This window comes from Tasmannia lanceolata, unplaced genomic scaffold, assembly GCF_043159265.1.
Source record: "Tasmannia lanceolata isolate RefF3 unplaced genomic scaffold, GAP_Taslan_0.1 ptg000004l, whole genome shotgun sequence".
NCBI classification, from domain to species: Eukaryota; Viridiplantae; Streptophyta; class Magnoliopsida; order Canellales; family Winteraceae; genus Tasmannia; species Tasmannia lanceolata.
The window spans coordinates 5,863,901-5,935,989 of NW_027518681.1; the positions used below are offsets into that span (position 1 = coordinate 5,863,901).

At 38.9% G+C, this 72,089-nt stretch overlaps 4 protein-coding genes across 5 annotated transcripts in view; all 4 read left to right on the plus strand.

The window, feature by feature from the left end:
* LOC143876128 (thioredoxin-like protein AAED1, chloroplastic) overlaps positions 1–4,781 on the plus strand; it is a 7,648-nt gene extending 2,867 nt beyond the window's left edge. For both annotated transcript variants that reach the window (XM_077377781.1, XM_077377779.1), the window contains 4 exons: positions 3,815–3,859; positions 3,925–3,984; positions 4,152–4,244; positions 4,372–4,781. In XM_077377781.1, coding sequence (XP_077233896.1) covers positions 3,815–3,859; positions 3,925–3,984; positions 4,152–4,244; positions 4,372–4,491 — 318 coding nt within the window. In that variant the 3' untranslated portion in view covers positions 4,492–4,781. The remainder of the gene's footprint in view (positions 1–3,814; positions 3,860–3,924; positions 3,985–4,151; positions 4,245–4,371) is intronic.
* Positions 4,782–21,697: 16,916 nt separating this feature from the next.
* Positions 21,698–33,758, plus strand: LOC143876129 (RNA-binding protein 1-like). The gene is made up of 3 exons (XM_077377782.1): positions 21,698–22,335; positions 22,452–23,474; positions 33,526–33,758. The coding sequence occupies exons 1-2, from the start codon at positions 22,114–22,116 to the stop codon at positions 23,424–23,426; spliced, it is 1,197 nt and encodes a 398-aa protein (XP_077233897.1). The 5' UTR covers positions 21,698–22,113; the 3' UTR covers positions 23,427–23,474; positions 33,526–33,758.
* A 1,391-nt stretch (positions 33,759–35,149) lies between these two features.
* Positions 35,150–43,461, plus strand: LOC143876130 (uncharacterized). Its single transcript, XM_077377783.1, has 5 exons — positions 35,150–35,484; positions 35,580–35,707; positions 35,793–35,905; positions 42,113–42,298; positions 43,226–43,461. The coding sequence occupies exons 1-5, from the start codon at positions 35,183–35,185 to the stop codon at positions 43,253–43,255; spliced, it is 759 nt and encodes a 252-aa protein (XP_077233898.1). The 5' UTR covers positions 35,150–35,182; the 3' UTR covers positions 43,256–43,461.
* Positions 43,462–47,497: 4,036 nt separating this feature from the next.
* LOC143875954 (uncharacterized) lies at positions 47,498–50,021 on the plus strand. The gene is made up of 3 exons (XM_077377534.1): positions 47,498–49,208; positions 49,358–49,476; positions 49,563–50,021. The coding sequence occupies exons 1-3, from the start codon at positions 47,498–47,500 to the stop codon at positions 50,019–50,021; spliced, it is 2,289 nt and encodes a 762-aa protein (XP_077233649.1).
* Positions 50,022–72,089: the final 22,068 nt, after the last annotated feature.

A 72,089-nucleotide genomic window follows, 5' to 3' on the forward strand; every position in this document is an offset into this window, starting at 1 on the left:
TCTTCACTAAGATCAGCTCTTCTTTCCCTCACTCTAGCTTTCTCTCTTTCTTCTCTTGGATACATCCTCCATTTGACCATCGAGGCACTATCCTAGTACGTCATTCTTAGGTGCGGATCCCACCATCCCTATCTTTGTTATCACAAATCCTAGCACGTCACTCTTAGGTGCGGATCCCTATCTTTGCCATCACCCTTACAACCCTTACTTAATCATTCCCTAACCCTTGTCACTTGATTACCCACCCAGATCCTCCAATTCATCATTGATCATATACCCCGTTAGTATTTTTTTTGCCATAATTATTTTTATAGATCTGATTTCGATGGAAAATTTGAATTAAGTATGATTTTATTCATTAGTTAGATGTTATCTTTTGGGATAATTGTATAGAATGTGTTTAGAATGAACTAATTTTTTTGATGAATGAACTCTAAAGTTTAGAAATTCTATGCATAACCTAGCTGAATTTGATTATTATGCTTTGTTCAAACCGTTTTGGGAATGCATGTTACTGTTATAATCTTAGTTGTAAATTCCGTTTTGGTGGCCGTTCCGGTTTGGCCACCGAAACGGAATTCCAATGGGATTTCAGTCATTCCGGTCCATTCCGGTCGAAACTTTTCGGTCACACAAAAAAATACTAAAAAATATGAGAAAAATCCCAAAAAATCAAAAGCCTTCACTCACTTGAAATTTGTAGTGTAACTTGTAAGCCTTCACTTGAAATTTGCAGTGTAAGTTGTAAGTTGTAATTTGTAAGCCTTTGGAAATAGTTCTTGACTTCTTGTAGTGGTAAGTTGAATGTAGGCCTTCCCTTTGCTCCAAAATGAACTTTGATTGAGTTGAAGAAGAGGGTAGACTTGTAGGAAATTTAGAAGAATAGATAGTGTAAGTGAAAGTAGAGAAAGAAGGAGAAGGAGAATCACTTATGTGAAGGGGGAGGAGAAGAAGGTAGGGAAAAGGCTATTTATAGAGTTTTTAATTGATTATGCATTTAAAAATGACTAAAATACCCTTCCCAACAGCTATAAACGGTCACATTTTGAGGCTAAAATGATCAAAAACCCAAAAGAGCCGTTGCAGAGGCATTGTTGTAAATTCTGCAAAATCCAGTCAAACTAGCCGTTATACACAATTCTGGCCGGAATGAAATTCCGGATTCCGGAAAATTTCGTCGGGAATGGCCGGAATGGGACGAAATTCCCACTGGAAAGAAATTTCTGGAATTCCGTTCCGGAATGGGAACGAAACCGGTTCGTTTCGTCCATTCCGGACGAAACGAAACGGAATTTACAACTAAGGTTATAATTGAATTAGAACCTTTTTTTTGCTCCTAAATTTCCAAAAGTCAGTGATCGAACCCTAGGTTTGCATCAAACTGGTATCAGAACTAGGTTTGCATCAATTTAGTAGCAAAGCTAGGTTACATCAAATATATTCCATTTTCCATTCCTTTGAGTCAATTTGTGGCCATCCCCCTCCATGCATCCTAGAGCATACTCTTTTATCCTTTCTTGGGAAGCCCAGTGCTGAGGTCGACGATTTCGTTCACTACGTCGATGTGGTAGAGAGGTATTAGAGATATTGCGATTGGGTATTGAGAAGAGCAAGGTGGTTGATAAAATAGTGAGTGCAGAAGTGGGTTTTACGGCCTCCATCAACTCCCATAGACCTCTGCACCCAAGAAAATACTTCGTCAAGAGAGGGAAGAGAGTCAAGAGACCGTAAACCCCAAAGCATCCAGAAATTGAACAACACACAGATCCTGTTGATGCTTGGCTGAGGCAGTGACATCAATCGTGAATGGCAAGTACATATCAAGTTGCTCGTAGAGAGTCACATACTGAGAATAGAATTCAGAAATAGACTTGTCTCCATGCTTTAAATTCAGGACTTCCGAGTACACATCACAGAGCCTAGTCAAACTATTTACCCATTAATTTAAGGTTTTAGCTCGTTTCCAGATGTCTTTGGAAGATCTGAGATACATCATGAGGCCAGCAACTTTGGATTCCATACTGTTCTAAAGGAGTGTTTTAGTTATAGGATCTTCCTGCCTCACTTCCCATACAACTTATCCTCACTATCGGGGAGATCCTTCTCGATATACTCAACTTTCCGCTGGCAAGGAGAAGGGTTTTAACAGCCATTCGCCATGGAGGATAATTCAAGCCATCCAATTTAAGGATGTCATCAGTATATTCTGAATCTCCATAGTTGAAGAACCAGTAGAGGCCAACTATCCTCAAACAACCACAAGAAACCGGTCACAACAACGGGCGGCCAAAACAGAAAATTGCTAGACACTTCATAGAACTAATCCAAAACAGATGGTGATAGGGGGTGCCGACCCTCCGATCATATAGAATCCAACAAAACGCCGTTCGGATGTGATCGAAGCACCAAACCAACCCAATATCCAGTTTTCTAAGCCCAAAACAAGAACCATATAGACAAATTGTGGACTTACGACATCAAAACGACGGCGTTGGGGGCTTACGTCATCAAAACAATGGCACCAGACTGGTAATGGCGGGCAACGGAATGCCTGAGCAGCAGCGGGACACGGCGGCGGCAGCGATTGGATGCCCTAGTGGAGGCGGGCCAGCTCCAAAGGGGAGCGGTGTCTTGGTCAAGGGGCGGCGGTGGTTTTCTCCAACCCTCTTTACACTTCTTTTTTTTGTTTTTTTGTTTTTTGCTGTGTAACGAAGAAGAAGAGAAGAAGAAGGTGGAGAATATTTAGCCTAAAGATCTAATACCATGTTAACAATGGTGGAGAGAGAGAGAGAGAGAGAGAGAGAGAGAGAGAGAGAGAGAGAGAGAGAGAGAGAGAGAGAGAGAGAGATGGTTGGGAAAAAATGAGTCTTAATCTGACCTCTCACAAACTTGATATTTATATATTAGGCTTGTACAAGAAAAAAGACTGAAAGAGTCCTAATGGGCACATAATTACTTAAACCTTCGAAGTTTTAACACAATTGAGTGAATAAAATTGAAAACATTATTGGAAGCCTGTTAGGATTGCTATTTGTATTAGATTTTGCAGAATCTGCTGGCCATTGGTTCAGCCAACTATTTTTCAGGAATCCTTCCTGAATTTTGAATTGTGAGCAGAAGTAACCTAGCCATTGCACAGAGTTATCCTCCATTGAACATGGGCACCTGGATTAGCTAATCTCCCGTTGGATAGTCCTCTTCCAAGGAATCATCTGCCACCCTTGGTGACATGGTTGATCGAAAAATATTGAGGCTTATAGTAGCCTTGGCTTATTTTGACGAGCCTGCGACACTGGGATCTGAGACTTATCCTAACTGAAACCAGTTCCAGCTTCATCATCCATTAGCCAAAAACTTTATTTTAGTTGGTTTTTTTTTCATGGGAGACCTGTGCAGTTTTTTTCTTTGGGATTTATTTTTATTTTTAATTATAAATTTTATTCTAGACTTTGGGGATGCCCACATCAACATATGGAGTTAAGGAAGGACGGAGAAGAGGAGAAATTGCATAATTTATTGATAATTTTCTCTTTGAATTTGCATAGTTTATTGATAATTTTCTGTTTGAAAACAATAAATACTGTGTACGTTCTTATTGTTTCGGAGTTAAGATGCAACTTACAGGTTTTCTCCCACTAGAAAGAGCTAGATATATGTCAGATCTTTTTGTTAATGGTTTACAGCCATAAATACTTTTAGTGATGCATTTTCCAAATTTCTGTAGTGGTGGTAAACATGCTGTGGAGTCATTATTGCATGCTGAGTTCCTTGTTCTTATGAGCTAATGCATTTCTTTTTATTCTTTTTTCTGCAGCTACCATTTCCATTGGATTGCCTTTATGCAGATCCCCACCGCAAGGTAAGTACTCAGTTTACAAGTTTGCCTTATGTCGGTTTTTTACTAGTAACAGTAAGCTTTTGCAGGCATATGATGCTTTGGGCTTGTATTATGGTTTGGGTCGCACATTCTTCAATCCGACAATTGTAAGTTTTTCAATTTTAGAATTGAAAGCAGTTACTGTTTCTTTTCTTTTTTTAATGTTTTAAAACAGTTCTGTTTCTAGATGCAAGATTAATCCCCCAGGTATAAAAAGAAATGGCACTAGTAATTCATAACAATTTTTTGTTCTCTTTGCTAATGATGATTATAGGCAAAAGTATTTTCAAGATCTGAGTCCTTCCAGAAAGCTACGAAGAACTATACCATTTCTGCCACTCCAGATTGGAGTAGCATCTTCCAACAAGTATGTTGCCTTTCCTGTTTCTGGATAGCCGACAACTTTCTTTTTTGAATATCAACTCATTTTCAGGCCTTGAACTAGCAGTTAAATCTCCATTTTATATTGTTTTATTTTTTGAAATCACCATTAGGGAGGGACTTTTGTCTTCAAGGGGAAGGAGTTGTTATATGCAAGGAAAGATGAAGGTACAGGAGACCATGCTCCACTAGATGAAATCATTGATATCTGCTGCAAAGTTCCAGTAGCATGAAGTTCAAGTTCTAATCAATGTTTCCAACGTCTATAAATAAGCATTGTTCAAATGTGCAATTGTCTAATAAATAAGCCCACCAACAAGACGGCAATAACTACCAGAGTGCTTAAATAAATCTCTTTTAAGAGATCAATAACATGCTTCAATTGTGATAAACTAATAGCAAGGAAGTAGCATCATTGCCCCAAATATTTGTTTTGTACATGTTCTTCCAAGTACTTATCTGCATTGATTTTCTTTGATTGTTCCTTACAATGTCATCCATATATAGAGCTAAAATCACAACATGATTTTCCTGTTTCCATACTAATACAAAGTAATCCTGATGGGAATCATCCCCAGCTCCCTTAAATTTTTGGGTGTCCTTATCATTTCTGTGGGCATTATCAAAAGGGGTGCCATTGTCATGTGAGGTTGTCTTTATTAATTCTGAGGATATTATCAAAGAGGGTGCCTGTATCACTTTCAACTAAGATTCAATAGACACTTATGACATAAGATGACACTATGTCTCTTAAATCCGAAAGGGGCCCACTCTTTATCAAGAAGAAATCCTATTGGTCAGTGATTAGAGAGTCCTAGTAGTGTTAGGAGTTTGAGTTAAGTTAGGAATTTTATTTCAAGTTTGATTAGTAGTTTGCTTGTAGTAGGATATTAAAGGGCCAGTGTAGTGTGCAGTTTATTTTTAGGAACTTGAATAAGTCAATCGACATTACTATTGATAGAAAATAGGAGTCCTTAGAATATTGAGTTCTATTTTAAGTAGGAAATGCAGGCCAGGAGGAGAGAAAAGGAGAAAGAGGAAAAGAATAGGAGGAGAAGCAGTGAAGAAGAACTGTCTCTTTACCTGTTACCTACAGACTACAGTCTAGTGGAAGAGAAAGGGAAGAAAGACGATAATAAGAGAGGAAAAAGAGAAGAAGAATAAGAGGGGAAGAAAGAGGATAATAAGAGAGGAAAAAGAGAAGAGGGGAAGAAAGGGAAGAATGAAGAAGGGGAAGGAGAAAGGGGAAGAAGAGAAATAAGAGAGGAGAATCTGTAATCAATATTATTTTAAAAGCTATCTGGCCATACATGCGGCCCTCATATATATATAGGCAAAATAAAATAACATTGAAAATAAAATCCCTAAAATTAAATAACATGGAAATAAAATCCCTAAAAGTCCCATTGGGCAAATATGCCACATACCGGGCCCCATACGCATATGTTCCTCATCAGAAGTCTATATAAAAGATTCATAAGTTGATATGAGTCCTAGGAGGGATAGGACTTGGGGTTCACAACTAGGATTTGGGTGAGTTTTAGGTATATAAAGATTCTTAATCCTCCCCTAAATATAAATTTTGTGGGAGGTATATATATATATGACCTTTGACCCTTTTTTGCAACATATTAATGAATTAGAAACCCCATCATCTAAGTTTGCGTGATGCCATCTTACCTTAAGGTGTGATGCCTTAGACCCTATGGTGTGAGTCCTAGAAGATCCCCGGCGGGATGCCATATTATTTATCTTCATTCTTTTTACTTTCTTCTCCACTTCTCCTTCTTTTCTCTCCATTATTATTTTTATTTTCTTTTAATCTCCAAACTTGCAAGCTTTATTTCCCATACTAGGTCCCTTTGTTCACAGCCTTAAAACTTAAACCCATGCAACTTAACCCTACAGTCCTGTAAAATTTAACCTTGAGCCCAAAACCCAAACCTTTACCTACCTGCTCCCGAACTTCTACGGACTTGGTTTGAAAGTTCAAGATCTGTTACATATTATTTATTTGTTATAAATTTAGTACTTTACCCAACCTTAACCATTTGCCCAGATCCCTATTACATACTTTAGATTTGTTGATAAGAAAATTCTTTACAGAGTCCCATAACTTTCCTATTTTCCTATGATTTGTGGACACGGACGTGCGTCGAGTGTCGACGCGGACACGAGTGTCGGACATGACAACCCCCCGAAGTTTAGAAACAGGGGCACGACCACATATTGTTTGAAGATTCAAACTGTCATTTATTAGGCTCCATCCTGAATAGTCTATGCTCCAAAAAGACAAGATATATAAAACCTCTATAGATTGGAGGGTTAAGATCATGGAGATATTTTTTGGGGCATGCCACTTTACGTTGGGAGCCGTAAATGAACGGTTTCGATCATCAATAAGGGACCGTTTGGATATGCGGATTTTAGAATCCTTGATTTCTTCAAAATTGTAGATGGGAGACAAGAGAAGAAAGAGACCCGCCGTTGTTTTCTGATTTCTCGCCCTTCTTACCAACAGCAAGAGAGCAGCAGATCTTCCCATGTTTCCAGGTTTTAGAAATCTTAGGATGTGGGAGAGATTTCTAAAAGCTGGATTTCTTACTTAAAATCCAAGAAATACTGTCATGACAGCAGACAGCAGCTTGATCATGAAGTCTCATTTACACTGTTTTCAAACTAAAAACCTGAATTCTAAAATCTGCATATCCAAACGGCCCCTAAGTTTGAAGACTTGCACCAGCTAGGTGGGTCGGCTGATGATAGTTCACCAGATGATCAATGGTCTTGATTACACGCACATCTCATGTGGGACCCAATTTTGTTCGTTAGGGTTCATCCTAATGGTGATCAGCCAAATAGTTGGAGGCTTTATTGATGGAAAGAAGACTTGTTATCAAATCGTTGTGTGTTTGTGTCATTATCAAAACATGGCAGTGCAGATATCAGTAGCCTAGTTAGATACCATTAAGGATAAATGTAGGGACTTGATGGCACTCTTCTCTTTGTTAGAGAGAGTGAGGGAGGGAGATTTTTTTCTGATTTTGGTTATCTTTACTTTCTCCTCTCTTTCTCTTTTGGTTTATGTTGATTATCTGGAATATTCTTAGGGGGGTGACAAGTCGAAAGGTCCACCTTAGTTTGCAAAACTTTTTATTTTTCTTTTCAAAATACACATTTTTTATGTCCCTTTAGCTTCCAGAAACTTATTATTGACTTTCTTCAACAAAACTTCAAACATTGGAATTTTAAAAAACTTCATCTTACACCCCCCCTATTGTCAGTCTAAACAGTGGAAAGGAAAAAAATTCCAAGAAAACATTTTCTACCAGATAAATTTTCCCTACAATCAAAATGTGGCCTTGTGTTTCTCATTTTCCTTTCAATTGGGCCCTTCTTGTTGACAAAATTCATTAAGATCAATGAAAATATGGGTTGATATGATCCTGGATGAAAACTAAGATATGCTGAACTATGATCTAATGTTTGTTGTAGAAACAAACTCCATTAGATTATCTAAATTAGTGTATGTTAAACAAATTGTAATTCAATTATATGCCTGTAAGATCTTAGTTAGGGGTGTAAACGAGCCGAGCCAAGCTTGGCCAGCCTCGGCTCGGCTCGTTAAGCTCAAAAGCTCGGCTCGGCTTGGTTAGGCGGTTAGGCTCGGACAGGCTCGCGAGCCTTACCGAGAGTTATATTAAGTTCACACCCCTCATCTTCCTTGGACAGCCCTATCTAGTGTAATTTGACTACTTTTTTTACACTATGGGGGGTGGTCCAAGTAACAAATGGGGTTCCAAAAATGAAGTGACATATTTTGCCTCCCCCTTTCACTCCCTGGTTAACCCTTTTAGTGTATATATTAATATATAATATATATATTTAAATATATTAAATGCTTAACGAGCCTTAACGAGCCGAGTCGAGCTGAGCCTGGCCTACATCGGGCTCGGCTCGTTAAGCTTAACGAGCCTGGCAAGCCGGCTCGGCTTGGCTCGTTAAGGATTCGAGCCGAGCTCGAGCGAGCTTCTGAGCCCGAGCCAAAGTTGACACCCTTAATCTTAGTGCTTCATATGAACTAAAAGAAAAGGTATTTTCTTTGGTTCATGTGATGAAGAGCTCCTGTCGAGACTCTTTTGTCCACCTGAACACCGTAACAATTTGATAAGTTGTAAAATATTTAAATTAATCATTTATATTTATTGTTAGTAAGAGGGCGACCCCTGGCGCAACGGTAAGGTTGCTCCATTGTGACCTTGTGGTCAAGGGTTCAAGTCATGGAAACAACCTCTCTGGAAAGTATGGGTAAGGCTGCGTACATCTAGCCCTCCCTAGACCTGCAATGGTGGGAGCCAGGTGCATTGGGCCGCCCTTTTTATTTATATTATTGTTGGTAAAATATGATGAGGACTTGATGAATCATGAGTTATTATTTTAGATTTTAAAATTTAAGGACAGGTATTGACAAGAATTTTAGAATTTTAAATTTTTGTCGTCACAATTTATTAGTGTTGGGAAAGTTGCCTTATTTCCCACCATGGTCAGTGGGAAGGCAAAAGGCAATAATGGTAAGTGGATGTCGTTGAAGCCAAAGGCCAAAAATAGAAAAAGTAAGCTATTTTGGGTTTTTGGAAAAACATATGAGAGAAGGGTTTCTCTTGTAGTGTGGAGAGATAGCAAGAGAGGACGAGCTAGAGGCTTGGGGTGTGACGGCTACCATAAGGGAGAAAGAGAAAAAAAGAGAGAAGAAGAAGGAACAAAGGATTTTTTCTTAGGTTTCTTCTTGGGTTCCTCGTGGGCTTTCTTTCGGGTTTTCTCGGGATTCTCTTGTGTACGATCTTGGGTTTGAGAAGCAAGGAAAGGATTGTGGGTTTTGGGTTTGGTTTTAAATCCATTGTAATCCTTGTATATTGCGTTTCTCATAGCGGAAGATCGTGTTTCTCGCCAGTAGAGTAGGCTTTGCCGAACCACGTAAAATCTTGGTGTTCATCTTGTGGCTTGCTTGATTTATTACTTTTCTTTTCCGTTTAATTTATGCGCGATTGGATTGTTTTACCCGGCGGATTTTTCTCAACAAGTGGTATCAGAGCTCAAGTGGAGCGATCGTCGAGACCGGGTGGAGTGATCATGTGTGTTGTGGTTGGATCGCTGTTTGAGTGATCTTTGGGAGTAGAAAGATTGTCTAGGAACGATTCTCATTCGAGGTGGAGCGCTACACCTTGAAGTGCGGAGTAATCTAAGATGGCGGTAAAATCAAGTTCTACATCGACAGATTTGACGGAAAGTGGATTCACCCTATGGCAGATGAGGGTGAAGGACATCCTAGTTCAACAGGGCTTGGCTAAGGCGTTGAAGGGAAAGGATGGGAAGCTGGAGAAGATGACGGGTGCCGACTGGGAAGACATTGAGTCGAAGGCGGTTAGCACGATTCGACTATCTCTGGCAGATGGTGTTATGTTTAACGTTATGGAAGAGGAAGACGCGCCTAAATTATGTGAGAAGTTGGAAAAACTTTATATGTCAAAAAGCTTGGCCAACCAGTTGTATCTGAAGCGGCAATTGTACGGGCTAAAGATGCAGGAAGGCGGAGATCTTCTGGAACACATCACGGTGTTCAACGGGCATGCAGATCAACTCCACAAGGTTGACGAAAAGTTGAAGGAAGAAGACAAGGCCTTTTTGCTTCTTACTTCTCTTCCTGATTTGTATAACAACCTGGTGACAACTTTATTATATGGTAAGGATACAATAAAGTTAGAGGAAGTCACGGCGTCGCTCTTATCGAATGAGATGCGAAGAAACATGTTCTTGGTGTAAGTGAAGAGCAAGGGTTGGTTGTTCATGGTGGGAATCAAAGAGGAATGTCGTCTGATAGGGGATCAGGAAAATGCAGGTCAAGATCCAGGGTCGGCGGAAATGGCGTGCAATGATACCGTTGCAAGGAATATGGCCACATCAAGCGGGATTGTCCAAAGCGAGCTGACCAGGTGGACATTGGTGCTATGAATACTGTGGTGGCGGTAATGGATGAACAGAGAGAAGAGTTTGGAGACGTTCTCACAGTCTCCACAGGTAATCACACTTCTCCTCATGATGAGTGAATTTTAGATTCATGGTGCTCTGTTCATGTATGTTCCATGAGGGAATATTTTGATACGTTCCAGGAGACAAGGGCTGGTGTAGTGTCCTTGGGTGACGGGTCTTCTTGTGACGTCACGGGAGTTAGGACGGTGAAGATCAAGATGTTTGATGGAGTGGTTCGTACTTTGGGTGGTGTGGCGTTTGTCCCAAAGATACGGAAGAATCTAATATCTCTTAGTCGGTTGGACTCCAAGGGTTGCAATTTTTCAGCTGCAGGTGGAGCCATGAAAATCACACGCGGTTGTATGGTTCTGATGAAATGCGAGAAGTGTGGCGGATTGTATCGCTGGTTAGGGACACGGTGACTAGTGTTCCTAAGATATCGATGGCTAGATGGAAACAGGGTAATGGTGTGCACACACGTAAGGTCTCTTTCGCAATTGGTGCAGAGACAGGTTTCCAGGTTGCAGATGATGTTGGGAAGGTGACGGTACCTACGTTGGGGAGGATGGATCGAGATCTCTCTCCAAGGTTGACTAGGTGAGTCAACGAGTTGGCAGCTACACAAGTGCATTTGCCGTATTGATCGAATCGGGAGGAGTCAGAACCAAGGTGATTCGAGGGTGTGTAGCTGGTACTTTAGAAGGCCAATGGTGGTTTGTGACGATAACATACCGGCGACTGTTAAAGATAGCATGTTGCAGCTGGCAATATCCAACAAAGGAAGGACAACATCACGTGAGACTCCCCATATGGCAATCCAATATGGAAAATGTCTCCCTTAGGCATGTCACTAATATTGTGTATATCAATTAGTATTGTTATATTACCAACTAGGATAGTTGCCAACATTGTAATATTACCAGTTAGCATTTTTCCTTTTCTTGGCATATTGCCTAAAAGCTGTGTACACAGACACCTATAAATATATATCTCCCATGCTCAAGTATTGCATTGAGGAGTTTTCTTCTTGCAAAGTATCAGTAAGTTAACATGGTATTAGAGCTTACGGTTTGAGTTTTTTTTTTCTTCTTCTTACTGAAACTTTGCGACCTCCGTCGATCCTCGCTTGCATTGCCTCGTTGATTTCATCTCCAAGAACCAGACCTTCTCCTACAAACTACTACTGCACTCAATGGCTGATTTGTCTTCCACGGTAACTTCACCCACACCTGACGCAGTGAACAACTTCTCGTCTTCCTCTTCTCTTCAATCGTTTGGCAATGTCCACCATGCTCTTTCCATCAAACTCGATGGACCAAATTATCTATTATGGAGATCACAGTTCCTTCCATTGCTCCGTGCCCACGATCTCTTTGGCTTCATCTCGGGTGAGGCAGTACCACCTCCTATGTATCTACCGCGTACGACACCCGAGGATCCACCAATCGTGAATCCCTCCTTCCAGGTATGGCACCGACACGATCAGCTCATTCTGACCTGGCTCATCTCCTCGCTCTCCACTGGGCCCCTTGCACATGTCGTTGGTCTTGACACTTCTCGTGCAGTATGGAATGCCCTTGAGAAGATGTTTGCTTCTCCATCTAGAGCTCGAGTGATGAACCTTCGTCATCAACTGACGAATCTGCGGAAAGGACCAAAGTCCATGACTGACTACCTTCAACATGCTAAGATGCTAGTTGATCAACTTGCCTCATCTGGCCATCCGATTCTTGAGTCTGATTTGGCTATGAGCATTCTTGCCGGCCTATGACCAGATTATGAGAACCTTGTCACCAATATTCTCAGTCGTTCAGATCTTATCCCTATTGATGATCTTCATGGCTTACTGTATAGTCATGATGTCCGACTGGAAATGCAGTCCCTCTCTCTTGCCGACACGACTCCACCCGAAGCTCACGTTGCCTATAAGGGCTCATCGCCATCGACCTCACAATACAAGCGCAATAATAAGCAACACAAATTTCGTGGTAGGGGTCGTGGCCGTCCATCATACAATCGTGATAGATCCCCTCCACGACCTGCAACAGGTCGTGTTATATGCCAGTTATGTGGTCGTCCTGGTCATGAAGCCCCAACCTGCTATCGCTTCACAAACGTTGTTCCGTGCGCTCCACCTGAACCGCAACACCCATTTGCAGCACTGTATGCCAGTCAATTATCTACCTTCGACCCCGCTTGGTATGCTGATAGTGGATCCACCAATCACATAACCTCTGAACTCTCCAACCTTCGCTCTCCGTCTGAGTATCACGGCTCCGATCGGATCCGTGTTGGAAACGGCCAAGGTTTGTCTATCTCTCATGTCAGTTCTTCTTTCTTACATACTCCGACCAAAAATCTTCAGTTATCAAATATCTTACATGTTCCTTGTGTCTCCAAAAATCTTCTTTCTCTTCGTCAGTTATGTTGTGATAATGACGTATTTTTTGAATTCCATCCTGACATGTGTATTATTAAGGATCGATCAACGGGGATCGTCCTCCTCCAAGGCACGACTAAGAGAGGTTTCTATTGCCTTCCACCACTCCAGTCTTTGAATAAAGCCAGTGGCTACTCTCTACTTGGCGAACGTGTCTCCTTGGATCTCTGGCACAGACGCCTTGGCCACCCATCTTCTCGTGTCGTCCATAATATCATTCGTCAGTCTTATCTTCCAGTTCAGCAACATGGTCCCGTTAGTTTCTGCCCGTCATGTTAGCTTGGGAAGAGTCATCGCCTACCTCTTGCATCTTCACCAACGCGATCATCTAAACTTTTGGATCTTGTCTTTTCTAATGTTTGGGGCCTGGCTCCTCTTAGTTCTCACTCTGGTTTTCATTATTATCTTCACTTTGTTGATGACTTTAGTAAATTTACATGGATCTACCCTTTAGTTAGTAAGTCTGATGTTATTCATGCGTTTACACACTTTAAAACCCATGTTGAAAATCTCTTGTGTTGTAAAATTAAGTCCCTTCAGACCGATGGTGGGGGTGAGTACCAGAAACTCGAACCTCTTCTTCGTTCAGCGGGAATTGGTCATCGAGTCTCTTGTCCTTACACTCACCAACAAAATGGCTCGGCTGAACGCAAGCATCGCCATATCGTTGACACCGGTTTAGCGTTGCTTGCGCATTCCTCTGTTCCCCTTTCCTATTGGGCGGATGCCTTTGAAACAGCCACCTATCTCATTAATCGTATACCATCCGCGGTAACTAATAATAAAAGCCCTCTAGAATGCTTATTTGGTCGTAAACCTGATTACAAGTTTCTTAAGGTTTTTGGGTGTGCTTGTTACCCCTGCCTTCGTCCATATAATAAACACAAGCTTCAATTTCGCACATCCAAATGTGTCTTTATTGGCTATAGTGCTAAACACCATGGGTATCAATGTCTTCATCTTCCTACGGGTCGCATTTATACTGCTCGGCATGTTATTTTTGATGAAAATGACTCTCCTTTTGCCAACAATCATACACCAACTAACACCCCACCTTCGGTCACCTCCTTACCCCTTTCGGTTCCCTGGGTTCCTTCTGAGTCATCCCTCCCTTTGTCCTCATCCACTTCTGTAGTCCCAAATCTGTCACCCTCTTCTCCGTCCTCTATTGCCCCTGCAGTCAATCCTCAACCTTCGGCTTCCATTAATCCTACTGAACCAGTTGTTGACCTCGGTGCTCTTCCTGGTGTCCCACCTTCCCAACCGACTGCTACACACACTCACCATATGATCACTCGGTCGATGGATGGCACTCGTCGACCTAAGGCTCTTTGTGCTACTCGGCACCCTCTTGCACTCGTGGCCACCTCAGATCTTGAAATAGAACCCACGTGCTTCACACAAGCTTCCAAATCCCCATCATGGCGTGCTGCCATGGCCGCCGAGTTTAATGCTTTGCTCCGCAATGGTACTTGGGAACTTGTACCACCAAATCCTTTGAAAAATATCGTTGGATGCAAATGGGTGTATAGGATCAAACGGAAGGCTGACGGGTCTATTGAACGCTATAAGGCTCGACTTGTAGCAAAGGGCTTTCATCAACAAGCAGGGATTGACTATGATGAGACGTTGAGCCCAGTGGTCAAACCAACAACTATATGCATTATCTTTTCCCTTGCGCTTACCTATGGATGGCCCCTTCGTCAATTGGATGTTCACAATGCATTCCTCCATGGTCTCTCTTTGAGGAAGTGTACATGGCCCAACCTCCTGGTTTCAAAGATGCTTGTCATCCTTTGCATGTTTGTCGACTTCGGAAGGCGATCTACGGCCTCAAGCAGGCTCCTCGTGCCTGGTTCACCCGTCTCAACAACTTTCTCTACCAGCATGGCTTTGTCGGTTCACGTTCCGACACCTCACTCTTTATTTCTCGTCGTCAGGGTGTAATTATGCTCCTTTTAGTCTACGTCGATGACATTATTCTCACCGGCAACAAGGGGAACGCCATCTCTTACTTGGTCATACAGCTTCACCAAGAATTTTCTATCAAGGACCTTGGACCGCCCCGATTTTTCCTTGGTATTGAGGTCACTCCAACTGTCGTTGGTTTAATACTTTCCCAACGTAAGTATATTATCGACCTTCTTATTCGCACAAAGATGGATGGGGCCAAGCCTTGCTCCACTCCTATGGCATCATCTCTCAGCCTCTCTCGCTTCATTGGCACTGCCCTCTCAGATGCTCGTGAATACCGTAGCACCGTTGGAGCCTTGCAGTACTTATCGCTTACAAGACCAGACATTTCTTTCGCCGTCAACAAAGTTTGCCAATTTCTCCATCGGCCAACGTCTGATCATTGGGCAGCCGTTAAACGAATCTTACGGTATCTCAAGGGAACTATTCCCCTTGGTCTTCACCTTCGGCGCCCTTCCTCGCTGACCCTGAGTGCCTACTCGGATGCCGATTGGGCGGGCTGTACTGATGATAGGAGATCCACTGGCAGGTTCTGTGTATTTCTCGGTCCAAACCTTATTTCTTGGAGTTCTAAAAAGCAGGCTACAGTTGCACGATCTAGTACTGAATCAGAATACAAAGGCCTTGCCAACACTGTTGCTGAACTTGTGTGGCTTCAGTCTCTTCTGTCTGAATTGGGGATTTCCTTACCTCGCGCACCTCTTCTTTGGCGTGACAATATCGGCGCCATTTATCTCACCGCCAACCCCGTCTTTCTTGGAGTTCTAAAAAGCAGGCTACGGTTGCACGATCCAGTACTGAATCAGAATACAAAGGCCTTGCCAACACTGTTGCTGAACTTGCGTGGCTTCAGTCTCTTCTGTCTGAATTGGGGATTTCCTTACCTCGCGCACCTCTTCTTTGGTGTGACAATATCGGCGCCATTTATCTCACCGCCAACCCCGTCTTTCATGCACGAACCAAACATATTAAATTGATTTTCATTTTGTTCGTGAACGAGTGGCTAAACGCCTTCTACATATGCGCTTTTTGCTAAGCTCTGAGCAGATTGCTGACATACTCACCAAGCCTCTTGGTTCTAAGCAATTTCTTTTTTTACGGACCAAACTGACGCTCCAATTTATGCCGTTCAGTTTGCGGGGGAAGGTTAAAGATAGCATGTTGCAGCTGGCAATACCCAACAAAGGAAGGACAACATCACTGAGACTCCCCATATGGCAATCCAATATGGAAAATCTCTCCCTTAGGCATGTCACTAATATTGTGTATATCAATTAGTATTGTTATATTACCAACTAGGATAGTTGCCAACCTTGTAATATTACCAGTTAGCATTTTTCCTTTTCTTGGCATATTGCCTAAAAGCTGTGTACACAGACACCTATATATATATATATATATATATATATATATATATATCTCCCATGCTCAAGTATTGCATTGAGGAGTTTTCTTCTTGCAAAGTATTAGTAAGTTAACATTGCCAGTTGCAACATGCTATCTTTAACAGTGACGACATCAACGGAAAATCTTTAGGTGGCTGGGAAATAAGCCAAAGGTGGAGATTGTTGGGAAAGTTGCCTTATTTCCCACCATGGTCGGTGGGAAGGCAAAAGGCAAAAATGGTAAGTGGATGTCGTTGAAGGCAAAGGCCAAATATAGAAAAGTAAGCTATTTTGGGTTTTTGGAAAAACATATGAGAGAAGGGTTTCTCTTGTAGTGTGGAGGGATAGCAAGAGAGGACGAGCGAGAGGCTTGGGGGTGTGACAGCTACCCTAAGGGAGAAAGAGAAAAAAAGAGAGAAGAAGAAGGAAGGGTTTTTTCTTAGGTTTCTTCTTGGGTTCCTCTTGGGTTTTCTTTCGGGTTTTCTCGGAGTTCTCTTGTGTACGATCTTGGGTTTGAAAAGCAAGGAAAGGGATGCGGATTTTGGGTTTGGTTTTAAATCCAATGTAATCCTTGTATATTGCATTTCTCGTAGTGGAAGATCGTGTTTCTCGCCCGTAGGCTTTGCCGAACCACGTAAAATCTTGGTGTTCATCTTGTGCTTGATTTTTTACTTTTCTTTTCCGTTGAATTTGTGCGTGATCTGATTGTTTTACCTAGTGGATTTTCTCAACAATTAGCGTCGCAGCCTCATTTTAATCTCATTTTTTCATCCATCCCTTTGTTTGCCATTCTCATTTTCGTGTATGTATACACGCGATTATGAAGCTCTAGTGCACAATAGAAAGCAATTCTACACATACGACATCCATGTTTGGCAACCACGATTTTTTTTTTCTTGAAATATTAGCTTATCAAGTGTCAAGAGAGTAGTTGAGAGCGAGAGAGAGAGAGAGAGAGAGAGAGAGAGATTTGAGAGGGCATGAGTGAGGAGACGGTGCGAAGTGGCTGAAAACTAAGGAAAAGAAAGAACTCTATTTTGAGTAGAGTTTTATCTTTTTCCTGACCACTACTCAGTTCTCACCCTCCCCGTTCATGCCCATTCCTTTTCTCTTCCTCTTGTCCCTCTCCAACCCCTTCATAAACTAGTCCATGGAAAAAACTTTCGTGGCTGCCAAACATGGCCTTAAGGAGAAGTTTCTTAACTAAAATAAAACCTTCAATAGACTACAATGCCAAGGACGAGAATGGGCCCCTCTTAGTAATTTTGGGGTCCTAGAGAACAACTAGACTCCTTAGTTCAGCAAAGGTAATAATTACATCTAAATCTTCAACGACATTTCAACATTGGTGCACCTTTCTCCCTTTAACATAGCAATTGAATGGAGCCTACAACTTTAATATTATCGGTGCTAAGAGGACGCCCAAGAGTACACCACCAAGGCTAGGATGGCAACTCCCTACACGCTCTGCATGTGGGTCCGATCACTTGTGTGGTGTAGCCATGCAAGGAGTGGCTATCGTGCTTCCTCACATCATTTTCCAAATACTAAGGCCATGTCCGGTAGTCAGGAATTTTTTTTCATGATAAATCGGTGTCTCCGAGTGGTGAGAGAGAGGAGTAGGGCAGTGGAAGAAGTATAGAGATTTGAGAGCGCAGAGTTGAGCTAGGTGAGAAGTGGCTAGAAAATCAGGAAAAAGTCTCGAACATATTTTGAGTACAGTTTTTTGGTTTCTTTGATTTTTTAGCCGCTCCTCACTTTTGGAGATACTATTCCTGATTTTCTTTCCCCATTTTTAGCTACTTCACCAGCTTTACTCTTCTCTCACCGAGACACGGATTTATCATGAAAAAAATTCAATATACCATGAATTATTTTTTTTCCCATGATAAATCAGGGGTCTCCAAGTGGAGATTCAGGTGAAGTGGTTAAAAGTCAGGAAACAAAATACAGGAAACTAGTGTCTCTGGTGATGAGAAGTGGTAAAAAATCAGGCAGTCGATCAGATTTTGACTAGAGTTTTTTGTTTCCTAATTTTTTTACCACAATCTATTACAGAGATACTAGTTTCCTGTATTTTGTTTCGTGATTTTTAGCCACTTCACCCTCATCTCCATTTGGAGACCCTATTTATCATGAAAAAAAATCATGGTAGCGAAATGTGCCCTAAGTGCAGGTTTGGCAACCATGAAAAATTATTCTGTACAATAATATCCGCCACATTATAGAAGAGAAGCTGACGAGGAGGACGGGGGAGAGGTTTAAGAGGGCACGAGTGGAGATAGCATGAGAAATTCCTAAAAATCAGTGAGAAAATACTTTACTTTAGAGGGAAAAATACAGATACACCCCATCAACTTTCTGACATTTTCAACTATATCCCTAACTTTTAAAAGTCACCAACTACACCCCTTGAGGTTTCAATTTGTATAAGGTAGACCCCCCCTCTTTGGAAACACTATCAATGCTAATGAAGACCTCATACCCTCCTTGAAACCCCATACCCAAATCCAAACACTACCAAAAGTACAGTGGGCCCACATTGTTTGGATGATCCAAAGCGTTCATTTGATGAGCCCTGACATAGATAGGGTGTGCCCAAAAAATCAGCTCCATATGATCATCCTAACCCTTTAATCTGTGGACTGACCGTCAACTGAGGGGGTCTACTTTATACAAATTGAAACCTCAGGTGGTGTAGTTGCTGACTTTTAAAAGTCAGGTCAGAGTTGAAAATGTCAGAAAGTTGAGGAGGTGTAATTGTATTTTTCCCTACTTTAAATTGGGTTTTTCCTATAATATAGTCCGACTTTCTAAAATAGAAAGCAAAGGGCATACCAAAAAGGAGACAAGGATAGCTACCTTAGCAATCCAATCCCAACTCATTGTCACACTCAACCACTCACCCAAGGCGTGGGTGAGCACTTTTGATGGTGGGCTCCAAACTAGTAATGCCAAAAACTCTTCACGAATTAATTATAGGGAAGTGATATATTTGCCGTCTGTAGTGTTGTAAGAAAAGGGGACGAATATATATCATTTCCCTGGATTTGCTAGCCAATTTCCCAGAAACCATACTTTTGCAGGAGAGAAAAACATACAAGCTTACTTTTTAGCAGATTTGTTCTCTCATGACGACACAAGTACCTGTTCTTGCTTTACCTGACTTTTCAAAAGGTTTTATTTTGGAGACAGACGCATCTAGTATCGCCATTGGAGCAGTACTCATGCAGGACAAACATTCCATTGCTTATTTCAGCAACAAAATGTATGAGCCTTGAAGAAGGGAATGACCTCATGTTAATACTATGAGGCACCCCACTACAGCGTAGTGGGTTTGAACCATCCATTTGATATGCCATGCTTTGGAGCTCCTATGTCCCAATCCTTACGGTCAATATTATGTAATTGTTTAGCTAAATATAGAAGGTTTAAAAAAAAAAAAAAAAAAAAAAAACTACAAATAAGCAATATTCACATCCAACAACAAAAAATGCATATTGTTTAGGGATTTGCTATGCAATTCCACGAAAAATCCATCTCAGTTGGCAGTTCTCTCTTGCAAAAGTGAGCTCCGAAATGGCTTTCTGCGAAATTGCCTAACAAATCCCTATTATTAAACATTATTTTTTTTGGAAGTTTTTTTTTTTCCCATGATAAATCGGGGGTCTCCAAGTGGAGATACGGGTGAAGTGGTTAAAACCTGATCTACAGAAGATTCAAAGCAAGGGCTATCGAATGAATGGTTCAGATCAATCAAAGGTAGGACCCACATTTTATTAGAATGAAGTTGATATGTGTGTGTGTATACAATAAATCCAATATATTAGAGCTTAATCAATTGAATCATCCAACAAAAATTCTAATATTTAGGTGATAAAAATTTGAAATATATAAATATAAATGTGTAGAATGAGTTTTTAGGTAGATAATACGACAATAGGATGGAATATTACGTGCAACAATCACAATTAAATCAAGTGAATTTTTAAAATATATATTAATCAAGTAAACAAATTTAGAGATAAAATGTCGCTCGAATGGGATTTTCTATTTTAGCCAGCCCATTCTCCAACCGCTCAATCATAGCCCAACCCATCCAACCACTCAATCATATCCCAACCCATCTTTCAAACAAGCCTCTCATCGGAAGGATTCCGAGCCCATCATCATGATGATTGAAGTTGCAAGTGAATGTACTCAATTCCACCCGGCAAAAAATCTTCCGCTTCATTTAATTATCAATCAAATAAAAAGTTATTCTATGTATCAATCCTTACATCTCCTACAACCGGTGGAGTTACAGCCAGTTTTGGTATGTTGGGAGATATCATTATTGCCGGTTCAATGCTCTTTAGTGCCTTAGTGATATCCCCTTTTCATCACTTGGGACACCCAGCTACATGGTACGTGGCAATCAGGTCACTTCATTCCTTCACTTCAGTCCTTCAGATGTGAAGTACATCAGCTCCCTTTGCAGTCATAGATACACTGTAGCTGGGTGTCCCAAGTGATGAAAAGGGGTGCATTTATCATGTCCCCAAATAATTAAGCATGAATATTGAGAAATGGCTAGTTTTATTCTTATTTATTTTTCTTTTTGGTTCCTAGAGAGAATGAGAGGAAAGCTAATAATTTTTCTTTTCTTTTTCTTCATAACAAAAGAGAAGGGACAAGCAGGGATCCGTTTTTGAAATCCTCTCTTTCATCTCTTTTTTTTTTCTTGGAAAATCAACACCCCAAACTTGAGATGGATTGCTAAATCTTGAATTTGGTTAAGTTTTGTTATTTTATTTTATTTTGGTTTCTAAATATAACTTATTTTCAAATTTAGTTATTTACTCTACCATAAGAGTTTATTGGCTGAAATGGAAGCTCATCCCCCCCAAATTTTCCTCCCAAAGAAAAATACATATTGATTTATGAGCCATACATAAATCCCGATATATCAGAAATCGGCCCACTAACTTATCGGAAGTTTCAATAAAGAGATTATAAAGAGATGGTTTCTAAACTAATATTTTAATGTTTTAAGAATAGTAACGTATCGGCCACCTAGTCGTACTACATACGACTTCTATGGTCAAAATAATGGTTGACGTTGACTGGGAAATAAGTATTTTAATATAAGTAACCCACCCCAAACTGTTATTCACCGTAATCTCCACCGCACGATTGAAATCTTGAGTGGGCCACTATGTGAAAGATCACATTGATAAAAAGGATGAGAACCGTTCGATCAAAAGACTTTTTCAATCCATGGATCAATGTGTTGCAAAATGAAGCATTGTGGGGCCCACTTGAATATTTTAAAGACCTAGTGAAATGAAACTCTAGAGTAGAGTCCAAATCCAACCCATATGTGAGCTGTGAAAAGGACACCGACACCTTAGTGGATACTGATCTTCCCATTTATGATTTCTCTACTCAAAGTTCTAAAACCCTAAAAACCCTAATAAAAAATAAAATAAATTTAAAAAAAAAAAAAAAAAACCCTAATCTATCCCAAACTCCCAAGCCAACAAAGAAATGTCCCAAATAGGAAACCCTAATCCTATTCCAAGTAGGGAGACCTAGGAAACCCTAAACCTATTTAACTAGGAGACCTAACTAAAATGCAAACAAACCCCATTTCTTTTAAACACAACCCCAAAAATCTCCCAAGGGCCCAAGAGACTAGTTCAGTCCAAAAGTGCCAAAACCTAGTTTCTGACTGTAGTAGACCTACTATATCTAAACATAAGAACCCCTTTTAAATCAGGTTTAGTATAAAGAGATCAAGGGCTGAGAGACATTGAAATCAAAACCCTGACTCAATCATAACCCATTCATCTCTTCCCCCCTCTCAAGAAAACTAAAAACAAACAAAACCCACTTCTTCTAGTTCGTTGTCCTTTCTGGGCTTTGCTTCTTATTGTTGGGTTTTAGGGTTTTGTTTTGTTTTCTTCTTGTTTCTCCCAAGAACCACCATTACTTTCCTTTCTGGGTTTTTCTTCTAGTTGGGTTTTGTTCCCTTTTCTTTTTAGTTCATGGATTCTGATCAGGGAAAACTGTTTGTTGGGGGTATTTCATGGGAAACAAGTGAGGAAACCCTCAAAGATCATTTTAGTAACTATGGAGAGGTTGTTGATTCAGTGATCATGAGAGATAGAAACACTGGGAGTGCTAGGGGTTTTGGGTTTGTCTTATTCTCAGATCAATCTGCTGCTGACAAGGCCCTCCAAGAAAAGCATGTCATACTAGGAAGAACGGTTAGTATCTCTAAACTACTCTTTATTTCCCCATTAAACAATTTTTTTCAGTCCTTTTAAATGTTTTTCTTTTGTGGGTTGTTTGGTTTTTGTTTTCTTTGATTATATTTCTATAGGTAGAAGTGAAAAAAGCTGTACCAAGAGGTGGACACAACAACCAACACAACCAACACCATCATAACCAACAACAAAGTAAGGGGTCTAGTAGGAATAGTAGTAGTAACATTAGTAATAACCAGTTCAGAACTAAGAAGATTTTTGTTGGGGGTTTATCTGCTAGCCTAACTGAGGAGGAGTTCAAGAACTACTTTGAGAAGTTTGGTAGGATCACTGATGTTGTTGTGATGTATGACAATGCAACCCATAGGCCTAGGGGGTTTGGGTTCATCACTTTTGATTCAGAGGAATCAGTGGAGAATGTAATTCAGAAGAGTTTCCATGAGTTGAATGATAAACTTGTTGAGGTAAAAAAGGCTGTCCCCAAAGATGGAAACAATAGCAATAACAACGGTAACAATAATGAATATAGTGTGAGGATGGGTGGTGGAAGAGGGTCTGTTTTTGGTAATTACGGAGGTGGTTTTTATCCGGCTTATAGCCCTAGCTATGGGGTTTATCATGCTTATGCGCCTCCACCTATGCCTGGGCGTGGGAATGTGGGAGGATACCCTTTTGGAGGGGGCAGTTACGGTGGAGTGTACCCTATGGGAGCTTATGGTTATGGGCCAAGGAGTCCTTGGAATGGGTTGGGGATAGTAAGTGCCAGACAAAGCCCAGTGCCTTATGGTAATGCTGCCATGTATCCTTATGTCAATGGTGGAGTAGGTGGATTTGTGGGCTTCAATGGTGGTGCTTATCGCGGAGTCATGGGGGCTGCCAATGGGAAATGGAGTCAGGGTGGTGTTGATGTGCAGATGCCAGTTGTTGGTGGTTATGGTGGTACGCCTGGTACAACGCCGCAACGGGCTGAAGGTGGGAAGTTCGAAGATGGGTCTTCTGCTTTTGGCGGCAACAATGGAACTACTGATGCTAAGCAGAATCAAAGAGGGCCCGATGGACAATTAAGGCCGTACCCTGATCATGTTGCCTGATTTGTAATTTCCATTGTCTTCTTTGCGTGTTTTTCAAGGTCATCTGAGGTCAGTTAATTTTTATACAAATTAGGTTGGAGTTGTTGTCTTATTTTAGTGTTTGGATATTCATTTCTTTGTTCAAAGGTCTGTTTCTATGTGTGATTGTTGTTTGGTATGATTTTATTTGGTAATTATCAGTACAGTGTGCCATGGGATTAGTCCTGCCCTAAAATGGGGTGGGGATACCCTATGTCATCAAAAAAAAAAAAATTTTTATCAGTACAGCATGAAGTCTTCTCTTGTAATATAATTTCCCGTGAATTTCATATTATTGCCTTGTTTTTACTTCTAATAAGGTCATGGAGTGGCAATGAGAATTCTGGATTCCAAGCAACTAAAGTATGAAGTTACTCGTTTCAACTTAATGAAAATGGGTCATTAACTATGTATGAAAATTTGGTTGAAATCATAACCTCATTGAAGTTGTGAAGCCCTAACGCTTGTAGCGCAGCTTTGGGTTCAACTCTTTTGCTGACATTGTCCTAGAAACCAATCATTTTTTGTGTTTCCTCTATAGATTCGTACCTCCTTTTAGTTTTAATAATTTTTGGCATATTTTTTTTTACAAATATTTATGTTTTGATTAATTTAATGTAATTTACAGTATTCTAGTGCTCTAGAGACCTTATCAGGCCAGTTATGATGTCAATTGTCTGCTTGTCTGTCTAGCTTTCCTATCTCCAAACTCTTACCTATTATTAGAACGACGGGAACATGGCCTAGGTAAAAAGGGTTGTTGAGAACAAGTCAATGATTGTTGCGGTCAACTTTTCATCAACGTAGACAAGTCAGATGAGTTTTTGATTGACTTGAGGTGTAAAATAGTGGGCCCCACCATATTCATGGGTTTTGGTAGGTGGACCCACTCAATCAAGGATTGAAATTCGGTTTCGGTTTCGGCCTTAGAAAACAAAATTTTTGTGGAAATTTCGGTGGCAATGTCGGTTTGGAGGAAATTTTGGTGAAAATCTTATAATTTTGGTTTCGGTTTTAAATTTCAGTCCCAGGCTCCCAGCAGAAATCTGAAATTTAAAGCCATGCACTTGATCAAGTGAAAAATGGTGGCCCCCATCCATGCTATGCTTGGGTATAAAATATTGGGCCCCACCCTATCAAAAGAAAACATGAGGGATAAGGAAAAAGTTTTCCAATAAAAATTTTTCTTGGAACAAAAGCGAATGGCAATGGAAAGAAACATGTTTAGTATATATTACTAGTATTCCACCCCATGCTATGCATGGGTGTAAAACAGTGGGTCTCCATCAAAACATGAGCTGCAAAGTGGTGGGCACACCAAGTACGATCGAAAAATTTTGTGATAAAAGTAAACCAAAATAAAAGCATGGGTGTAAAACGGCGGGCCTCCATCAAACACATGAGCTGCAAAATGGTGGGCACACTAAGAATGATAGAAACATTGTGCGAGTAAACCAAAACAAAAGCTTACTAAAACATTGAGATTGCAGGCCAAACTCGAAGAAGGAACCCTCTAAATCAAGTATTAGAATCATCTATTTGCAGTGGATCTCATCAATGATCTAATTGCATGCCATACACATGTGCCATGTGTTAAATGGCCATGGTGACTTAGAAACACTGCAAGGCTTTGCATTTCTCAAAGCAAAAAATGAACTGCAATGGGCTTGAGCCTGTTGCTAAATTGGAATGGACCCTTGTCATTGAGGTCTTGTGATGAATCATACCATAAAAAAATAGAACGGAAAGGGTACCTTTGAGAGAGAAACGGTAGCGGTGAGTGCAGGAGAGGAAGAAAGGACAGACGAAAGAGAGCAAAAAAAAAGATTACCTTCTTCTTTTGGTGTGGCGTCTTCTTTGGTGATGTTTGGATTTCTCCACTGCGTGCAAACTGAAGAGGTCAGTAGACTAAACTGGCTAGTCTCAAGTTTAGAGAGAGAGATGCAAGGAAATAAATATTTGATTTTCCCTCCCCCAGGACTCTTAATTTGAGAAGGTTACGTCAGTGTCAAAGCCGGATTGATAGGGTTTAAATCAAAACCAAATCTCCCTCACAACTGAATTAATAGGGATAAATTGAATGTGAGCGGCAAAACGAATTTATTTGGTGAAAACTGAATTAAAATGGAAGTTAGGGGGAAAACAGTTATAGTAAGTGAATTCCTAGGTGGCGAGTTAGTAATGGTAAATAAAAACCATATTAGTAGGAGAATCTTTCAATTACCATCAACACCCATTTAATAGCTACCAATCAGATTTCTATGGGCGGAATTAGTAGGTAATGAACCGTTTTGATAGTCCTCATTTTTAGGAATACTTTACGATTTGGCTGACACTTTGAATTTATTCGTGTTCGACACGACACCCGTGTCCACCCGTGTCGACACTCCTTTAGACACTTTTAAGTGTACTGCTAGAAGTATCAGTAACTTTACATGTATGCATGTGTATGAGTGTGACAACATTTCTAGATGTTTAGGGGTTGCCATGTTAGATACCTCATATCCGTGTCGAAACTCGGCACACGAATCCGTGTTCACAAATAATGATTATATGCACTTACTATTTTAGGCGTGTCCCCGTTTCTAAATTTTGGGAGTTCGGCGTGTCCCGACACTCCGTGTCAATGTCGACAAGCGACGCTCGTGTCCGTGTCCACAAATGATAGGGAATAATGGAATCATCTTTAATGGAGAAATCTATTGAATGTGGAATTGAAGATTTCTGATTAGAAAGAAATCTATTAATATCATTTATTATTGACCTATATCCAGTAATTACGGCAAATTCAAATCCGAATTAGTAGGGTATCTCGGTTATCCTCATTTAATACATAAATCGTAAATTATAGCGGGAAGATCTATTCTGAAGGCAAAACTATATTGATAGCGTTAAATTCGATTTGCCAATTTTGTAAAGAGGCAAACCAGCGAATGATTTTGTAAGAGAAAAACTTTTTCAAAAAAATCTATTCTTGGAAAAAAGACGAATGACACCGGAAAGAAACATCCTTAGTATATATTATAAGAGAAATTATATGTTGCCCGACCGGCCACAAACAAGGGCAGGGCATCTGCCCTCGATATTTGTTCCTACAGCAGCCCCTTAAAAAGTTGAAAACGTGGGCTGCTTTTGGATCAAATATCGAGGGTGGATACCCTGCCAGTGTGGTGGCCAGTTGGGCACCATATAAAATCTCATATTATAGATAGATAGATAGATGTTGAGCAGTAACTAAAAAATATTATGGAAGAAACTCCCAATATAATATAGCAAGAGGGTGAGTAGTCTAACAGCCTAGGAAAACTTAGAACTCGATGGAAGGGATATCAATACAAAAGCAGCAAACAGTATAACAAAGGCAATGTGTCCCCAATAATACACACCTCTTTCTCAACTTCCTCACAGGCAAATGAATCTGCCATGGCATTAGTACTGCAAGGAATTTGTCTGAGCATGGGAAAAACTCCCTCTGTAGTAAGTCTACAATCTCCAAAAGTAAAGTTTCATGATGCATATGACCAAAACTCACTTGAGATGCCCACCAAATAATGTTTGATTATCTCTTTCAATCCAAAATGAACCCATAAGATTGAATTCATTATCCAAAATTGGCCGCATGTCGGACCGATTTCTACTTCGATTGAGTTCCTTATCCCAATTGAGTTGGGAAAGTCTTCCACTACCCTTCCTTTCGAATTTCGTAACACTACCTATCCCAATTGGCTGGATGTCGCTCTTGAACTGCTGTCAAAGTTTAGCTTTAAAGTAGGCGCTAGACGACTTTTGAAGTTGTGGGGTTATTGAAAGAAGGGCGTGTGACTATCAATCCCCTATAAAAAAACTGAGAATGGAAACAAATAGGGGAAAAAAAGAAATAAATAAGCACAAGTGTACGATCATGGATTTTGATCAAGGAATATCATATATCAATGGTGAAAGAATGATAAATCACTCAAAAAAATGTAAAAGAAAGATAAATATAAAGAAATGAAAAACACACGACAAAAGAAAAAGAAAACGAGACATTGACCAATTACTACATGGTTCAAATTAGAAGACAGATCTGGCCAATGTTATGAAAATTGAAATCCGGTCATAAATCGGACTAGGGGTTGAATCGTATCTGATTGTAAATTGTATTGTAAATCATAAGAATCATTTAGATTATACATTTGTGTGTATTAAATATAAAAAATCATAAATCAGAGAATAATAAAATAGCCAATTATATCATTAAAAAAAAGAAGGGAAAATTACATTTACACCCACTCTAGTTTCTTACTTATCCACTTCCACCCCTATAGTTTAAAACGTGACAAATACACCCCTGTAGTTTCAATTTGTTTAAGGTTTGCCCCCTCAGCTGAAGGTTCGTCCATAGATTGAAGGGTGAGGATGATCCGATGGAGCTGATTTTTTGGGCACACCCTATCTATGTCAGGACCCATCAAATGAATTGGATCATCCAAATAATGTGGGCCCATACCTGAATCCAAACACTACCAAAAAATCATCCAAATAATGTGGACCCACATTGTTTGGATGATCCAAAGCGTTCATTTGATGGGCCCTGACATAGATAGGGTGTGCCCAAAAAATCAGCTCCATCGGATCATCCTAACCCTTCAATCTATTGACGAACCTTCAGCTGAGGGGGCCTACCTTAAACAAATTGAAACTACAGGGGTGTATTTGTCACGTTTTAAACTATAGGGGTGGAAGTGGATGTGTCAGAAACTAGAGGGGGTGTAAATGTAATTTTCCCAAAAAAATTAAATAAAATAGCCAATTATTCATTTTTATCCCAAAATTTTAATTTAAATAGAAACCTCCATGATTAGTTATTCAATTTCATAATACGAATTATTTGCTAACAAACTTGTCACATAACTATTTCTCATCCAAACCCATCCATATTGGATAATATTCTTAAACATACTAAGACACAAGATCATGTTAATTCTCAAAGTCTCAAACATGACAAATATCAATTATAAAAAAATAGTAAGTCATCGATTTTGTCCTCATTATAGTCGTCTCCCTCATCGATGTAAGTAATGCCCTCAAGCACATGCACAGCTTTTGACTGGTTAAAACTGGTTCGATTCTCTCGAACTCCTCCTTTGTCCTCTCCTTCCTTGATGTAAGTATTGCATGAATGATGCATGCTTTTTTTTAATTTGCAACTAACGCCAAATGAGGCAAAAAATATAAACAATGAAAATGGTGTTTGAAAAAACAAATGAGGGAAAATCTTTTGATCTACCTTTGCATGAATCAAGTCAAATTAAAGAGGATCCCATGATTAACATTAGGAATTGTTGGGTCCCTTAGATATGACCGCCATGCATAGCCCGATACTGAATAAACTAATATCTCCTCTAGATGGGAGAAGATCCTCTTTGAAAAGCAGCTTGGTCCCATCCGGCTCGGTTAATCCTTTCTTCCGTGATGAACTATTGGCACTAGTCCTACATTTTGTCTCATTGGCCGAGTTGAAAGGGGGCTCAGCAAGAAGAGGATTGTACCATGAGAGAACGAAGGAGGTCATCTTGTTTCAAATATACAGCATGGATTCTGTCAATGCAATGTGGTTGGACCATAGTAGCCAGAAACTCCTTGGGCGAGTGGGAAACTTGTTTCCCCTAAAAGACATTTCAGAAATGTGGGAAACTCGTTTCCGAAATGCATGAGAAACAGATAAGAAACTTATACGAAACACGTGAGAAACATATGAAAAACCTATAGAAAACGTAGGTGAAATGTGTGGGAAATATGTGCGAAACTTACGGAAATCATTTAAATAAAACACACACACAAAAGTTTTGGAATAGATATTAAAAAGGAAAACGACAGCGTATACTGTAATAAAAACTAAAAGTAAGAAATATTCAAATAGAAATTTGAACTTAACAAAATTTAAATCTAAAGAACCATTTATTTCATGTTTTCCTTGTTTTTCACATGCGTTTTCATTACGTTTCTCTATCATTTCTGAAACGTTTATAATGTGTTTCCTAAGATGTTTCTCATACGAACTTTTTATTGTTTTCCCATTTCTCGCTTCCCCTCTATTTTTTTTCTTGCATTTCCCGTTTTCTTTTCCCGTTTCGCTTCCGGAACTGTTTCCCACCCTGGCAACTATGGGTTGGACCCTCATGTTGATCCGAATGAATCACATTTCAACTGGAATTTGGATCTCTCTCTCTCTCTCTCTCTCTCTCTCTCTGTATATATATATATATATATATATATATATATATATATATATATATATATATATATATATAGCAGAAGAGAAAAGAAGAGATTTTTTTGAATTTTTTGAAAATTCTATGAGAATTACACATCACTTTTTTTGACTTTTTTTAACAAATGCACCCATTCAACTCACATATTTTCAATCCTACCCCCTCCTTTATGCTTTTTAACAAAGGCACCCATTAAAGCCACATAATTTCAATCTTACCCCCCTCCTTTATGGTTTTTTAATAAAAAATCTATAGGGTGATCTTAACCATCCGATTTAAGAGGAATTATGGAAACCTCTATAGATTGGAGGGCTAGGATCAGCCTATGGAAATGATTTTTGGGGCACAACCTATTTATGTTGTGTTCCATCACATGGACGGTTTGGATCAACCTATGACGTGGTACGTACAGTTCTTTGTCGGCCCGTGCATCGCACGGGGTTTTTTACTAGTGTGTGTGTGTGTGTATATATATATATATATATATATATATATATATATATATATATATATATATATCAGTTCGAAGATCTAGGATTTGAATTGCCCAGGAGTTCCCCAATTCAATCATTTTCCTTATTGTTGCTGGATATCTCGTTCATTCACATCTCTCTATTTACCGATCCTATAGTGAGTACAGACATGGTTAAAGAAGATAATATCTTTGATAATTCCACCATACATGTTTGAGTGGCCTAAGCCCCATAGAAAATGTCTACCTGAGACTGTCCCTAGGCCCGTAGGTCCCGACACAAAGTTAGAATTCTACCACTGGACCCATTTTGCTTTGTACCGATGCAAAATAGTATAGCATGCCAAAAGAAGATCGTTTTTTATTTGATTGCCTTTGGGTATGATTCTTCATCCGAGGCCGGATAGTTGGTTTGTTCTCTTTCTTTTGAAGAAGGGGCTTGAAGAATACATGGGAACATCAATCGTCCCATTTATGTAACGAAAATTTGTGTGTTGTTTAGAACCATTTGAATTACTACTTGATTCAAATGGTTCTCAAAAACTCCTGATGTATCTGATTGCAATATCAATTCACTTCATTTTTTAAGAAGTAAACCTTTTTATTATTTTTATTTTTCCTATGAACTGGCTACGTCTAATTATAAACGAATCCGTATTGACTCAAGGTTCGATTCATGTTTTTTTTGGTGCTCTATTTGAGTAAAAAATAGCAACGAATGGTCACACAACCCATGTCTCAAAGAGAAAATGAGGGGAAAGTAAAAAATGATAATATTCTTTTTCTGGGGAAAAAAATGAAAATTGTGTTTGGAAAAAAATATGAGGGCAAATCTATTGATCAACCTTAGCATTTTTTACTTAAGCTTCGATTCCTGCTTTTCAGTGCTGTATTTGAGAGGTCCATTTGCTTCTTGGCATTTAACTAGCTCTTTCAACTTAATTCGTTTATGTTATTGGCTAAATTAAGTAGGACATTTTAGATTAGACACCTTTCTTTCTTTGGAGGGGGTTTATTTTGCTAACAATGGGTGACACATACATAAGACAACTTAGACACTCCCCAGGAACAACACCACACTCCACAAAAAATATGAAAGAATGATCCAAAGATGCCATACAAAAAAAAAATTGATCCAAAGATGCCATCAAAAGTTTCTTTGGGAGAAGTTAATGTTCCTTGCATGAGGTTCATGCAGGTTATGATTTCTTGAATAATTTTCATTGTTTTTTTAATTGTTTTTACCAGTGGGTCGGCTGACTTTGCGTGGAATGTGTATTGATACTTTCCTTTGATTTCGTAATTAGTCCTCTTAGTTATTTATTTATTTATTCTTTTTTCAATGATTTATACCAGTTGTTCATTTGACTTTGCTTGGAATGTTTTGATACTTTCTTTTGATTTCTTAACTATTCCTCTCTTTTTTTTAATTTGTTTGGTTGTGTGTGGAAGTATTCATGTGTCTAGATTTCTAATAGTAGCCATTGTCAGACACTTGAGGATTGACATCCCATAGGACCCTTACCGTGCTCCCGGTAACACTGCTCCCATCTTCCCCATTTTCTCATAAGACACTAGATTTGAACCATGGGAGTACTTAACTGAACTGGTCATCTTGTCAAATTATGAATCAGTTTATATAATGAGAAAACGGTTTCTACACACTAGCTTAAAATACAGTGGAGGCCCACATTGTTTGGGTGATCCAAACCATTCATTTGATTGGCCCTCACATAGATAGGGTGTCCACAAAAAATCAGCTCCATAGGATCATCCTAACCCTTCGAACCGTGGAGGCAAAAAATGGACAGATTTGTGAAGGTTTATACACGTCCATTTTACCTCCACAAATCGTAGGGTTGGGATGATCCGATGGAGCTGATTTTTTTATGGACACCCTATCTATGTGAGGGCCAATCAAATGAATGGTTCGGATCACCCAAACAATATGCCCTCCACTGTATTTTAAGCTTAGTGTGTAGATAACTTATCTACACGTGTGTAGAAACCGTTTTCTCATGTTTTCTCTTATATAATAGTGCATATGTGTAATCAATGTGTTAAATATGTATTAATGATTTGATACACTGATTTTCAATTTTTGTTATTAATGATTTGATACATTGGTTTTTATTTTTTTCTCCTTGAGTGCCCCCTCCTCTGCCTTGACAATCTTTTCTCATTGCCCATAAGCCTACTGGCTGTTTATGCTGAAGAGGTTGTTTAAGCCATTGCTTTCTCATATAGGGTACCATGGTAGATAAGGAAATGACATCTACAGCATTACTATTATTTCATCCTTTTAGGCTTAAGCTTTAGTTAAAGATATACCAAAGCCTTAGATAGCTCTTGGTCGGGTGTTTCTATGTTTTAGCAGTACCAAATTGTCATGTACCACAGGGTAAGAGCATTGGCATGCATTGGGTTTTCCTATAAACCTTCAACTCTGTATTGGGTTTTCCTGCAGTCCTTCAACATTTTTGCCTCTAATTCTTTGGGGCCTCTTTTGATGCCACAAATTTTTTTTTGCATATAATCTTATACACTTAGTCTTATATGGGTATATTGATATAAGCAACGAATGGTGTGAAATGGTTCTATATCTGTCTTCAATAATCTCTTTCGAAGTGGTCTTAACTCTTAATGTCCTGTATACAAATAAGATCAACTTCTAATTATCTTATTAGTAAATATGGGATAGTTTTGGCCGTATTCAAACTCCAAAGAGGCTCTTAGCATTCCTTCCATACTTTCTTCCCTGCATTTTCTGATTGATGACATTCTCAATTTTCATCTCTGCCTTGAATGCGGTAAAGGTTTCCCATGTGTATAAATGAGCTGAATTTATGTTGCCCACCTTGAAGTTCCATAGTCACAGACATTTGTCTCGGTCATTTTTCAGGAAGGGCTTATCTGGGGATATTTTAATTTTTTCTTCTTCTTATTTTAGGTTTATATCGGGAAAACTGGAAGTTTTAAATATTTAAAATTTATAAAAGTATAGAAATTGAGACAATAAATAATATCGTGAATTTATCGCAATATTTTTGCAGTAGATATAAAAGATGATGATATCTCGAGGATTCAAAATACAGGAAATTTTTTAGATTTTTGTCGTTTTATTAAAAATCGTTGAAAATATCGGAGATATTTGTGACTGTGAAGTGTATAGTGATATGTAATTATGTATGTAGGACACTAGTTCCTAATACTTTTGATTAAGCTTTTGCCATACCTGTTTCTATTTCTTATGTATTAGAAAGAAATAAATACATACTTTTATTTGTATGTGAATATGTATTTGTAAGAACTATCATGTTGACGCAGTCTCTGTATGTTTTCTTGGCATTGTTAGGCCATGTTGGTTCCCTCTATTTACATGATTTGAACGAGACGACGGGAAGATTGACAGCATGTTGCTCAGACAGTTGAAGACTCGTGCGCATGGGATGATTCATATACATTTGGTACATGTATTTATAAATTCAGTGGACACACCTCTGTTTTTCGTGTGCTATTCTTTCTCTGCTATTCAGACAGTTTTTATGTTTCCATGGACTTGCATTCTTTGAAGGCATCATTCTACCATTCAACTTGCATTATTTTTTTATTACAGACAAGATGCAACATGAAAATTGTGACCTGGGTGAGATTGGTTTCTCTTATAATTGTAACATAAAGATCAGAAGAATTGGAGATCAGAGCTGAACAAATATATAGGATTGTGACGAATGTTAGCTTAAAAAACAGGTTGAAGATGGGAAAGTATAGAACCATTCAAACAAAAAAAGGAAAGGAGGGACCGAAGTGATTAGCCATTCTAGCTGGTTTGGTATTATGAGGCAAATTTCGTTTTGCAGTTTTATCCTTTTTCTTGAAACCAACCTAAACTACGATGTTTATACAGATCCTTTGGTTATCAGAATAATCTCATTCCTTCAAGCACTAAGGTGCAGACAGTAGGTAATTAAAAATAGCTCTGTTTGGTTGCAAGTATTTACCTTGTAGATCAGTGTTCCAAGTAGTCAACACGGAGGATCCAAGCATTGGATTTACCTGGAACTTACCTCGTAGAATAGGGGTACAGCTGTGTTTGGTTGTCAACCTCGTAGAGCAGTGGTGGGGAGTGTCATTACCAATACACACAAAGAAGAGAGAGAGAGAGAGAAAAAAAGCATGGTTGCCAATAAATCCAAGCATAATTCCAGATCAGCAGACTTGCAATGGTTAACTAAGTAGATAATAAATTGGATTTTTGCTCTTAAAAATAACTAATTATTGATTAAAAGAAACTTGGGATTTCTTTTAAAAACATAGTAAAACAATACAAAAATCTACCATTCAAAAAAAAATTACAAAAATCTCCACAAATTGAAGAGGCATGATTGTCCAATAGATCAGACAATTGGAAAATGACTCTTTTTACTGTAGGGACTAAGAGGTAAAACACCTTGAAAATGACTCAAATCGTTGCTCATTTTCACTTCATAATGGGAAATCCACACTCTGTAATAAAAGTCATACTATGTGGTTGGAGACCATTAGAATAAATCCTAACAGTAGTATACAATGGGTCCACATGGAGAATTTTATGTATAATAGAGACCGTTGATCATTTGAATCATCACAAAATGCCTGTTACGAAAGAGCCTAACAGGCATCGTTTTCTTAGAATTTTTCTAGGGAAATGTTACCAGCACTACTGTTTTGATGATCGCACTCCTCACTTTATTAAAAGTAATGTACGGCCCGCACCATAGGATGATCCAAACCGTCCATTAACTGGGCCACAGCCTAAATAGCTCGGTGCTCCAAAAATCATTTCCATAGGTTGGTCTATGGAAATGATTTTTGGGGCACGACCTATTTAGGCTGTGGCCCTTCTAATGGACGGTTTGGATCATCCTAGTGTGATCATCAAAATACTGTAGTGGTGATATCATTTCCCGGTTTTAAGAGATATATATAAAACTGAAATGTGTGGCCTTGTGAGTTGTGAGCCAGAGCAAACAATGCAGATTCTCCTAACCCAAGCTCCGAACGGAGCTCTCTCTGCAAAGAGATGTGTCTTTTCATCTCCTCTCCCCATTGCCAATCCAAAACCCTCTCTCTTCTCTCACCCTAAACCCAAATTCAACTCTAAAGACCCAAAAAAACGATTAAACCTCACAACAGCAAAACATTCTCTATCAAACCCATCTCCCCAACCTTTTGGCAATGAAGAGACCGTTTTAGTTGAAGAAAAAGACATTCCTTTAGAAGGAGTAATTCAATTCGAGAAAACCCAGTTATCCTCTCCGTTGAATTCATGGGGGTAAGTAAAATCTGACCGTTGATTTGATTGTTTTGTTTTTCTTTTTTTCCCTTTGGATTATAACTGTTGGGGGTAATTCTCTTTCTGGGTTTCAGTCGTGTTGCCTTTCTTGCTGGTGGGGATGTTTTGTTTTTGCTTTTGTTTGCTGCAATTGGAAGATTTCGCCATGGGTTTGCTGTTTTTGATATTGACACACTTCATACTGCTGACCCTTTTATTGCTGGTGAGTTTTTTTGTTTTCTCATTTTTTTTTTGGCTAATGGGTTGTGGGGGTTTTATTGTTTTGAGTGGTTTAAATGGTTTTGCAGGATGGTTTTTAGGGGCTTATTTTCTTGGGGGTTATGATGATGATGGTAGAGGAAAGAATGGTTATAGCAAAGCGGTTATTGCCGCTGCCAAGTCGTGGGCGGTGGGAATTCCAGTAAGTTTTGAATTTTCATGGACTTGATTTTGGTTGTGAATTTGTGATGAAGTATTTAAAAGATGTGAATGTTTTTCAAATATGTGTGTTTTAGTTGAATTTAAATGGTATTGGTTTGCAATTTCTACTAATGGAGTTTAGGATAAACATTTTATGAGTAATCATGCAAATTGATTTTATTTAGCTTGACATAAATCTTGGAATATGATCTAATAGTAGTAAATGTGATGGCCTTCGCATATGGGATTTTAGGGTTCAAGTACAATCATGTTAAGGTTTTATGTTAATCTATTTCATTGAAACCATTATCAGCGAAGCATAAATGTGGTGTTGGGATGCTAGGCTTCAATTGTCGGAGATGTATATTTCTATCCTTTTAACCACATTCCATACTATCAGGCGTCTGAAGAAGATGTAGGCTTATAGCCTAAATTTTTTATATAGAAGTTGGTCTCAGCATTAGATCGACGTGCTTGAAGTACAATTTACATTTAGGAGATCCATGTGGACACTAAAAATGGCCTTTTACTATGAAGGCTAATCACCCGGTCCACAACTTATATCATCTTTTTTAGGGGATTTGCTAGGTAATTTTGCGGAAAGCCATTTCACGGCACACTTTCGCAAGAGAGAACAGCCACACAGGCTCAGTTTTTAGCAGATTTTGTCTTATTCATTTAATTCTTCTAAGGTGGCTATTCTCTCATGCAAAAGTGAGCCACAAAATGACTTTACATGAAATTACCTAACAAATCTCCTTTTTTTGAGTGATAATATACCTGAGTCTTTATATTTTTAGGATGTGGTAACAATATATTTACTCATAGTTAAGATGCAGACGTCACTTCCACTTAGAACCAAGATAATGTTCTCTCCCCTCATCTAGCTGTGTTGGTATCAACAACTACATATCGCACGGACATTAAGAGACCACTACATGTGCAACGTCTTGTCAGAATTTTAGTAGTGGTACGAGTGAATTCTTATGACTGAATGTAGCAAGTTACCTAATTAAAAATTAGCGAATGATAAAAGGCTAGCTAAACTACCTCTACTTTGGTGTCATCGTTGTTTGGAACTCACATGAGAACTCGGCCGAGGTAAGAGGGAGTCATATCGGATGAGTCAATGATTGATGCGGTTAACCTTTCAGTAACTCGGGCGAGTCAAAGGAGATCTTTATTGACTTGGTAGGGCAAACCTTGGACTTGGACATAAACTCATCCAGGGTAAAACAGAGTTGGCTTGAGCGCATCGAAGATTCACTTAAACAATATATGCTATTGAGGAAATACTTGATCTCTTCCTATACAGTGAGGTTTCCCTCCATCTTATTGGCCGGGATGCAAATGAAGATGCCATCTCATTAGCTATGGATCGGCCATCTTTAGTAATTGCCTACCAATTTCCACTTTATAAGGGATGAGTTATTGTTCTTTTTTGGTTTCCCTTCGTTGGCCTTGTCCATCTTGTTCGGGCCATGCTGTAACTTATATATTTTAAAAAATTTATACCATTAGAATTAAATCCAAAATGCATGCAGAAGTTTTCCCTTCAAAGGGTTTATTGATCGATCACATCACCTCTTAGGTTCTAAACTTAGAAAACGGTTACATCTTCTGATTGGGGGGAGGAATTATAGGCCGCAGGGAGGGGAGGTAAACTTTGGAGCACCTACTCTTGGTTGCAGTGTCATCTCTATTCTAGTTTGAACTTATCCGATAGAGACTTTCTGCTGCTAGCACGTGTCCGCACATCTATAATTGTGTCCCTATGCACATATCTGTGTTTTAAGCTAACAAGGCACATGTTTTATATGCTGTAGATCCCTAGGTGGCTGGTTTCTGAAATGCCCACAACTTGTGTGGAAACCATCAAAGGCTGCCACCTAGATTACTCTATGAGGTACCCTATTAGAGCTCCTAGGAGCTGAAAACTTTTAGCTCTCGACCATGACATCTCCCCAGGAAGCTCTGCAAGGGATGGTCAAGGAATTGTTTGAAGAAAGTAGCTCATGGAAGACAAATTAACTTCTCTTAGATTATTAGTTCTTACCAACCAAGAGTTTATATGAGAGAGGAGGAAGTTGATGGAAGATAATAACCTAGAATCACATCAGGTTTCAAGCTTCACACTTGAATTTCGAAGGCTTCACACCTATGAAGAAGAGAAGCTCTTTCACTAACTCAAGAAAAATAATACTCATATATCTTGTTCATTTTTTTCATTTCTTTATGCATACTTGCTACCTACGTAAGCCCCATCTCTCTCAACCATTCAACCAACTTTTACTTTCAGCCCATCAAATACCAAAGCCATCCCCTTTCCGTCCCAACCCTTCGTGCATCCCTTTCCTAGAAAACATCCTACATCAGTTTGGTATCAGAGCTTTGGATGTGGGATGCCTTTATCTAGGTACATTCTAGAGTTGTTTATATTTGTCTCTTGTGATTCTTTGACTAAGGTATTTATTTCCCGCATTTTTCCTTCTATTTGCTGTGAGATCCATTCATTAGCCTTGCTTTTCTTATTGCTATTCTTGATTTTAAAACCCTAACGAAATCCTCTCAGCATTCCTTAATCAACCTTAAAATCTTATAACAATCTCTTGCCCAGAAACATCCTACATCAACCATTCTATGGAGTGTGGGGTCATTGGGATGCAATTTTGCTTACTATATCCAAGGAACTATTTTCTGTGGGAACAATACAAACTATGGTTACCATAGTGTTGCATCACTCTTGGGCATGAAGATTGCCACTAGTATAGTTAGATAAACTTCCATCGAGGGATGTTGCACTCACAGTTCTTGTGAGGTGATGATAATGTTCATCATGGGTATTCCTTTAATTGGTAATACACCTAGCAAGTCCCATTGCAACCATTGCCCTTTACTTGGCAGTGGTAGTATCACAACATGATTATATTTTCTTTTCTTGGGAATTATGCTTGTAGCTGTAAGAACATAGTCATAACAACAAAACTTGAATAAAATCAACAACCTCTTGCAAGTGGGGAATGCAATTCTAACATTCCTAACTTTCTAATGGGAATACATCTCTACTTGATCTTTGGTCCTGATATTACTCTTTTGACATTGTCACGCACAAAGTGAAAAACAAATTCAATATGATCACATATTTAGTGAAACATAGGATTGTTGCAATATGTATAGTGTCCTAATCAATGTTTCAAAACTCGTCGACTTGGCTCAGAACTTGGCCGAGTTAACTCGGGTTAGGGCCGACTGCTTTTTCGTGAGCAGAGCTCGGTGAGTTTTGGATGAGTCGAACACAAATCTAAACGATGTTTAAATTGTGATGACCTGGCAGAAAATATTACAATTTTTTAGTCAGAGAACTGATTTTGGTTCCCTCTTTTGAAAAAAAAAAACTTTTGAGAGATTTTCAGATCTATGAGAACCAGGCACATTGAAGTGGATTGTCACTGTACTTGTGAAACAGCCACAACAAAGCTAATATCTACTCCAAGTGTGAGGGTAAAAGATCAACTAACAGACATATTTACAAAGGCTGTTGGTCGAAGTTAGTTTAGTTTTATTTGTTCCATGCTGGGCACGTATCCTATCTATGCTCCAGCCTGAGGGAAATTACTTGGATAGACTTTGTTTTTAGTGGGTTTATTTTATGTTTTAGTGATTAGTTTTACAGGTTATGATATAGCCCATTATCGTTTATGGTGTGGTCATAATTTTTTGTTTCCAAACTCCTTTATAAAGTAGGTTGATTTCATAGTGGTCTTATAAATCCTACATCTTCCTTCTTCTTTCCTTCTCTTCTCTTCCCTCTATTCTACATCTCAGTTATCTTCTCAAAGACTATTATTCTTTCTTCAAATGTTCTGATTATTTAGAAGGAAGAAGTAAGAATCAAAGCCTATGGAATATAGTTTATGACTTTATTCCATATCATATGAAGCCCCATTACATCTGTTGCATATTTTTCCTTCTCAATTGTAATGCTTTCTTCTAATATTTTATTTCTTAAACCTGAAATTTTAGTCACTTGCATTTTATAATTCCAACTTTTGACAGGTTTGTATATTTTCAAATATTTTCTTTCAGTTTTATGCATGGTATCTTATGAAGTGACAGAAATTTTGAAAATAATAGAATTTGTTTTACTGAAATTCTATTTGAATTATTTTAAGATCATCCTTCAACTTAGAGAGGATGTGGATGATGTGATTGAGGACGAAGACTTCGACTGTTGATGAGCTGAGTCCTTTTCTTTTTCTGGAATTTTGACAGAGTCCTTATTTATACCTTTTCATTTATATTTTCAGAAAAAAAAAAGACCATCCTTCAACATGATTTGCATTAGGAACTGCTAACCTATTTGTGTGTGTGTGTTGGTGGGGGGGGGGGGGGGGGGGGGGGTTGGGTTTGGGGGGAGAGAGAGAGAGAGAGAGAGAGACAGTGCACGAGGCTCCCGCCATTGCGGGGTCTGGGGAGGGCTAGATGTACGCAGCCTTACCCCTGCTTTGTAGAGAGGCTTTTTCCATGACTCGAACCCGTGACGACCAGGTCACAATGGAGCAACCTTACCGTTGCGCCAAGGCTCGCCCTCTTGCAGTAAGCTATATGTATGTTAAAAAAAAAAGGGGGTGGCCCAGTGCAAGAGGCTTCCGCCATTGCGGGGTCTGGGGAGGGCTAGATGCACGCAGCCTTACCCCTACTTTGCAGAGAGGCTGTTTCTGTGACTCAAACCTGTGACCACCAGGTCACAACGGAGCAACCTTACCGTTGCACCATGAGAACCTGAAAGAAAATAACCACATGTAACCGTCGAATCCACAGAGTGTCAGTGTCCGATGTGCCTGTTTAGAAGAGTCCATGCAATGTGGGCCCTTTATTAAAAGAGATAGAGAACTTAAACAATAAGAAGTGTGCATCTTGATTTTTCCTCAAGACTGGGACATGTGGAGCTGGCTTATTGTCCCTACTAATAGGTGCAACTCAAATGTGCTTTTGAGTACTATGTCAAAAACCTAGCACGCCAGATAACCTCTTCTTTCCAATGCTCTTGTGGTGTGAGCAGTTGATGCTGAAATGAATCTTATCATTTGGACAGGTGACTGCGGGTGTAAACGAGCCGAACCGAGCCGAGCTTGGCCAGGCTCGGCTCGTCGTTAAGCTCAAAAGCTCGGCTCGGGCTCGAACCAGGCTCGCGAGCCTTATCGAGCTCGAATTGTATTAATTTCACACCCCTCATCTTCCCTGGGCAGCCCTATCTAGTGTTTTTTTACTACTCTTTTTACACTACGGGGGGTGGTCCAAGTAACAAATGGGGTTCCAAAAAAGAAGTGACATATTTTGCCTCCCCCTTTCACTCCCTAGACAACCCTTTTAGTGTATATATTAATATATAATATATATATTTAAATATATTAAATTCTTAACGAGCCTTAACGAGACGAGCCGAGCCGAGCCTGGCCTAACTCGGGCTCGGCTCGTTAAGCTTAACGAGCCTGGTCAGCCGGCTCGGCTCGGCTCGTTAAGGATTCGAGCCGAGCTCGAGCGAGCTTCCGAGCCCGAGCCAAAATTGACACCCTTACAGGTGACTGTATCCACATTGGTTATTTTTCGTTGCTACTCTAGTAGCATATGCTCATAACTAGTTGTCCTGTTTCAGCAGTTGCTTGTTTGGCTGCAATTCCTATGGTGTGAGTGGTTTGTGCTGGCATTGAAATGTGTCACTCAAAACAAATGACATTCTCTCTTTGTTTAAATGCTTTTCGTGTTCTTTTTCCATAAATTTCTACTTTTTCAAATTTCCCTTCATGTAATTCTTAAAATATAGGAATTTTAACTCTGACAATCAAATTGCTTTATTGTTATTATTAAGTATAATTACTTTTCCTCATGGCAATCCATAAATCAATTTACATTACAAAATGTGCTGGAAACTCACACATGAAGCAAATTTAATGCGAAAGGGAGAAATGTAAACCCTATAAAAGGGAGCAGCAAGAAGCGACAAGAAATAAACCCTCACATAGGAGATGTGGGAGAAACACATGAGGAACCTGTTTCCCGTCTAATTCTCCTAAGGTTTCTCTTTTTTTTACATTACTTCTATTCATCCCAAATTTTCTGTGTTCACATTTTCCCAGCTTTTCCATTCAACTGTGACTTACATACTGCTTCTAATTTGCTCTTGATGTATCATTATTTGTCATGGCAGTTAGGATTGATCATCCGGGTGGCAACATCGGGCCATATTCCTCAGTCCAGCTTTGTGTTTGTAACTATGGGAACCACGGCCATTTTGCTGATTGGATGGAGAGCGCTTCTCTATGCCCTTTTTCCTAATGATCAAAGCAAGAGAAGTGATGTGTACAGGCGTGGGAGCCCATTCGAACTTTTGGAGGTAAGAAATCCATAATCATTTTGTTGTATTAAATTTAGGGTAGCATATTTCAATCAACACAGTGCTTGTTGTTTCCATAAATTTCATGTTTTTCTTTGACGAGAAAGACACCTCTTATTTTTTTAGAATGGCCAAACATACTTGGTTTTCCTGAATTAAACAAAACTCTAGTCTAGGATTAATTAAATCCTGGCCAACCTTTTGGCTGCTGGGTTAGTCCTGAACTGTCAAAGTTCAGTTGAAAAACCAAATGCACATCTCCCAGTCTACCCTAGTAGCCTAAATTTGATGTTTCTCTTTGAAATCCAATGTGCATTTCTCTCATCATAACTACATTCGTATATACTCATACATGAAACATTGAGTCAATCTCAAGGAGAGTCAAGTGAAAGTTTCATCAGAAATTCTCTTTTGTTTATGGGAGTTTCTGCTGAAGGATAGTGAATGTTCTTTCTAGGGAAGCTGATCCAATTAGGCATCTTTAAACTTCAGCCTTTCTATTTTCATTCTAAGGTTTTTCTTTTTCGAGCGTACTAGTCTGTCATTATACACCTAGTGTTGAAAATTGGTTATAAAACATAAATACAAAGCCCTCATAAATTTCTTTTATCTGTTCAAAAAATGAAAAAAATGAAAAAAAAGAATAAAAACAGAACGGACTAAGAAATAGAACACAGAGACTTCATTGACTCCAGGCGAATAAAGAGAGTTTATATACTAACAGAAGAATGGACCTGAAAGACATTATATAATTTGGAGAAGCTCTCTCTGGAATATTGTTCATAGCAAGTAAGGAATTTGTCAGCAACCATGGAATTAAACATTGAACTAAAACTGCTTACTATCACCGACTTTTACACTAACCCTGCAGTTGCTAAGGATTTGAACTGATTCATAATGGAGAATGTTTTTTGTTTGTTGTTGCAGTTGCTCACATCATTAGTAAGAAGGTGGTGAAAGCTGTCCACCAGTTTGTAGTTTTGAATTTTGATCTCTTTCTGTACATGAATCTTGGATCCTGACTTGTAGATCCCTTTCCCTTCATTCACTGTTAACCTTTAGCAGGTATGGAATCTCGAGAACCCCTGTCACTTTTTTTGTTGTATCATAATATAATGGCAGAGGTACCATTTAAAAAATAATAATATTAGAATTGCCATGTATTTAAGGACTCGACTACACCTCAAATACAAACAAGAAGTCTTCGTCCTCAATCACATCCTCCACATCCTCTCCAAGTCTCCATTTGTTTAGTGGATATCCTCCTCTCCCATCATCATACTCCTCTTCCTCATCCATGCTAAAATGGTGGCCATGAACTACCTGACCTTTGCCTTCACAGGCATTAATTTGCAAAATATTTACTTATTATAAATTAAAAGTAGAACTTAACATCTAAAACCTAAACTTGAGCAGAATGTGTTCTATAAAATTTTAAAAATATGCTCACTTTGAGGAGTATTCTTTCTCTTCTATGGCTGAGAAGTTGATTTAGAATTACTACCAACCGATCATGATGGTCGTCGAAGTAGCACATCAACTGAAGTGATGTGAATGGGCTAAATAGAAGTGAGATTACAAATACCATGCCATCCTCATCCATCCAGAGATGATCAACAGGAAGAAGAGGGCCTTCTGTAACAGTGATCCACTCGTCATCGGAATCAATATCAGCATGGGAAAATGCTATTCTTTGGTTTGCTTGAGGAATTTCTTGATAGAAATCCTGGCTTTGGAGAAGACCCTTGGTGGGTATTTGTGAGATGTCGATGATTGGATTACTTCATTTAAGTCATAGATTGGGTTTTCGGGTTGGAAAAAGATTAGGCAAGGTGAGGAAAAGAAGAAGCTTTTAACTAATTTAGTGGGAGAAGTGGGTATTTTTGTCAATTTTTAGAAGAAAATACCTTTAGAAGGGTTTGAAATCTTGGAAAATAATGTACTTTGGCTTCATTTCTTTCGACATAGAATGGTTTGGAATGGGAGTAAATTTTGTTTTAGGCCCATTTTACATCAAAATAAACCAGCCTTCGTAAATTTAATCCCGTTTTTCTTTCTTTTGTTACTTAAATATGTGGAGCAGTTTTGCCTATTTCATGGGTGTAAATTTTGTTTTACTCCCATTTTACGTCAAAGGAAACCTAGCCTTCATGAATTTAATTCCATATTCCATTCTTTTGTTACTTAAATATGTGGAGCAGCTTGGATTATTTCATGTTAAGAAGGCGGTGTGGCTGTAAAATACAAATGGAAACAAGGTTGATTTGTGGCTTTTCAAGAGTAACCAAAGACAACTGTTATCATTAAAAAAAACAAAAGACAACTGTTTAGCTTGCATTTCCTGGGGTAAGCCCACTATTTTTTCTATATAAGGTCTACTGCCAATGTAGAGGAGGCCCTGTGAAAGATAATTGTGTTGGACTATTGAGCTTTTTTTACTTTGGATCAATTACCAATGGGGGACAAAAATTTGGTGGAATTATCAACAGGACTCGTGCTTTTAGAAATTATAAACGAGGGACAAAAGAGGTCTTGTCATTAAAAGCTAGACGAAAATGCCCTCTTCTTAAACAACACAATTTGCTTTTTCACTTTTCCCTCTTCTCTCATCTTTCCCTCTTTTTTTTTACTTTTTAATTTTCAACTTTGTTTTTTTACCTTACTAGTCATCTTCTTCATCATTTAGCCACCATTGGAGGCGGGAAAACTCGAAAATTTGAAACGTGAGTTCATTCTCATTTCTCTCTCAATATCTAGGGTTTGTTTTTCATTTGTTTTAGGGTTTTGCATTTCTCCTTCTCCCTTTTAATAGAGGACGAGGAAGATGAATCGTACGGTAGAAAGAAAAAAACATGAAAATGAACGAGTGAAAAAAAACAGGAAGCAAAAACGTGTTCATAAGGGACTTGATAAGCCCATTCGGAACCCTCGGCCAATTTTCAGGGACTTGATAAGCCCATTCGGAAATTGGTAACCCCATTTTGATACTTGATAACCCCAATCCTAAAGACTTGGAAATCCCCTTCCAAAACTGTAGTACCCTTAGCCAATTTTCAAGGACTTGATAAGCCCATTCAGAAATTGGTAACCTCATTTTTTTTACTAGATAACCCCAATCCCAGAGACTTGAAAACCCCTTTCAAAACTCTAGTACCTTTGGCCAATTTTTAGGGACTTGATCACCCCATTTGGAAATTGGTGACCCCATTTTTTATACTAGATAACCCCAATCCTAAAGACTTGAAAACCCTCTTCCAAAACTCCAGTACCCTCGGCCAATTTTCAAGCACTTGATAAGCCCTTTCGAAAATTGGTAACCCTACTTTTGAGAGTTACTAACCCCCTTCCAGAGAGTTGATAAACCCCTTCTGCTACAAAACCCCATACCTATAGCAACTCTTCTAATGGCATTATAATTCTGCCCATGATAGAAATAACAAAAGAAATGGATGTTGTTTTCATTAAATGTGCTTCATGTATTACATCCCAATTTGTGTATTACAAAAAAAAAAAAAATTAAGTAAATCAAAAAATGTGTAGCCATCCATTCATGTATTACATCAACTTTTTCTTATACAACCAGTGTTCTAAAAGGCGGCCTGGGCGGCCGCCTAGGCGCTGAGCGTGGAAAAAACGCACCGCCCAGGCCCTAGGCGTTTAAAAAAGCGGCCTCACCGCCTGGGCGTTATTAGGTGGCCGCCCAGGCGATGAGGCGGCCGCCCAGGCGATGTGCGTGGGCCTAGGCGGGGCGGGTTTGGGCGGTGTGATAAAAGAGGGGGTGTTTGAAGTAATAAAAGGGGTGCCTTTTTAGTTATTTTAATTTTTAAAGAGGGGTGCCTAAAGAAATAAAAGGGGTGCCTTTTTTAGTGTATTTTTTAGTTTTTATAACCTAAAACCTAAAACGTAAAACCCTCACCCTCTTCTCAAACCTCAACATCGACTAAAACTAAAAGTCTAAAACAGTAAAACCCAAAAACTTCAAAACCCTAAAGCTTTAAATCCTAAAGCTGTAAAATACTAAACCCTAAAGCTATAACCAGTAACCCTAAAAGAAACCGAAGCCGAAGAAGAAGAAGAAGAAGCCTAACCTGTAAGGCTGCAACTGCACATCTGTAAGTTGATTTTTTTTTTCCGTCTCCGTCTCCATCTCTCTCTCTCTCTCTCTCTCTCTCTCTCTCTCTCTCACATACACACACCCACACCCACCGTGGATTTTAAAATTTTATAAGTTAAAACCTTGATTTTATAATCAAAGATTATAAAGATTAAAGAGGAATGCTACCCTCAAGCGGTTAAAATACAAACCGTTCATTTGTGATGGGTGACCATACATACAAACCAGAAATTTTCAAATAATAATGGTACGACCCACTGCATAGGTTGATCCAAACCGTTCATTTGTTGGGCTTGTGCCCCAAAATGTATCTCTATATGATGATCCCAACCGTCCATAGAGGAACTGCACATTATGGAAACTTCAATAGTTCAGACGGTTAGGATAATCCTATGGAAATGACTTTTTGGGGCACAACCTGTTTATGCTGTGGCCCAACAAATGGATGGTTTGGATCATCCTATGAAAAATATGGGTTCGAATGGCCACCCATCATGTAACTTCTCTGTATGCTTACATAATTTGATAAGCTACGTGGATGCACTATCTATCATTCCACAGAGAGAGAGAGAGAGAGAGAGAGAGAGAGAGAGAGAGGAACGGCATGTTAGATGTGTTTTTTTTTGTTTAGCAAACAGCCCCAACAAATTTTGTTCAATTTTCAGTCTAATAATCAGTTGGGGACTACAAATCTACACTAAGGGCCTGTTTGTTTTTTAATATGAAAACTGCTTGTGGAGCCTCGAATTGATTATTGGACTGAAAAATGAAAATTACAAACTGATTGTGGAGCCCGAATTGATTATTGGACTGAAAATTGCAAACTGATTGTAGAGCCCTTTTTCTTTTCTGCACCCTCCTGCTTTTTTTTTATTTCCTTTCTTTCTTCATTTTTATTTTTGCCTTTTTGGAGTCAATACGCAAACTGAAATTGCAAAGTGCTGATTGCTGAAATTGCATTTTTACTTCTGCACCCTTCCTTCTTCTTTTTTCTGAAATCTGAAATTCTGAATGCTGATTGCTGAATGTGAGTGCTGAATTAATTGTCTAATTAATTATATTTGATGTATAGTGTCTTGTGAATTATGGCTGCAACTGGATCATCCGCGGCATCTAATACTTCGGAAGCTACATCAGACGCTTTGAGGCGTAAATCGGGGGATGTAGGATGGGAATATGGAGAACTGATTTCTCCAACTGATCTCAGCAAAATTAGGTGCAAGTTGTGTGGGAAAGTAATTAACTCGGGTATCAATCGGCTTAAGCAACATATTGCCGGCATTAAAGGATCCGTTACATCTTGCCCTAAGTCTACGGAGTTGGACAAACAAAGATGTAGGACCGCTTTGGCCGAACCAAAGACCAAGAAAAAGGAGAAGAAAGAACATTTAAAAGAAGTGAGGGAGGAGGTTCATATAAATGAAGAAGATGATGAAATCATTGAGATAGGTTCCAAGAGGCCACGTGAGCTTGGGCCTATGGATCAATATGCATCCAAGATCAATCCGGAAGCAACAATGAATTTGGGTCAAAAGACGAGGCAAAAAAGCATCAATGATGCTCTCTTTACAAGTCGTAGCAATGATGTTCATGCATATTTGGCACGTTGGGTTTATGAATCGGGAATCCCATTCCATGCTACTGTCTTGGATAGCTTTCATCGTTTTGTTGAGGCCGTAGGTCAATTTGGTCCAGGATACGTACCACCATCCCAATACCAATTACGGGAGCCTCTATTGAAGCAAGAAGTTGAGAGGACTAAGAAATCACTCAAAGAACAGGAGGAAGAGTGGTGGAAGACCGGTTGTTCTATCATGACAGATGCTTGGACGGATCGAAAGAGAAGAAGTATAATGAATTTGTGTGTCAATTGCAGGTTGGGTACAAGTTTCCTTTCTTCCGTTGAGGATTCTGAGGAGGCACACACAGGGCAATACATATTTGAGTATGTGGACAAATGTATTGAAGATTTGGGACCGCAAAATGTTGTGCAAGTTGTGACAGATAATGCTTCAAATAATATGGCGGCAGCAATGATATTGAAGGAGAAGAGGCCAAACATATTTTGGACCTCTTGTGCCACTCATACATTAAACCTCATTCTTGAAGGAATAGGTAAGACCCCAAGATTCAAAGGAGTGATTGAAAAGGCAAAGGCTTTGACCATTTTCATATATGCACACCATAAGACATTGGCTATGATGAGAAAGTTTACGAAGAAGAGAGACATAGTGAGGCCGGGGGTTACAAGATTTGCAAGTTCATACCTAACCTTGCAAAGCTTGATGGAAAAGAAGGACAAGTTAAGGCTTATGTTCTCTTCGGAAGAGTGGGGTGAATGTAAGTGGTCAAAGAGTACAAAAGGAAAAGCGGCAATGGGAACCATCTTAAGTTTGAGTTTTTGGAATGGTGTAAGCATGGCTTTAAGAGTGTTTGGCCCTTTAGTGAAGGTTCTTCGGCTTGTTGATGGGGATTGGAAGCCATCCATGGGCTTCTTGGTTGGTGAACTTGAAGATGCAAAGAAAGAGGTAATGGGAGCTTTCAAAAACAATGAGAATACCTATAAGCCTATCTTAGAAATCATTGATGCAAAGGCCAAAGATCGGCTTGATAGTCCATTGCATTTAGCTGGCTACTTCTTGAATCCTTACTATTACTTTAGAGATGATAAAGTAGAGAAGGATCCTCGTGTTATGGATGCCATGATAACTTGCATTGAGAATTTCTTCCCCGACGATTTTGATACCCAACATATACTGTCTAATGTGGAATTGTTGAAGTACAAGCAAGCCTCGGGTATGTTTGGAAGAAAATTGGCTATTATGGGAAGATAAAAAAATGATGACAATTTTGATCCTGGTAAAGCTTTCAATTTTACTTATAACTTATTGAGTGTAGTTTATAAGTAAAGCTTTCAATTTTACTTATTGATTTTGGTTAATTAGCTGGATGGTGGTCCAATTATGGTGTTGAAATACCAAACTTGCAACGAATGGTGATGAGGATACTTTCTTTGACTTCAAGTTCCTCGGGATGTGAGAGGAATTGGAGTACTTTTGAGGGGGTAAGTGTTAAAAATAATTTAAAGAAAATTTTAGAGATTAAAAGTTTTGCTACTAATATACTAATACTTGCATTTTCTTTTTTTAGATTCATACGAAGAAGAGGAATAGGCTAGATGCTTCAAGATTGAACAATCTTGTTTATGTTCAATTCAATGCTAAGCTCTTCAATGAGAAGAAAAGGATGAAAGAACGAGGAGGAGATGTGTTACTAGCGAATGAAGCTAGTAAGGCTCAAGGATGGATAGTGGATGGTGGTGACGAAGAAGAAGAAGATGAAGTCTACCCCGGTTCGGGACTTACTTGGAGAGTGGTTGGAGAGGCAGCAGGAGCAGATGATGCTTTAGAACCTCGGAGGAGTAGAAGAGTTGGTGGTAGTTCTTCTTCTTCCTCTCGTACCATTCTCAGGAATGTAAGAGAACTTGATGAAGATAATTTTCAATTGGATGATGAGACAGAGGATGAGGGGGTGGATGAGGAGATTGTGTTTGAAGAATCAGATGAAGATAGAGTCTTGGTCTTGGAGGAAGATGACAATGATTTATGAAAACTGAAGAAGTGCTTGGATCTTAATCTTTTTTTGGTTATGGATTTGTGTTGTATTGTTAAATACTTAAATTATTAAGTATTTTAAGCTTAATTTCTTATTAAGTTTTTGACTTTTTGTTATTATTTAATGTTTAGTGCTTATGCATAAAATGGTTTGGATTGTTATGTATTCAAGTACTTATATTTTATATAAAAAAATGCAAGAAATTATGAAAATATATTAATATCTAAAAAAAAAATGAAAAACGCCTAGAAACGCCTGGGCGCCGCCTGGGCGGCCTGGGCGCTGGGAGGTCAGTCAGCCGCCCAGCTCCGCCCAGCTCTTTTTAGAACACTGTATACAACCACTTATCTTCCAAAAAAGTTAGTGAAGCCATCCATGCATTATCTCCAGAACTAACCCAAAAAAACAAATCGCTTAAACCCTAAACAAGATAAATTAGAAACAAGGAATGAGAAATAGTGCAAAACCCTAAAAAAGAAAAGAAAAACAAAACCTAAATACAAAGAGATAGATGGTAAGAATTCAACATTCACGTTTTCAAGATTTGCCAACAACAATGGTGGCTGAACATGGAGGAAGATGACTAGTGGGGTAAAAAAAAATCAAAAAGGTAATAATGGAAAAGTAAAAGAAGAGGAAAGAAGGAGAAACAAGGTCAAAACGTGTTGTAAATGCCAAAGGGTATTTTCGTCCAGCTTTTACTGACAAGACCTCTTTTGTCTCCCGTTGATAATTTTTGAAAAGCATGGGTCATGTTGATAATTTTGCCTAATGTTTGTCCCCCATTGGTAATTGGTCCTTTTACTTTCTCCTTTCTTGATCGTTGTGCTTGTTTTTCTCCTGTTTTGATGTTTCATGTCCTCTCTTATTGTACTGGCCATCTTGGTCTCTCCTTATTTTAATCTAATAAAAATAACCATTATTAAAAAAAGGGAAGTGGTATATCCGCCCCTTTTGATCACTAGGAACACCCCTGTCAGTGTTTGTAGCAATCAGGGGCATCGAATACTTCTGACATAATAAGTACAACAACCCCTCTTTAGTCATTAATACACTGACAGGGGGTGTTCCTAGTGATCTAAAGGGCGGATGTAACATTTCCCTAAAAGAAAATGTTCTACAAAGGGTAATGATAAATGCGCCCCTTTGCATCACTTGGGACACCCAGCTGCATTGTACGTGGCAATCAAGTCACTTCATTCCTTAAATGTGAAGTACAACATCCCCTTTGCAGTCATAGATACATTGTAGCTGGGTGTCCCAAGTAATGAAAAGGGGTGCATTTATTATTTCCCTTCTACAAATTTTTCTCAAATGAGTACATAGGAAATTATTATTTTTGTTCGCCCATATTCTTGGCTATTAATGATATTGGCACTCAACATTTTATTTAGGGGTTTGCTAGCGTCCATCGCAGATGGTCTGTTGCATGTCAGATGAGCTACCTCATGAATGATGACAAAAGCTGCTGTAAAGTAAGCTCATCTAGGAAATCCCTTTTATTAATAGTTTTTTGATAGCTTTTGAGGAATTTGAGCATCCTCTAACAAATAACTAGAAATCTGCATATGAAGAATCGATTTTCGTGGAAATGTGTGTATTAGTTCATCTTAGAATGGACTTAGAATACTAAAAGGAATTAGTCATCTTCGAGCGAGCACTTTGTTGGACCAACACTGAAATGGAGAGAAGGTATTTAGAAGAAAGTTAGGGGATGATTGGAATTAGATACCCCGTAAACAATGGATGCTGCTCTTGATTCAAACACACTTTCGTTGTAGTGTTCAAGTGGATACTGCTACTTCCTCTCAAACTATATTAATATTATGGGAATTGCTAGTGTCCATCACAAAAGGCATTTCGTAGCTGGTTTGTCGCACATCAGACCAGCCACCTCGTGAATGGAGACAAAAGCTGTTGTCTTCATTCACGAGGTGGTTGGTCTGAAATGCTACAGACCAGCCGCAAAATGCCTTCTGCGATGGACCTTAGCAAAGATCTGATCATTGAATCATTTATTTCTCTTGAAATCAATTCAATTCTTATTTCTACACTTGCCTTTTAAACAAAGAGAGGTGTTACTGATGAAAAAAAAAAAAAAGGAGGGAGAGAGGTGTCATTAAAACAAGAGGGTGCGGACATCATTTTCTTTTACCTTTATAGTTAATATCTTTTTTAGTAAGTTGGGATAGAACCTCTAACCTCAAGGTTGAAGAACAAACAATCGGGTTACAATAATTGTTTTACTTCAGAATGAACCCATTTAGACTTGTACACAGATGAGGTCCAATGTGTTAGTGTATACCCAACACAATGAACACCTGGTCCATTACCTATTGGGCTTATGTTAGAACATACATGGGTTATATTATATATACCCAACACAATGAACATTGTTGACTATCACAAGTCCAACCTATTGCCCTTATCCCACCCTCATCGGATTCCACATGAACATTATTGGCCATAGCAAGTCCGACCTAATGCCCTTTCTCCCACCTTCGTCAGATGATTTTAGCCATTAGATCTTGCTTGATGAAAAAGTAGTTTTTTTAAGGGCCCGTTTGGTTACCATGAATTGTTTTTCATGATAAACTAGTGTCACAATGTTACGAACCCAGATCAGTTCGCAACTGATTTGATCTTCTCGGAGGGAAGATCGGCCTCTTGACCCACTTTGAGGGAAGGATCAATCTTCCTTTGTGCATACGACACGTTTTTGTAACAAGTTCCTTCATTCATCCGCTTCCAATACAATAGCATTGTGCTTATATAAAGCACTCCAAGATAAACATAGAAAGATCTAGAAATATCTTATGATAAGAATAAAAATAACTAAATAAAGATTATACTAATCTAAATTAGTATTCTAATCTATCAAGCTACTAAATATGCTAGATCTGATCTTTTTCTCTAAAAAAGAAAGTAATTTATTCCAATCTAAATGGGACCTATTTAGGCACGTATTATTCCACACCTCTTGAAATCAACCTTGTCCTTAAGGTTCGAGATTAAGAATTGGTTGGTGAAAAATAAGATCTTATGTCACTTTCTTCTTCTTTTCGTCTTGTAATTAGTCGTCATCAAGAGTTTAGGCGGCTCCATTTTAAAACTGATATCATCGGGCCTTTTCTCGAAGCTCTTTCGTTGTGTTTTTTTGGAATGGTTTGGATGGTGATGCACGGACGGCTGTGGACGAGGAACTTTACATTGGCGTTGGACGGGCCGAGAGGATTGATGGATTTTTCGGTGGCGGACTCGTTGAACTTGAGGACATTGAAAATCAACGGCAATTTTCTTTTGTGGCTTCTTCAGTTTTTCTTCTATATGCTTTCTTTCTCCCTTCTTTTCTCCTCTTTTTCTATTTCGCCGCCTCTTTTTCATCATGTAGGACTTCTCCACCGTCAAGCTGATTTTTTTCCAGCCTTCCGCAAATTGTTTGTCTTTCCATCATTTCCAAAATGAATGCTTTGATCTTCTGAATATCTCCACGTATGGATTCCCAAAACTTTGAAAGTGCAGCCATGACGCAAGATCGACGGCTCTGATACCACTTGTTACGAACGTAGATTAGTTCGCAACTGATTTGATCTTCTCGAGGGGAAGATCGTCCTCTTGACCCACTTCGAGGGACAATCCTCCTTTGTGCACAAGACACGTTTTGTAACAAGTTTCTTCATTCATCCGCTTCCAAAACAGTAGCATTGTGCTTATATAAAGCACTCAAAGATAAACATAGAAAGATCTTATGATAAGAATAAAAATAACTAAATAAAGATTATACTAATTTAAATTAGGGCCGGTGAAGTGGCTAAAAAAAATCAGGAAACCAGTGTCTCAAAGTGGAGAGAAGTGGCTGAAATTCAATAAACAAAAAAGGGAAATGATAAATTCGCCCTTTTTCTTTACATGGGACAGCCAGTTGCAATGTACACGGCAATCAGGTCCGTTGAATCCTTCCCACGTGAAGTACATCAGCCCCCAAAATAGGATCTACTTTTTCAAAACTTTTAGCCACTTCTACTCTCAAATCTCTTCTCCCACCAGCCCTACCCCTCTCTCACTACTTGGAGACACTAATATATCTTGAAAAATATTCCAGACTTTTTTTTTTTTGTAATGAAGGGTGTCTCCACCCCCTTCGGGGGTAGGACTATTTACCTACGGATGCACGCAATCACCCGTAAACCACGCGCATCGGGCAAGCACAGGGATTCGAACGCTCGTCACTGGGGAGCAAACCCATGACTTTACGCCAAAGAGCCACACCCTTCCGGGTTAAAATATTCCAGACATGGCCTAAGATGTCTGCCACTTGGTTTTTGCACAGCTCAATTATGGGAATAAACTCTGCTCAGCGCCCGACAAAGGGGATGACAGGACCAAAATTGAGCATGGTGGCTCCAGATGGATGATTAATGAAATTGAGCATGTGGGCCCTTATCACGGGGATGACATGGCCAAAATTTAATACCTATTGGGTGATCCCAACGGTTGAATCATCATCTTGCAATGATCAAAGGACCCCCTTATATGAAATCTATGGTATGGGACATTTGTTTGGTAGGCCTCCCGCGAAGAAGGCCTGAGTGCCTGACCACAAAATCAACCTTATTGGATGATCCCAATTCTCTGATCAATGGCATCTATTTTAAACTTCAACAGATCGGAGGCTTAGAATTAGACCTGGCAAAAAGTGACCCATAAATTACGGGTCCGGGTCACCAATCATTGACCCATTTGAAATTGACCCGCGGGTCCACCTGGCCCGTCAAAACTGGGGCGGGCTGGGTGGACCCGCGGGTGACCTTAGAGAAGTGCGAAAGATTTTATTTTGGCACCTTTTGAATTTTTTTTTTGCCGTAATTGTCATAATTTTTGCTTTTTCTTTGTAGTTTTTTTAGTAATTGTCATATCTTAGTACATTCTTTCAGTTTTTTTTTTCTTAATTTTTCTACTTTGCTTTTTCCGTAATTTATCATTTAAAACTTAGTACCCCATGATTACTATTTATTGCTAGCCAACTATTCACAAATCGTACTTCGTCCATCTTTGTTGTTTGCACCACGTCCACAATAAGACAAATCTCTCAAAACAGTGAAGTGGCTAGCAAATCCCTGTACAAACAAAAAAAATCTTTAAAAAATGTAAAAAATCGGGTGACCTGCGTGTCGACCCAGCCCGGCCCGGCCGTTTGCCAGGTCTACTTAGAATCATCCTACAAAGAAGATCTTTTAGGCACGGCCTACCTACGTCTGCCCCGACAAATAAATGATTTAGGGTGTGTTTGGCGTACCGTTTGAAATGGCGTTTGAAACGCCGTTTTGCAAAACGGCGTTTTCATGTTTGGTTGGTCAGATCAAAACGACGTTTTAAACGGCAAACGGAGGTATTGTGTGTTTGGTTGCAAATGCCCCAAAATGGAGTTTTAGTGGTAAAATGACCAAAAAGGGCATTGTTTGGTTGGCCTCAATGTAACTCAACTACTCTCTCATTAGGCCCAATATTAAAAGGTTATTAGGATCTCATTCAAACACAATTAAAATTAAACATCATTGCCATAAATAGTTATACTATTGTTAAAAAAAAAAAAAATTAAAAAGTGGCAAAATGAGTAATTTAAATATCACATAATTCATCACGAATGCGGTCCCGAACCGAACCCATGAAAGCATCATCATGTGCATAGTCAAATGTGTCATTCTGATCCATCTATTTTTCCATACACCAAATGTGCGCTCTATAATGTTCCTAAGAGAGGCGTGTGCTTGATTAAATTTCTCATTTGAACCACTTATTGGTTGAGTACCATGTCGAAAAGCTGGAACATGTGACCTTTCTCCCTTGTATGGGGCCAAGTATCCCTTCATATTGGGGTAGCCAGCATCAACCACATAATATTTATCTACATCAAAATTTGAAAAAAAATTATGTAAGATATTATATATTATAATATATTAAATTTACAGTATTATTATATATTATAATATATTATGTAAGATATTATATATTATAATATATTAATTCATTAAGATATTTGTTTACTATTTTATTGTAAAAATTCAATAAAGCCAGAGACTTCATACTTGTTTGTTTACAATAAAGCCAATGATTCATATTTGTTTACTATTTTAATAAAAATCAACAAAGAAAGAGAAGAGATTTTATACGGTGTAAGCCCTTATCACCCCTTATTTTTCAAAGAAAACTGTATGGACCAAACTATATGATGATCCAAGCCGTCCATATAGCCATAGCTTAAAACAGAGAGAGAGAGAGAGAGACCGGTCAAATGGTGGGAACAATAAAAATAAACAAAGACTGGGGAGAGAGAGAGAGAGAAAGACCCACTCCCCTTTTAATTTATTTCGTGATTAAAGGTGAGGGTAAACATGTAAAAACCCAATACCCAAAAACTCCGTTCAAAACGGCGTTTTGCAAACGGACCTCCCCCCCTCCGTTTGCAAAACGCCGTTTTGAGGGTTCAAAACAGCGTTTCAAACGGCGGCTGCGCACCCAAACACGTTTGAAACACCGTTTGGCCCCAAAACGGTGTTTCAAACGCCAAACGGCGTTTTAAACGGTATCCCAAACACGCACTTAGATCCCCAAAAATACGTCGGTTTCACTTTTTTTTTTTTTTTTGGGCTATAAATCTACAACTTGGGGAGAACCTACAATGATGCATTTTTCATCACACACTAACAAGGAGTTAGGATAATGGCCATTAGACAAATGGCAAAGGGGTCCAGTTGTGATGAACTAACCATCATACATGTGGATTTTCACTTTCCATGTACATAATCAAGAATTCAAACGTCCCCATTTTTGGCAAAGATTGGTTGGCACAATCACTTATTAAGTTGTGGATTAAATAGCACAAAATTAACTAGGGCTGCAACTCGGGTCGGGCGGGTCGGGTTTTGGAGAACCCAACCCTACCCGAGAAATATCTCGGGTCGGGTCGGGTCGGGTTTTTTTTCGGAAAACCCACGATTCCCAAACCCGGCCCTACCCATGATAAATCTCGGGTCGGTTCGGGTCGGGTCGGGTTTTTTCACGTTGACGCAATTTTTTAAGGAAAATTCTTGTTTGGCAAGGCAACTCAACTCATAGAAGCATAAATTACACTCACATTACACTTGAATCAAACAATGATGTAATTACACTCACATTACACTTGAATCAAACAATGTTGTAATCAAACAATGTTGTAATTACAATCAAACAATGCTGAATCAAACACTTGAATCAACTCAACTCATAGAAGCAGAAATTACACTCACATACAGTAACAGTGGGTGCGTGGGTTTTCACTTTAACTTTTAACTAACAATAGAAAAACAATGGACGTACTATAACTAATGTAACTCGGGTCGGGTCGGGCCCCTTCAAACCCGGCTCAACCCAAGATTCATGCGGGCTTTTGAATGCTCAACCCGGCTCGACCCGAAACCCATGAAACCTGAACCCAACCCAGGGTATTTTCGGGTCGGGTCGATGCGGGTCGGGTAAAACCCGGCTCGAGTTGCACCCTAAAATTAACCCCACTAAATGACCGAAACGATTAAAAAGACCAAGAGCACTCATTTTTATTTCTTGTTTTTGCAAAAGAAGTCTCATACATTGTCTTATTTCTAAAAGCACTATTCTAGTTTGACAATTTACAAATAGAGTCATCGCATTTGAGTGAATTTTTACTCCTGAAATGACCAAATATCCTTGGAGACAAATTACCTAAGTAAAAACCTTGATTTAATAAGTATCTCCTTTTTGGATCTTCTAACCTTTTTTTCGCTCTTCCACCTTTGACCAATTTTGGGACCCACTCTATCAAAACACGAGGTAAAATTTTGGGTCGCCTAATACATGGGTTTGAGGGAGTTAGTGGCACCAACCCTATCAAAACATACTGTAAAATGATGGGACCCACTCTTTGCATGGATTTGGGTGGAGATATTGGGCCCACTCATGTGTGTAAAATTGTGGGCCCCACCCATGCTATGTAGGGGAGTCAAATGATGGGCCTTACCTTAGCAAAACATCAGTTGTAAAATGATTGGCCCCACCCATTCTAGGCATGAGCTGTAAAAACATTATACTATAAAGAAAAATTTCCAGTTTAATTTTTCCATGGAAAAGCTTTCGAATAAAAACTTTCCATGGAAAAAACGAATGGCCAGGGAAAGAAAGACGTTTAGTATGTAACTAGTGTTCCGCCCCCATGCTATGCATGGATGTAAAATGGCATGCCTACCATCAAAACATGAGATGTAAAATGGTGGACAAACCAAGAACGATGGAAATATTGTACTAAAACTTTGCATTGCAGACCAAACATGAAGAAGGGACTCTCTAAATCAAGTGTTCAGGCTACACATGTGGTCAGCCAGTACATCCATGACTCTAATTACCATATATATGTGCCATGTATTAATGGCTATTGTGGCTTTGAAACATGAGCACTGCTAGGCTTTGCATTTCTCAAAACAAAAAATGATCTGCTATGGGCTTGACCACCTTGCTTAATTGAATCCTACAATACCTATTAGAAAAAAATTAATGAAATAAATTAGTCCTGCTACATAAAATATTACCAAGTAATTAAGGAACCCAACTGGCCATTGAGGCAAACCTGCTTTTTTCCAAAGTTACAGAGGCAAAATCTCCAAAGAAACACGCATCCAAAGTTCCTACAAATTTGTAGTGGTAAAAGAAAGAATGTAAGAAACACTAATCCAAGGTGAAGGATAAGGACAAAACTTTAGGTAGATAGAGAAGTGCTACCCATCCTTTGAGAGAGAAGCATTGTACATGTACATTCATAGGAAGTTGTGGTTGTGAAGCTCGCTTCCTAAGATGGTTCTTATACATGGAATGTAGGAGAAATCACCGGAAAAAAAGAATAACCGGAAGATTAGGGGAGTACATAGTTAAATGGAAAGTGTACACATCACTAAGTTAAGAAGAATGGGTTTGGAAAGTATTAAGGAGTGTTTCTAATTTAAGAGATAAAGGTTGCAAGTGTTTTGGGGAAGTCAATTGTTTTTAATGGAGGTTAACGGATGTTTTTTTAGAGAGAAGTATATTAAGACTCTGCAAATGTGTTTTGGTTTTGAATTTGGAATTTACTAAAGTGATGGTGATTACAAGGCCACAAAATCTGGAGTTACTAAAAGAAAAAAGAATCCTATTACCATATTGTAACGACCAAATTCGAATTTGTGGGGATCCAAATTAAAAGGGGCAACAGAATTAATGGAGGCTAATTCAATTTTAAAATTGAAGGAACCGAATTAGTAGTGTGTCATAATGCCTAAATTATAGCCGCAAATTCCTTGGAATCCAAATTAATTGGCAACCAAATTTAATTGTGGGGAATTCAATTGAATAGAGGGCGGCAAACAGGGGCGGAGCCAGGAATTTACACTTGGTGTGTGTGTATGTGTGTGTTGGGGGCGTGGGTGTGGTTAGGGGTTACTATTTCCTCTCTTTGTAATAGCGGCGTTCTTGAACACCGGTACATGTCTTCTGACTAATAGCGGCGTTCTTGAACGCGGGTAACAACCTCTCTTTGTATAAGTTTAAAAAGGGATTTTGTAAGGTATTGGGGGGCTGTGGCCCCTCCACGCTATAAGTGGCTCCGCCCCCGGCGGCAAACCAAAATTAGTGGGGGCAAATGATTTTGTAAAGGGAAAAAAATTTCCAAGAAAAATTAAAAAATTCTCGGAAAAAAGACGAATGACAACAGAAAAAAAAATAAAAATGCTTAGTATATATTATAGATAGATGGATAGGTTTTAATCATTTGTGGCAATAAATCCAGGGAAATGATTTCAGCACAACTATGTTTTGATACAAGCCGCTCATTAGGGCTGCAACTCGGGTCGGGCGGGTCGGGTTTTGGAGAACCCAACCCTACCCGAGAAATATCTCGGGTCGGGTCGGGTCGGGTTGGGTCGGGTTTTTTCACGTTGACGCAATTTTTTAAGGAAAATTCTTGTTTGGCAAGGCAACTCAACTCATAGAAGCAGAAATTACACTCACATTGCACTTGAATCAAACAATGATGTAATTACACTCACATTACACTTGAATCAAACAATGTTGTAATCAAACAATGTTGTAATTACAATCAAACAATGCTGAATCAAACACTTGAATCAACTCAACTCTTAGAAGCAGAAATTGCACTCACATACAATAACAGTGGGTGCGTAGGTTTTCACTTTTAACTTTTAACTAACAATAGAAAAAAACGTACATACTATAACTTATGTAACTCGGGTCGGGTCGGGTCGGGCCCCTTCAAACCCGGCTCGACCCGAGATTCATGCGGGCTTTTGAATGCTCAACCCGGCTCGACCCGAAACCCATGAAACCTGAACCCAACCCAGGCTATTTTCGGGTCGGGTCGATGCGGGTCGGGTAAAACCCGGCTCGAGTTGCAGCGCTACCGCTCATGTATCTTGTCTTTTAGCATTTAATTGTCAGTAAGTGCTTTTTGGGCACCGTAAAAACCCCTTTACAGCTCTTTAAATATAAAAGACAAGAAACATGAGAGTCTTGTATAATTGTATCAAAACACGTTTGTGTTGAAATCATTTCCCTAAATCTATCATGGATAATTTGGCCACCAATATATGGCAAGACTAGATTTGTAAAAATCATTCAAACGTGATGACTCTATTTGTAGATTGACAAACTAGAAGACTGCTTTGCAATTAAGGTAAAGTAGGAGACTTCACTAAACCCAGCTTTTTATTTTTAGAAGTAAACACAACTACTCATTGCCTAATCTCAATATAAACTGCCCAATTTCAGTCAAATGTCATACCAAGGTGAACCGAGGTGAGTCATGCTTTTGTCATAATCAAAGCCCATCTTTTATCATATTTTTAGAATGTGAATAAATGTGTGTTTCTTGATCTGTTTTGGGGAAGTCAATTGTTTTTAATGGAGGTTAACGGATGTTTTTTTAGAGAGAAGTATATTAAGACTCTGCAAATGTGTTTTGGTTTTGAATTTGGAATTTACTAAAGTGATGGTGATTACAAGGCCACAAAATCTGGAGTTACTAAAAGAAAAAAGAATCCTATTACCATATTGTAACGACCAAATTCGAATTTGTGGGGATCCAAATTAAAAGGGGCAACAGAATTAATGGAGGCTAATTCAATTTTAAAATTGAAGGAACCGAATTAGTAGTGTGTCATAATGCCTAAATTATAGCCGCAAATTCCTTGGAATCCAAATTAATTGGCAACCAAATTTAATTGTGGGGAATTCAATTGAATAGAGGGCGGCAAACAGGGGCGGAGCCAGGAATTTACACTTGGTGTGTGTGTATGTGTGTGTTGGGGGCGTGGGTGTGGTTAGGGGTTACTATTTCCTCTCTTTGTAATAGCGGCGTTCTTGAACACCGGTAAATGTCTTCTGACTAATAGCGGCGTTCTTGAACGCGGGTAACAACCTCTCTTTGTATAAGTTTAAAAAGGGATTTTGTAAGGTATTGGGGGGCTGTGGCCCCTCCACGCTATAAGTGGCTCCGCCCCCGGCGGCAAACCAAAGTTAGTGGGGGCAAATGATTTTGTAAAGGGAAAAAGTTTTCCAAGAAAAATTAAAAAATTCTCGGAAAAAAGACGAATGACAACAGAAAAAAATAAAAATGCTTAGTATATATTATAGATAGATAAATAGGTTTTAATCATTTGTGGCAATAAATCCAGGGAAATGATTTCAGCACAACTATGTTTTGATACAAGCCGCTCATGTATCTGGTCTTTTAGCATTTAATTGTCAGTAAGTGCTTTTTGGGCACCGTAAAAATCCTTTTACAGCTCTTTAAATATAAAAGACAAGAAACATGAGCGTCCTGTATGATTGTATCAAAACACGTTTGTGTTAAAATCATTTCCCTAAATCTACCATGGATAATTTGGCCACCAATATATGGCAAGACTAGATTTGCAAAAATCATTCAAACGTGATGACTCTATTTGTAGATTGAAAAACTAAAGACTGCTTTGCAATTAAGGTAAAGTAGGAGACTTCACTAAACCCAACTTTTTATTTTTAGAAGTAAACACAACTACTCATTGCCTAATCTCAATATAAACTGCCCAATTTCAGTCAAATGTCATACCAATGTGAACCGAGGTGAGTCATGCTTTTGTCATAATCAAAGCCCATCTTTTTATCATAGTTTTAGAATGTGAATAAATGTGTGTTTCTTGATCTATTACTATAAGCAAACTAATATCTCTTTTACAAGAAAAAGTAAAAGAGGAAAGCAAATGAATTATGAGTTGTAGCTGGCATGAGAGACACCTTTCTGGCAATAAGGGTTATCCAAGGCCTCTTTTATGACTTAGGGGTTAGTGGGTTGAATGCTTTGAGTTTTAAAGAAAAGACCCACTACAAGAAACTTGACAGGTTTCCAAATTTCCATTCTGTAGGGTTACTTAAATATTTTTGGTGGTTCTTTATCTTTTATGCTTCTCATACCTTCCTTTTATTATTGTTTCTTTTTTCTCTGTTTATTACCCTTCTTATGATAAATATTGTGGAGTCTCTCCTTAAACCACCTCTTTTACACAAGAAAGAAAAACTAAAAAACAAAGGAATGAAAAGGGCCTAGATATTGAAATGACACCAGTATCTTGAGAGAGGGAGAGATTATGACATGAGATATTACCTCTAGATTGTGACGTTTCATTCATGAGTTGTTGGAGAGAGAGAGAGAGATATCTGAAGGGTTAAGGGAAGTAAAGCACGTGATACGGAGGGTTGCAGACAACTTGCAAGAGAGCTTTAATGGGCACTTTAATGGTGATGAGAGTGGAAGGTCACGTGAGCTTTTTGTGGGTGTTTTTTTGTAGCTTTTCTCTTTCTTTCTCTCCTTAGTCACTCTCATTCTGTTGCTGTCCACACCCTCTTTTCCTTGCTCTCTTGGTTGGATTTTGTTTAGATTTTGTGTTCCCACTTGGGAAAACAAAGCGCGTGCCATCTTAATTGAATTAGTTGCAGGATTTTACAGTTTGCAGAAATGGGTATTTCTTATCTCCTGTTTGAAATGGACAATACCATTCAATGCAGCAATCGTTGGAACTTTTATAATTGGTGGGTTCCATTTTCTATACATTCAAATCAGCCGGGCCATGCGCAATGCATGTTGAAAAATCCACTAACTCGATGGATCCTAATTAGATAGACTTCTTTTTAACTATTTTTGGGAGTTGGGCTTCACTTCTATGGGTGTAACCATGGTTTGAAATTTCAGTTCCGCATAAAATCCGGACCTACACGAAACCAAAATTTCAGCCCAGGTAAAGACACACCAAATGTCCATTTTTTGGGCTGAAATTTGGGGAAGGAATAAAAAATTAATATTTCTTTTTCAAATTTGGCCAAAATTGATGAAATTTCCGGAATTTCGACCGAGATTTCGAAATTTGGTATGATTCGCCAATTTCGGTTTTGGTCTTGACCGAAATCCAAAATTTATGTCCGAAATTTTGGATTTCGGACAGAATTTAAAACCATGGTGTCAAGCCATCTAGGATCCACATATGTCTATTCGATCGATATGTTTGGATTGTTATATAAAACTAATCAAACTTTAGTGTGGAAACTGATTGTACCTAGGGCTATGATGATTAGATGGCAATGCTCTCTAATCCGTGCTATCCAACCGTTGAAGATGCTCCCTATGAACACTATCTATCGATTAGTAGAGAGACCTTTCAATCTAACTAAATCTGGATGCTCAGATCAATTGAATCTTTGGCTTAGCCTCGGTTGATCAGGGACCACCCAAAGAAAACCCTAAATCACTCTTGATTTATGATCCCATTAGGCAAAACAACTTCTTTATAACTTGGGGAAGTTAAGTCTCTCCCTGCATTACAACTCGTACTAATTTTGGACTTTGAGAGCTTACTCCATATTTGCCTTTAAACCCATGTTTAGAAAACCTTAACCTAATTGCCTAGGTAAGCAATGTGGGCCACCCATGGAAAATGTTTCCAACATGGATCCCTTATCGGTCCGATTCTATTCGGAGTGCTCTTCAGATGTTACTTTCAGTGTCTGGTTAATAGTCCATTTTGAATAGGAGCGTCCATCTTACATATGTTGTACACTGTTAGAATTTTGGGGAAAAAAATAGAATGTCTCGTCCACTGTTAGTGTTTGTCTAGGCAGTTCTTCCAGTCGAATCAATCCCTTATTTGTGATTAATCTAAATTTTTAAATAAGTAAAATAATGTATCTAAACAAAAAAAATAAAATAGATTGAACTATAGACAAACATCTAACTTTTAGGTTTAGGTTAATGCCAAATGGGTAACCAATATGCCAAAAGCTCTGGAGCTGATGGAACAAGCTAGACTAGGCCCATTAAACATGTCCCATACCATGTTGGGTTCCACCTACTCCCATATCTAGGCAGGCCCCCACTTAGGATCGTAATATTCCACCACGCTTCTGCATCCGGCATCCTCTGTGGCCTACTTTATGGCGGTTTTCACCGTGGCCTTGTTTTCCAAGTAGCCTTTTATACATATCTTCCCTTCTACGGTAGCCCACTTCATGGTAACTTCACTCTGATAGCTTTCACTCTAGCTTTATTACTAGGTAGGGAGTTCTCTCTACAGGTACCCCCTTCCGTGACTTGAACCTGTGATGCATGACTTCCGTGCCATCAGCAACATTTATTTCCGGTTGGATAGTCTATTCTATTTTTGGTGGTCAGCAAGGGTCATTCCCTCACCCGAAGGCAGTTCTGGAGTTAAGGGCTTCGTCACTTGTATTTATTTCTGGTTGGTGATTCCTTCTTTCGTAACATGTCACCCCCTGGCTGGGAAGGAGGGCCGGCGGGTTGCAGTATGTGCAAGCCGTTGCACCCAAGTTTTGTCCACCCTACCCTTTGGATCCATGGGACTGTCTGGGTCCATTGACACCACTATTAAACTCTTGCCTTGGAACCTTTTATTTTTCATGAAATATTCTTTCATCCAGAAAATAATGCCACTCTATATCTTCTCCCATATCAATTGTATACATGGCACACGAGCAGAAAAAAGATCAGTACTTCCAACTCTCACCAAATTGTAGTTGTTGAGGGTTCCACGCAAAAGCAATAAGGACTTGTGCTCCCTCCCCTTAACGGCTAGCTTTTAAGGATAAGTTCTAGCTAAGTCATAACAAGTGGTAACCCCGGTGTGCCTCTGAGGATGGAAAGGTCTATATGCGAAGATCTCAGTAACTCTAGTATGCCTCCGAGGAGGACGGAAAATCCTTCGAGGAAGATCTCGTAGTTCCTGCGCGCGTTGCCCCCGTGTGGAGAGGCGAGATTTTTCATGTTGCTTCCATGTGGACGGGGAGAATGTTGGGGTTCCACACAAAAGCAATAATCCCACATCGGAAAAGTGAATGGATGTGGGTGGGCTTATAAGGACTTGGGCACCCTCGACTTAACGGCTAGCTTTTAAGGGTGAGTTTTACCCGGGTCCTAACAGTAGTCATAGATTCATTGGAATTTTTTAGCTATGGTCAATCCACATGATACCTCACCAGATTAACAGTTCAAGTCACTTACGCATGTCCCACTTGTACATTGGAGATCATGGACCAGGGTGGAGTCACATGAGAGAGAGAGAGAGAGAGAGAGAGAGAGAGAGAGAGAGAGAGAGAGAGACCCTTCTCTTCATTTTAATCTCCTTTTGGATTTTGATCATCCACCCCTCTCTTCATTTTAATCTCCTTCTGGATTTTGATCATCCACCTAACAAATGAAAGAATGCTCAAAAAAAAAAAAAAAAAAAAAAAAATATATATATATATATAGTGAATTGTGGATTTGTGACATACGTTCTTTGCATAGGCCCTAGTACAGAGCTACCCCTTCGTCTACTTGGGGAAATGGACAAATGCCCTTGTCCCTTTGTATCAAGCTAGCTTCCAAAAATTCATTCAATTACCACAGTTTATTTTGGTGTAAAAGGATTTCTTCAACAAGAAAACATCCACATGCTAAATTTTGGGGCTCAATGGTCCAATCACGAAGGGACCAGCATATTGATTTGTTTATTTATTCGAATAGGCAATAGCCATATTTAGCCAATTAAAGTAGCCAAAATGCTTTTGAATACAAAAGAACCTAAAAATTAAACAAAATAAATAAATAAATAACGAATGCAATCATGAGAATATTCAAGTTCGAGCTACAATTAAAGACTTGAACAAGGGTGCAATTTTGGTTGGATCAGGTTGAACTTTTGCTAAAAAAATGAACTAGAGTTAACTCGAACCTGACCCCATTTTGTGGTAAAAGCTCAACCCAAATTCCCAAAAAACGACCCAATTTATACCCCTACTTAGGATTATATAATGGGTTTTTGCAAAAGAAGTCTTCTACTTTGCTTTATTTGCAAAACACAGTCTTCTAGTTTGGCAATTTACATATAGAGTCCTCACATTTGGCTGAATTTTGCAAATCCGGTCATGCCATCAATTTTTGACCAAATTACACATTGTAGAATTTTTTACTCATTAAAAGACTAAAATGTCCTTAGAAGTGAAAAGAAGAAAATTACAGTGCTAAAAGACCAAAATACCCCTGGAAGGTTAGTAATATGTCCAATGCTAGGGGCCTCTGTAGTTTATTTTACCTGTTTCACATATTGCCCTCTTTGGAAGAATTATAGGGACCTATGTAGTTTATTTTTACACAACCTGTTTGATCCATCTCAAAAGCTTCATCAAAACCATTTCCCTTTGCTTGAGATTTTACAGCTATCCCTTCTCAGACTTTTCTAGTTTGAGAGAGGTGAACTAACATGACCTTCACCATTTCCCGGCCTTAGTGATTTAACTGCACCATTATACTTGAGCCCACCCTCCTTTATTCTCATCTATTTATAGTTGTTAGCATTCATTTCAAACTTGTGATTGTAACCCCGACAAACACTACATACTGCCTTGTTTTCCTTGTGTATGAGAGAGAGAGAGAGAGAGAGTGAGAGAGTGAGAGAGAGCATAGACTAGCATGCATTGCATAGACTAACATGCATTGCACGTTGAAAGTATGGATTATCTAAAATCTAGCCACCCTTCTCCCATCAAGTAGTGCATTCCCCAAGTATATTCTCAATCCTAACACATAAAATACAAACAAAAAAACACGTACTACGGTGTATCTACTAGTGACTTCTTCCCTCTCATAAAGAGGGACGGGGAACCTTTGTAGAACTAATGAGAGCAAAACAAGGGTTTACAAAAAGAAGATATGGGTGATAATAAGGTAGTATTAGTTACAGTTTGCACCGAGGGCGGCATCGGTTTCGAGTATTGCAAGGTCTTCTCCGATCAAAATTGTGGTGTCTTCACATCCGATGTTGTGGGGCAATTGGGGGACCTCCAGAGAATGTCGAGGCATTAACAAGAAAATGTAGAAGAACATAGATAGAAATGGAGAGAGAATGTTTTAAGGTCTCTTGACATTTTGTTTCTAGCTAGGTCAACAATCTAGGCCTTCAAAATCCAAACACTTTTTGCAAGGTCCAACCTAGGGCTTCCAAGACCCTCAAAGTTCACCATGGCTATGGGGCCCTAGAAAAGTAATGCCATTGTAGAGAGCACCCTCAGAGTTCGCCATAGTCACATGTGACCCGAGGCACATGTTCTATGCCATGTTGCGACCTAGGGCACATGTACTATGCCTTGTCACTCCATCAAAGGCGCGACATGTGGCTATGAAGGTGTCCCTACTATGCCTTGTCGCTCCATCAAAGGCGCGACATGTGGCTATGAAGGTGTCCCTAGTATGGAATTTGGATGTGTAGCACATGTCACGTTCTATACGTGTCATGTGTCTCATGCCCCCACTATGGAATTTTATTTCTATAAATGGAAAAAGGGACCTTATTTTGGATGGGTATCCTTTAAGTAAGCACCATGCCAAGCCAAAAGAATGGCCACAAGGACTAGGTACTTTGTTTTTCCCCCAAATCATTAACACATTGCTACAAACTCCAAACAATAATGTAAGGAATTGTAGAACTTGGAGGCTTTATGTCATCACTGTAACACTAGAAATAGTATGCCCCTTACTCTTCTATGCTTGGGACCATTTCCATTAGTCTCTCTCTCTCTCTGTTCATTTTCTGAAGGAGGAAAAAGAAAGTGTGTCTATTATTAAAGAAGAGCTTTTGCCCTTAGTGTGATGACCTCAAGTGCGCAGAAGTACAAGCAAAGCCCATAATTTTCAAATTATCTACTGAAATACAAAATTATATTTTCATACCATACACTAATGCATGCATTAAAGATTTGAACCCACATGTTAGGCATTAATATTTGATGGTTAGGTACGTGTTTGCATCATGCGAGTGTACCCAATCATCAGACTCTCAAAGTGCCGTTAGAAACTCGTGCACCGGATCAAGAACTCAAGGCATAGTTAGCTTGACTCGGGCGAGTCTTTGATTGGCTCACCGTGTTTTTGATCCACTCAAAGCTAACCGAATCAGTTTTTATTGACGCAGTAGGGTTGAAACCGAGTTACTCGAGCTTGAGTTCAATGATTGACTCATTCAGTTTATAAATAGTCCCCGAGTATTTTGGATAAGAGCTACTCAGTACCATTTCCTCCTAAAATTAAACACTATTGCATGAAAATTCGCTTAGGCCCTGTTTGTTTTTTATTTTGAGAACTGATTGTGACTCCAAGACGGATTATTGGACTAAAACTTAACATAAATTTTAGTCCAATAATCCGTCTTGGAGTCACAATCAGTTCTCAAAATCCAAAACAAACGGCACCCATAAGGGAACATGGAAATTAGATTCACCAGGCTTTTGATCTACTCAAAGTTAAGGGGGAAAGTCATTTTCATAAATATTGACTTAGGAAAGAGCTTCTGATTGTACCATTTTTCCCTTTAAAATTAGCTAAGGAACTTATGGAAATTACTCACCTGGGTTTTTATCTACCCAAAGCTGACCGAATAAGCTTTTGACTGCCTCAGTATGGCAAGTGCTGAGTTGACTCAGCTAGTCGATATTTGACTCATTGAGTTTATCTTAGATAGGAACTTCTCATTGTAGCCCCTTAAATTAGACACAGTTGCATGGAAATTAGCTAAGGCCATAAAAATACTCAAAAAATTCTTGAGCTATTCAAAGCTATCTGAATAAGCTTTTGACTGGCACAGTAGGGCTGAAGAAGAGCGAGTCAATGAAAATTTGCTAAGGGAAATGAGCCATTTTGAATCAAGGTCTTAGGATCATCGATTAGCCTTCAGATTTGCAAGTCTTATATGGCATAGTGGTGACCCACCAAATCAACGTCCCGATGAGCAAGCTTACATGCCACATTTATGGTGAGGATCACTCATGCCTCTGTAGCATTTTCTAAATGAATGATATGCTTGTAAACGTAGGACATCATACAAAAAGGGTTAGACCAATTATATAATAATTAAAGAACTGCTCACTAATGAATAAAGATGGTATGAAAAAGATTGATATTAGTCTCTAAACAATGAAAATTAGCTTGGCCACATTCTCTTCCCCTGATCTCCTTTTACTCGTGCCGACACCTTTAATTTTATTAATAAAAAATAAAGAATGAACAAAAGAGGAGGACATTTCACTTTGCCTCAAACCCAAAAAAGGGAACTGCCTAAAGAGGATGTTAGAAATTTCTAGCATGTCATAGCTACCTACACCTCAAATAGTGTAAGAAGATCATTCTAACTCCAAAATGCATTATTACACAAGGTAGAACCAAGATTTTAAATTTCGGTTTCGGGGGTAATTTTGGTCCTCACTGAAACCGGAATTTTAGCCGAAATTCCGTAGAAGAGCTCAAAATGTCATTTTCTTGGGCCAAAATTTCGGCTGAAATTTTGTAAAGGAATAAAAAATTAATATTTTATCAAGAATTTCACCGAAATTTGATAAATTTCTGGAATTTCGGTTTCAGAACGTTTCAGCTTTGGTCCTCACCGAAATCCGAAATTTTGGATTTCGGCCAAAATTTAAAACCTTGGGTAGAACAAGCATGTCTAGCTTAGGAATCCACCCCTTGATTTCCTTCACGAAAAATTATGCGAAAATAAGTAATCAAATGCATGAGCAAGGATCAAGCTTCGACTATAGCATAGTGAACCACCCAAGCAGAACTATTCTATCCATTTGCTAGATTAATCCAGTGTCCGATTCGAACCAAATATAGTTAAAACCCTTTATCCTGCAGTATCTCATAACATTTAGTAAAGCTCTAGCTTCAGCTAACATATTCGTACATGTTCCATAATAGTTTGAGTAAGTGAAAATAACAGTTCCCTCAAATAATGCCACCCCCACCCAAATTTCCAGGATTCCCTTTAGACGCTCCATCCATATTAAGTTTGAGAATGTTCTCTTTAGGTTTCTTCTAAACTACTCTAGAGATTTTTGTAGTAGAAATCCTCTTATCATCCAGGCCCAAATGGGAAAAAGCCATGCCCAATTGGGAATAAAGCCATACCTTCCACTCAATTGCACGACCGAGAAGTCATATAAACTTTAACCAAAAAATGTAATCACATGCAGCATTACACTTAAATTTGGGTGATACTTTTATAGACTCCCTCTATCCTTCGGCAACAATTTCCTTCCACATGTCCCAAATCATCGTTGCCCAATCTTTGATAATGCCCCTTAGTCTAACAAGGTTCTAAGCTGATTTAATAGAGAATTTTTCATTATTAGATAAACACTACCATACAAGATTATCTTTATGAGGACTGACTTGAGTCTGTAGAGAAGAGATGTCACGAATGATATACTATCAAAATACAATCAATTGCACCAAGATTCCATTATGATCTAGAATTAACATCTTTAATCTGTAACATGGAAATATTAAGCTCAACAGCATAATCTTTTAAAGCGTGTCTACCATACCACTAGTCATTCCAAAAGATAATTCACCATTACCAATAAGCGATCAACTATTATCAATCCAATAATTTCTAGAGGTATGCTAAACTCAAGGGTGCCCTTGCAAGAAAGAGAGGAAAGGGCGCCCCCACTGGCTGCAAGTGACCAAAATGCATTTATAATGGCGGCAAGTCAAAGATTAATATCTAACAAAAATTTTAAATTCGCGGCTTTACACGAGACAAAATTGATTTTATTACTCTAAATTTAAAAATTGGTTCTAAAGAGTATTATTTTCCTTGATATTATAGAATTTTGTTTACTCTAATGGCAGTTCTGGTGCAGTAGTGAGATCTTATACCAAGAGTTCCTTTCTTTTTGCAAATGTGGTCGCATGATATCCAGTGTAGTTACTTTTTTTATAGTCAGATTCCCAACCAAAAGTTAGCTAAAATGTTTTCAAGCCCTTTGATATGTCTTAGGAGGATTCAAAACTGAGAAGATATAAATTGGCATAATAGGCAAGACATCTTCACCAATAGATACTAATCGCTTTGTTGATTATGTTTCTCCTGTGAAACGAAGCTTATCTGTTGTCATGTGAATAGCTAGAAATATGTGAAGTGTATAGCTAACCCAATCAGAAAAGTTTCGTAAGGGACGGGAGCAGGCTACCATGAGGCAAAAAATCTGCTTTCTAAGGAGATTCGATTTGGAACTATTATATGTCCAAGGTGAACAAACAAAGTCTTTTTTAACTTTGTTAATTTTCTGACCGTATGCCTCTCATACTTGAAAAAAAATTACAACAGAAGAAATACAGCCAGAAAAGATAACCGCACCATCTAAAAAAAGATTGTGAGTAATTGGAATGCAGCCTCTAACAACATAATAGTAATCAGCTTTCCTCGTATTGAAAACTTTTTGAATATTTCTACCGAGAAACTCGACAATAAGAATAAGGAGAAAGAGGGTCTCATTCTCTTAGGCCACGTTTGGATACCTCATGTTTTGTCTTTGAATTTGGATTTGAGTTTTGGATACAAAATACATCGATCATCCTCATTCACATGTTGTATGAAGCAAGGTGGAGGAGCAGCGAGGGTGAAGGTAATTGCCACAAATATTCAT

What these genes read in the sequence shown, in the direction of transcription:
- LOC143876129 (XM_077377782.1), top strand. Translation starts at nt 22,114, where the DNA reads ATGGATTCTGATCAGGGAAAACTGTTTGTTGGGGGTATTTCATGGGAA. An exon ending in ATGTCATACTAGGAAGAACG is followed by an intron (nt 22,336 to 22,451) that starts GTTAGTATCTCT and finishes ATATTTCTATAG; the next exon opens with GTAGAAGTGAAAAAAGCTGT.
- LOC143876130 (XM_077377783.1), top strand. Translation starts at nt 35,183, where the DNA reads ATGCAGATTCTCCTAACCCAAGCTCCGAACGGAGCTCTCTCTGCAAAG. An exon ending in TCTCCGTTGAATTCATGGGG is followed by an intron (nt 35,485 to 35,579) that starts GTAAGTAAAATC and finishes TCTGGGTTTCAG; the next exon opens with TCGTGTTGCCTTTCTTGCTG. An exon ending in GCCCATTCGAACTTTTGGAG is followed by an intron (nt 42,299 to 43,225) that starts GTAAGAAATCCA and finishes TTGTTGTTGCAG; the next exon opens with TTGCTCACATCATTAGTAAG.
- LOC143875954 (XM_077377534.1), top strand. Translation starts at nt 47,498, where the DNA reads ATGGCTGCAACTGGATCATCCGCGGCATCTAATACTTCGGAAGCTACA. An exon ending in GAAGTACAAGCAAGCCTCGG is followed by an intron (nt 49,209 to 49,357) that starts GTATGTTTGGAA and finishes TTGGTTAATTAG; the next exon opens with CTGGATGGTGGTCCAATTAT. An exon ending in ATTGGAGTACTTTTGAGGGG is followed by an intron (nt 49,477 to 49,562) that starts GTAAGTGTTAAA and finishes TTCTTTTTTTAG; the next exon opens with ATTCATACGAAGAAGAGGAA.